The 72,089-nt window shown below is 36.8% G+C and overlaps 1 protein-coding gene across 2 annotated transcripts; it reads right to left on the reverse strand.

Moving 5' to 3' along the window:
- Positions 1-394: 394 nt before the first annotated feature.
- LOC132277322 (uncharacterized) lies at positions 395-60,253 on the reverse strand. 2 transcript variants are annotated; one of them, XM_059779165.1, is made up of 28 exons: positions 59,775-60,253; positions 59,117-59,201; positions 58,455-58,530; positions 53,419-53,483; positions 53,287-53,331; positions 53,090-53,190; positions 52,843-52,984; positions 52,175-52,236; positions 52,025-52,098; positions 51,868-51,938; positions 50,029-50,116; positions 49,851-49,923; positions 49,667-49,762; positions 48,832-48,940; positions 48,248-48,341; positions 48,080-48,163; positions 47,828-47,984; positions 47,373-47,569; positions 38,963-39,007; positions 36,281-36,309; positions 36,042-36,163; positions 28,249-28,296; positions 3,570-3,694; positions 3,168-3,445; positions 1,895-2,840; positions 1,654-1,710; positions 1,187-1,306; positions 395-1,104 (listed from the first exon to the last, which is right to left on the reverse strand). In XM_059779165.1, the coding sequence occupies exons 1-28, from the start codon at positions 60,139-60,141 to the stop codon at positions 1,069-1,071; spliced, it is 3,792 nt and encodes a 1,263-aa protein (XP_059635148.1). In that variant the 5' UTR covers positions 60,142-60,253; the 3' UTR covers positions 395-1,068. The 2 variants fall into 2 exon arrangements, with proteins under 2 accessions (XP_059635148.1, XP_059635149.1); XM_059779166.1 differs by lacking the exon at positions 28,249-28,296.
- Positions 60,254-72,089: the final 11,836 nt, after the last annotated feature.

Below are 72,089 nucleotides of genomic sequence, written 5' to 3' on the forward strand. Positions count from 1 at the left end.
CACCATGATGGTCACGGAAAACCACCCCACCACCAGCTAAACATCCGTTTTTCCTGAAGGCGGCATCCATATTACACTTTAGAGTACCCACATGAGGGGGATTCCAGGAACGGCGACTTTTGAAATTATATCTCTTTTAGATGCAACTTTTGACAACAAACAGTAATAATGAAGAGACGAGTATTTTCCATTTAAGTCGGTCCTTTATGCCTACTTACCCGGAAAAATAAAAAGGACCTTTATATCCTGATTCATCCACATTCAAGTAGCCAGATCCCAGCAGTAAGCTCTGGAAATTATTTTAAACAGGACACGGCAACTCTCTGCAGCCAGCCTTGCATTGGGAGATGAAGAGTTAAAGAATTCCCACAAGCTAACTTCACTTTTAAAATGCTAACAAAGAAATGCCTGCGCCACATTTTCATTACAACAAATTGAAGAAACAGTGTTTTTATTTATTTATTTATTCAAGGACGAATATTACTTGAATACGTCAAAATATACATATTTAATTTCCAAGTAGATAACCTTTTAATACGTTATAATACATTGGCAGTAGAACAAACTGGGATACCATAAATGTGCAATCCAACTGCGGAGAAACTCTCATGGCCCAGAACAACTAAAATCCCTCATCATACTAGAGATTTTGCGAGAAATGCTCCCACAGGCAGACTGTTTCCAGTTCAGACGACCATCAAAGCAGCAGACTAAAAGGTCAGTCAATCAATAACTCACCAGGCTAGAGTCTAGGGGATAGAGATACAGATTGCAGACTGCAAAATTTTCATTAGGCTACAGGAGAATACATGAATTGCCACTCCAGGAAATTGTGATTATGCTTCACATTCGACAGAGATCAGCAGTGCTGGATTAACATACTCCATAATAAATGGCCATAATTCCCTCTTGAAAGCCTTGTGAATACCCAACAGAGGAGCTGAATCAAAAATCACTTTCAATCATTTTCGGCATACTCAGTCCAGATAAGTGGACGATCCAATAAATTGAATATCACATGTAACCAGATATCCATAATACTCTACTCTATGTTCTGTATCGATCCTATCAGGTAGAATTCAAGCCTCTCTTTGGTAGTCGCATCTGCAAGATTAATAAATGACATGTAACTTTCGGCCAGGATGGCCTTAAAACTAGAGCTCAAGAAATAAAACTAGATCCTAACCTTGGATTTTGTAGTCCTCCACCCTCCCAAGTCATGCTTTTTTGGTGAGTATGAGAATTTCTCAATGGAACTCAGGACTGCACTTTCACCAACTTCTGAGACACTAAATGGCAATAAATCCTGCATTTGAGATCATAAATTTGACTCTACCTCCTCTAAACAATAATTTTAGTTCAATTCCTTGAAGGGATTCTAAATGCCTAAAAGCAATCTCTGAGATTAATGCCTTTTAACATTTCAACTAGCAAAATTTTCTTTGCAAAGGCAATTTTCCACTCTATATGGAAAATTGAACTCTGCCAATTTTTTTCTTTCTTTTTTATTTTAGAAGCTAAAATCAACTGCCTCTGCCTCTGATTTACAAGATAAACCGCTCAACATTTATAACTTATGATTTCCCTTTCTTTCTTTTTTCCTCATTTTTCTTCTCAAACATGAAAAAAATTAAAACCATATCACAAACTTACCCTGCCCTTTGACGCTTCAAGATTCTTAATTTCCAAACGATCAAAATAAAACAGTACCTGCACATACAACAAATGGTTGAGAAAAATAATAAAGCGGCAAGAAAGATTTGACAGAGCAAGAGCAATATACAAGCAAAAACTGCTATTAGTTTGAAGCATCAAACAATTGCAAGATCCTAGCACAATTAAATTTTCTTCACATGGGACACTTGAATAATTGACCTAGCCAAATAAATCCTACCTTGTTGAGGAACTGGACATTTGATGCATCAGTTGCCATGACCCGTACACCAAGACAATTAGAGGGACTACTGCAAAAGGGACAGAAAATAGTACTAAATACACACCCATCTTCTTGGCACCAAATTCCTTGTCCTGGGACACCTACAGGATTTCTGTTACAGAGTCGGTGATCGACTGATCTTGTATCAGATATCACAACAGATATACTTGTTGAATTATTCATGGCTAGAGGTTCTAGCGACCCTGTCAGAAGAGATGTCAAGTGAACTTTTGATGATGAAGTTAACGAGCATGTAACATAATAATGGTTCTCCGGAAGGCCCAATGGGTTTCTGCAAAATGAGCAAAATATTTGTAGTCTCTTGTCCATAACATGACCAGAAGGCACACATGATGAACCATAATAATTCGATATGAGCGATTGAGGAACAGTGGGCTTCTTGGATATGTTTTCCACAAAATTAGTCTCACAACCAAATTCAATTCTGTGATTAGCATCTCTATTTGTCATGGAGCTTGCCATGAAACTAGCATGGCCAGAAGTTTCAGCATCAGGAACATCTTGTTCTTCTTGGACAAGGTCAATTAATGGTGATTCCAAAGGCATTCTCCTTTTCCGGGCATGAGAATTAACACTCAAATTTAAAAATGATTCTGCTTCAGGTGTTAAATTGTTTGTCCTTGCAGTGGCATTTCTTTCAGGAGTGACCACCATGGAATGTGCTGATTTAGAAGTGCTTGAATTTGGTAAAGAAAATGAAGATAATAACAACTTATCAGGAAACTCAGCAGAAGCCTCGACTATGGTTGAACCAGAGTTCCCACCCCTGGAGAACGATCCTGGACTAAATACAGCAATACTGCCATCTATACCAGGGGTTTCCTTGACTACGGATATTTCAGGATCGTCAGGAGACAAGTCCAAGGGGATCTCCCTAGTGCACCTGCAGAAAGATGTGATCTATGTTAAAATGGAGTTGGTACTGGTTGTATAGGGCAAAAGAGGTGAAAACCATCATTCTGGAAATTTAACCTAAAAGCCTTGAGCTATAGGATAGAACCACACCCCACAGGCCCACCTTGTAAACTGCAACTGGGATCCAGTAACATAATGTGAGGAACATCACTTGCACCCCCCACCACCCCCAACAAACACGCAAAAAAAAAAAAACACAACGCAGTTAAATGCAATGTGCACAAAATCAGCGGATTTTCCAATTCACTTGCTATTCAATTTTTTGTTAATGCAAATTAAGTGGCTTGACAATCACCTGGAGTCTTCCTCAGTACCAAACTCTACATCAATGTACTCTCTGCAACTTTTAATATCCTTCTCATTAGTCAACATCAATGCTTGAACTTCATCATCATGCTGAGTTTTTTCAGTTTCCATCACACAGGTTGATATTACTTCTCTCCCACACTGATTAGACTTGTTCACTCTCTGACTTTTCTTTCTTGCGAACACCTTGCTTTGATCCATGGGAATATTTTTCATATAAATGTCAGAATTTTGTAAAACACCAGCAGTCCCTTTGGCAAGCCGTTCCTGCATGAGTCCAGATTGAGTTTACCACATTGGTTAAAGTAGTTCATCAACTTAAAAGTCTAAAGGAAATTGTTCACAGAAAATTGAAGGTGAAAATTAGAAAGATAAAAGATCAATAGAGGACCTTGACACCTCTAAAAAAGGAACTTAGTCCCTCTAATGACTTCTCAAAATTGTCATACTGTCGGATGGATTTCCTTAGCCACTTTGAAATGTATGTTGTATTCCTTTCTTCACAAAACCGCTCATCTGCTTGCAAAATGAATTATTATTTTAAGTCCTAGATGACCAGATTCAAAAAATGAAAGGGTTTGAGAACGGAAACAGAAGTCAAAGGAAGGTTTCATGCAAAGTCTTGAAATCAGGAATTTTCAGCCAAATCGATCATTAATATATATATATATTTATATGGCTGTATTTTACCAAATTTCTTGTCCCAACTTTTCCAAATTTTGGTCAATTTTCCATTTAGAGTTAATAAATAATTAAGTTACACCATCTCTAACAGCTTAAGCAAGAGCCAAAGGTCTCAAGTGTAGGCCTCACCTTCACCAGGATAATTAAAAATTGACATACATGTTGGCCCATAATCTGGCCACATTTTAGGCCTTTGTGTGGTTTTTGGAAGGTCTATACATTGTCTTTGAGTTTCTACATATGGAGTCCAAGTCCTGTTAGATATAAGAAATCCTAAAAGTATGTGTGTAGTATATGTAATCTCCCAATGTACCAGAAAACAGTTCATTGAAAATTTCCCAAGGTTTTGAAAACTTTTGAGATTGTGTGATGCAACACAAGCTTTATTTGTAATGTGTAAGGGGTTCTAGTAGTGGTTCGTAGATTTTTCTTTTCCTCTTTATTTTTCTGCACTTTATATGTGCAACCAGACCTTGTTAACTGTTGTTTAGCCCCAAAAGTCCTACTTTAACAAGCCTGTCATCCCCTTCTTTCAATGTTCGACCCTATAAACCAAAAGAAACCATAAGGAATGTTAAATATAAAAGAGAGAAAATGTGCATTGTATTGATGTGTAAGATATGAAGATACATGGGGTTTTATATAGGTGACGAGATGTGTGGAGAGCAAGAAACCTAAACCCTATTAGGTAAACCTATTCATGGTAATAATATATTCTACAATATAATAATAGTGTATTCTACAATATATTCTAACAGCCCTCCTCAAAATCAAGGTGGATTAAATGATTTGAGTTTGGAAATGAGATCTTGAAAGCGGCATGGCGGAAGCGATTTGGTGAAAACATCAGCGATCTGATCATGTGAAGTGATGAACTGCAATTGAAAGGTCTTGTGAAGAAGATTGACGACAAACAAAATGATAGTCAATCTCAATGTGTATAGTGCGCTCGTGAACTACATCATTGTGTGCAATTTAGATTGCACTCCTATTATCACAATAGATAGGAGTGACAGTGGATGAAGAAACTCACATGTCTTGAAGGAGCCAAAGCAACCACAAAAGCTCAAAGGTAGTATCAGCAAGCGCACTGTATTCAACTTCTGTGCTAGATCGAGTAACCACAATTTGTTTCTTGTTGCGCCAAGAGATAAGTGAATCACCAAGAAAGAAACAATAGTCTGTCGTGGAATGACGAACTGTAGGGTCTCCTGCCCAGTCTGCATCTGAATAGGCATGAAGAACAAGTGATGACTGAGAAGAAAAATGCAGTCCATGAAACATAGTGCCTTTGAGATAACGAAGGATGCGAAGAACGGCAGCAAAATGAGTAGACCGGGAGGCAGTCATGAACTGACTAACTATGTGGACGGCATGAGAGATGTAGGGACGAGTGACAATGAGATAAACCAGACTACCTACCAATTGGCAATACAAAGTACCATCTCGAAGAGATTTTCCATCATGTAGATTAAGTCTTATGTTGTGCTCAAGGGGGGTAACAACAATCTTACTGTCAGTTAGACCAGATTTCGAGAGAAGATCGGATATGTATTTTGACTGAGTAAGATAGTAACCATTTGTAGATTTAGTTATCTCAAGACCAAGAAAATAACTGAGGGGTCCAAGATCCTTCATCTCGAATTGATGACTGAGAAACTGTTTGAGTTCCTAAATTCCCGTCAAATCATCTCCAGTGATGATCATATCATCAGCATCAAGTAAAAAGAGAGCGATACCTCGATCGGTGCATCGAACAAGCAGAGTCATAAGGACTAGCAGAGTAGCCAAGTCAAGAGATAGTGTAATAACCCTAATTTTAAAAGGATATTTCTGGTATTTAAATATTTTATATTTGTGGTATTTAAATTTTTGATTAATTGTTTTTATTGTCTGATTAAATGATTTGTTTAATTGGTTTTAATTAATTGTTTAAATTAAATTATGTGCTGAAGTTATGTGACATGGATTTATTACCTGTGTAATTGTTAACACTGCTTTATTTGTAATTGGTTCAATTATTTTAAATGCAAATTAACTGTTTAAAGGTATTAGGGTTTTGTTTAAATTCATCGTGTCTGGTTTTGAGCCGACTTGTAGTTGGTTTAGGATTTAGTTTAGGGTTTCAACTTAAGCCTATAAATACATAAGTATATGTCTGCTAAGGGTTTTTGTAAACCCTATTCACCATATTCACGCACATAAGATACAGAGGGAATACAGAGAGCAACCGAGGTTGTTTTGTAAGACAAATTACAGAACCTTAAGAGATTTAGGGAGGGATTCAAGGAGGAGTTCTGGATTTAACTAAGAGTGGCAGAGGTTGATAACAACAGTTGACGTTGCTAGAGACAACAGTTTTAGATTTTCAACCGGAAATCAAAGGCAAGTCTCTGTTCTTCTCTTTCCCATTAATTCGTGTTCTGTACATGCCTAGTTAGACTCCAGGGATTAAATAAAGGTTAAAATGGATTTAAACAAACATAATAACATGTCTTCTATGCATATATGATTTTATTTGATCCGGTAGAATTAACTGTTTTGCATGAACTTATGTTTTTCTATTATTTGTTCCTCTGGTTGTTTACTTTTAAGTTTTGTTTAACGGAGGTTGGTAATGCAAATAAAGGCCTTGAAATTGATCTGAGTCTAAGATTAAACTCTAGAACATGTATTTAGAACAGTATTTAAAATTCACGAATAAATCTGTTATGAGTTGCTTTAAATTGCTAATTGAAATTCTGAAATCGTTGTTCCAGATCTTGGTTTCAATACATGTTATGAGTGGATATCAGTGGTTTAACATTTGTCTAGGACTAAGATTTAACCTTAAACAAGGATTTAAAAACATTACAGAGGCTCAGATAATCACCGGAGTTGGAGAAGATGAGGCAGGAACGGACGAACTGCTCTAAAAAGGGAGAGAGCAGGCTCTCAAAATGAGAGAGCCAGCTCCCTCACACAAAGAGCCGGCTCCAAGGAGCATGGAGCCGGCTCCATGCTAAAAGAGCAGGCTCCCTAAGTTAGGGAGCCGGCTCTAACATAAATGGAGCAGGCTTTAAATTTTTGGAGCCTGCTCTTGCCCAGAAAGTGCATACTGAGTGTGTTTGTGTGCGTAGTTTGAGCTGTATAGTGAATTCTAAAGTTGTTTAAAGGATACTGAGGGGTGTAATTAAATGTTAGGGACTTATTAAAATAGTGAAAAACATTATTACAATATTGGATTAAGGAAAGGAGTAAAATACAGCTCAAGAAAAATCTATACGTTGCACTATTTTGCTAAGAAATTTAATTACTGGAACTTAGCAAATTGTTGGTATATAAATTAATTATATTTAATCATATTGTCCACCATGTTATAAACATAGTAAATTAACTGTAATTTCAACTATGATTGGGTTGGAATCAATTGGTACTCAATGGTTGTTAAATGGTTTCAGTTTATGGACTATATGTGGAATTTAAATGCTATGACCTATTTTAGCTATTTAAATTATTGGATCATGATATTTAGGTTCTGAAGTGAATACCTAATGTTGATATATATGTATGAATTCATATTGGTGCATATTTTGGAGGATGGCAGTTAATTATATAATGTTGTTTTAGTAACTATGCTATGTTGGAGGATTTGCTAGTTTTATATATTGGAGCTTAACAAGGTTGTTAAATATGAATTAAATATATATAATAAATCATATTTCTGGGGTATTAGAAGTAAAGTGAATTAACTGGAATGACCTGTGCTTAGCTTGGGTGTAATTGATGCTTAAATTTCTGTTAACTGTATCAATTCATGGATTATGATGGTGAATGTGAATGCTTAAATTTATTGTAGCAATTTACATTATTGGAGTTGGATTTTAGGCTGTATTGAATGTCTAATATTTATGTATATAGATTAACTTATCTTGTGCATACTGTGGAGTGTGGTTGATGACTACTTAATATTGTTTTGTCAACTATGTTAACTGGAGGATTGTATGTACCGGTATGGGACGGTGACATACTAGGTATGGATTAGCTCAAGCACTAAATCCTACCTAATTTGGAATGAGTTGGATTAACCATAAAAAGGTTAAGTCCTACTTATATGGATATATATGAACCAGTATGGGACGGTGTCATATTAGGGATGGCTTAGTTCAAAACACTAAGACCTACCTATATTGGGAATGGATTAGTTCAAAACACTAAGTCCTACCTAATTTGGATTAAGGTATGGATTAACCATAAAGGCTAAGTCCATCACCTACTTGTGTCATGTCAATCAAATAAATTAAATGACCTATTATGATTTCAGGATGGATTTGTTATACATATATCAGACCACTATACAGATGGATGATATTTTGTATTAGGAGTACAAGGATTTTATATATATATTATATGATGCCATGGTATGAGTTTGAATCTCAGGACCATGGTTAAAGCGCGTATATCGCCTAGGATGGATAACTGGACATAGGTGTTGTTCCCTGATAGGTCTAGGTACTCATGCCCACCTTCGGGTGCATATTTGCATGTGGCCTTCTATTCAGGCTGAGACAGACCTACTGGACTAGCGAGCGTCCTATAGTGTGTACTATATACATATATGGACTACTCTAGATATTGTTGAGTCTTTCTAGGATGTATCTGCGTATTAGATTACTGTCTGGATCGTAGTAGATCAGGACTTGCATGTGGGCCTGACCCACTCCTTTATTTTTCAGGTGTTCGCCAAATCCAGGGTTAGAGCTTGGACGTGCAGAGCAGATACAGATATTCATTCCTCCGACTATGTAGGAATCTTCTCTATATTAGTTTTAGTTTTTATTTCAATTTTCCAGTTTTCGTTGAGAACTTTTCATAAGGGGTCCACTGGATGTATTCCCGAGTTGTAAACTATGGAGGTTTTGGATTATCGGATTTTAATAATTTATTTTAAAGATTTTCATTTAGCATTCCTTCAGTTTATTATTTTATTTCTCATTTCATCTTGTATTCTGTGTTCGGTTACATATTAATTGTTTGGTACCGCTTGGATCTGTGCTCGGATTTGATCACTTGTGGCTCTAGAATCGAGGGGTATCACAGATAGTCTGACTGAATTTGGCAAACCAAGCTCGCAGTGCCTGTTTGAGACCGTACAAAGCACGTCTAAGTCGGCACACCTTATTAGGAGGATGAGGATAACCTAGAGGAGGCTGCATGTACACTTCCTCGAGTGATCACCATTGAGAAAAGCATTCTTAACATCCATCTGAAAAAGTCCCCAATGATGAGAAGCTGCCATGGCAATAAGAGTTCGAACAAAGGTTAGACGTGCAACAAGAGTAAATGTCTCCTTAAAATCAATGTCATATTCCTGTGCGAACCCTCTAGTAACAAGTCGAGCTTTGTAGCGCTCAATAGACCCATCTGAACGAGTCTTGATCTTGTAAACCCATTTGCATCCTATAGCAGACTTTCCAAGAGACAGATCAACCAGATCCCATGTAGGAGTTTTGGATAGTGCATAACTCTTCTTGTATTGCGTGCAGCCACATGGGGTCAGGGGATGCCTCACGAAAATTTTGAGGTTCATGTAAGGTAGCAAGAGCATGATAACAATGAAAATCACTAAAATGTGCAAGTGGATTTCTTACCCGAATTGAATGGGGGCGAAGATGTGTGGTAGGCGCACTGTCAAGAACCTCGGACTGGGCAGATGAGTGGGACTCAGCTGGGAGAGGGTTGACGATATCAAATGATTCTGTAGAATCAAGAAAGAGATCTGCAGAGGTGTCTAATGGAGGAAAAGGAAAAGCATGATCAGGAACACCACTAAACTTAGATAATGTATGAAACAGTTTATGCTCCCAAAAAATGACATGACGAGAAATTATGAGGCGTTTATCAATAGGATCATAACATCTATATACCCCTTTTGTTCAATTCCATAGCCAAGAAAACAACAAAGTCGAGAACATGGTTCTAACTTATTTCGCTCATGAGGTTGAAGAAGAACAAAACTAGCACATCCAAAGACTCTAAGATGACTGTAGTCGGGAAGTTTTGCATAGAGACGTTCATAGGGTGTTTGATTTTGTAAAAGTGGTGTGGGAACACGATTCATGGTATAAACAGCAGTAAGAGATGCTTCACCCCAAAAAGATGAAGGCACAGAAGCAGAAAGAGTGAGTGAACGGTTAAATCTAAAATATGTCGAAGTTTATGTTCAGCTCGACCATTCTGTTGAGACGTGCCAATACAAGAAGTGTGAAAAATTGTACCGTAATGTTGAAGAATTTTTTGAAATTCATTTTGTCGATACTCTTAAGCATTATCAAACTGAAACATTTTGATTAGTTTGGAAAACTGAGTTGCAATCATTTAAGTAAAATCACGAAATATTTTAAGTAATTCAGAACGATTTTTCATTAAAAAAATCCACGTGAATCGTGAAAAATCATCAACAAAAATAACAAAATATCTTCATCCTCCCACAGTAGATATAGTCGAAGGTCCCTAAACATCAAAATGGATAAGATCAAAATGGTTAGGTAGGTTGTTTTCCCAACTGACATGAAATACAATCAAAAGACTTAAGTTTAACCTGACCTAACAAACCCGTAGATCCAAGGGTTTTGACACGAGATAATGATGCATGACCTTGACGAGAATGCCATAACTCAAGTATAGGAGAGGTGGGCCGTGTAGAGGCAGCAAAAATTACGATAGTACGCAGATATAATGAAGAAAGTTCAAACGGTCATCCTATCTTACGACCTGTCCCAATGATCTGTCCTGTCCGAGGATCTTGTACAACATAACCATTAGAAGAAAATGTTATGGTAAATCCTATCTCAGTTAGTTGTCCAACAGATAAAAGTTTAAGAGAAAGATTTGGAACAAAAAAAACATAGGGCACAAATAACTGAGATTGAGAAATAGTTCCTATGTGACTAATAGCCATAGTGGAACCATCGGCTGTGTGTATGACAAGAGAGTGAGAAATAGGAGTCTGGAATGTGAGTATGGTAGGATCAAGTGTCATGTGATCGCAACAAGCAGAGTCAAAATACCAAGAACCATGTTTACCTGGTGTAGTAGAAAGAGCAGTGGAAGATGCACCTTGATAGCGAGATAAAACCTGGTTGAGAACTGCCTCAAGGCCAGTTGTAGAGAAAGCAGATGAGGCAGATGTAGATTCGCAAGAAGAGTTGTTGACCAGTATTGAAGATGGTGGTGAGATATATTTTGTGTTAGCCACAACTGTAGTGGAGGGTCGAGCACGAGTACGACAAAAGTCAATGCTATGCCCCGGAAGCCGACAGAAAATACAATAAAGAGATGAACGGTCCTTTTTGGTGTTGGATTGCTGAGAGCCAGATCAATTGTTATTGTTACATCCATTAGAGCCAGATTGATTGTTATTGGTGCGTCTGTTGCCGTTAGATTGATTGTTATTGTTGCGTCCATTGTGTCAGAAAAATAAGGCGGGGCAATCTGGTGCTGACTGAGATGGCACTGACTGAGGAGCAAAAGATGGTGTGGCTAAGACAGTGAGATGATTCTGGGAACGACGAGTCTGCAAGCGTGTCTCTTCTCGAACAAGTTCATTGAGAGCTTGATCAAGTGAGGGAAGAGGTGAACGATGGAGAAGTTGACTGCATACTAATTCAAAATCATCATGAAGACTCATCAGAAACTGATAAAGTCGAATCTGGTTGCGATACTCGAGAAATTTCTTTGCTTCAGAAGAATGTTCCCATGATGGTTCGAAAAGAGCTAATTGATCCCATAAGCATTTCATTTGAGAGAAGAATTCATTAATTCGCTAACCTGATTCTTGTTTAAGAGTAGAAAGTTGAACCATTAATTGAAATTGTCGAGCCCCATCAGAACAGCGAGAGGCAAGCATGTCCCAAACCTCTTTGGCTGTGTCGTAACTCCCAAATTCCATACCAGTGGAAGAATTAGATGTGTTGCATAACCATGTGATGATCTTGTGATTGTTACTGTCCCAGCTTCAACACATGCTGCATAGGCATCTGATGTCTCTTCTTTGGCTTAAGTAGGTTCTGTACGATCTCCAGTGACATAGGACCATAGCTTGCGACCTTTCAAAAAGTTGCGCATAAATTGACTCCAAAAGGAGTAATTGTCACAATTAAGAATAACTGAAATAGGGTGAGTTACCTCGTTTTGTGCCATTTAGAAATTCTAAATGCAAAAACGAATTGCAAATTAAGAATCAGTGCGGAAAACTAGGCTGAATTGGTGTTTTCAAAAGAAAAAAAAAAATTTGACACTGCTGGCGTGGCAACTGCTAACGTGGCAGCACTAACGTGGAAAATAATGATATGGCAATTGCTGACATGGCAAATGCTGATGTGGCAGAATGGCGTGGCCTGACACGTGGTACGACATGGATCTGACATGCTTGGGCGCATGAGAGCGCGTGGGTGCCCGTGAAAGCGGGGTGCGTGACTGACTGGAAAAAAATGCAGAGACTTCCGGTGGCGCATGGGGGCGCGTGCGTGGGTCTTTTCGGCTTTTGCTGGCGTCGGGATGATCTGAGTATGAACTTTCGCCTGGTATGCTCAGAATTGCGAAAGGACTTGTTGATGATCAAATTTGAACACCTAACAGAATGTATGCTTAATGAACTTATTGGAAGCCATCAGAGAAAAAATAATAATAAAATAAAGAAGACAGAGAACTTGGCTCTGGTACCATGTTAAATATAAAAGAGAGAAACTATATATTGTATTGATGTGTAAGATATGAAAATACATAGGTTTTATATAGGTGAAGAGATGTATGAAGAGCAAGAAACCTAAACCCTATTAGGTAAACCTATACATGGTAACCCTATACATGGTAATAATATATTCTACAATAGTGTAATAATATATTCTACACTATATTCTAACAAGGAAAGTTATGATTTACGGATTAATATTCAAAACACTGGAACAATCTCTTAACAGCCCTCAAAACTTCCTTTTTTCCCGAAACTTTATCTAACCAAACCTCAACCTTTCTACATCAAATTTTAACATCAGTAGCTTTATTTGTAGTGTGAAACTTGTTGTTAGGGCTTATTTGTTATTACTTATATAATATTGGGGCTTATATGTAATGTCTAAAACTTGTTAGTATAAATAGAATGTGGTGGAAGGATGAAAATATTCTCTCTTTCCCCATCTCTCTTTTTCTCTCATCCTTTTTCTTCTTCTTATAGTTCACTCTTGATTTAATTATATCTTAAAGTCAACATGGTATCAGGGCATGGTTTGTAAAGCTCTAGGTGTGTAGTTGGAAACCCTAGGGCAAGTTTGTGTAAACCCTAATGGGTGTGAAGGGTTTTGAAGAGATTCCAAGATGGGATTTGTTTACAAGGAAGTAGTGTTAATAACATCTACATGTACCGCGAATTTTTTGGACCTATTTTTGATCTGTTGCAGTCTCGATTGGTGTTTTTTACGTGTTCACGTGGTTCTGCAACAACGGCTTTTTCTTCGTCGTTTGCGATTCTAGTATGGTTTACTTTATTGCTTTCTAGGGTTTGTGTGGTGAATGTGTGGTCGCTTTTTTATGCATCTCAAAAGCCGGTAAACTTTCTAGTTGAAGTTTGTGTGTTAGTGAGATGGTTCTTTACGTATTTTGTTGCTAATTTTATTTCAGAGGATTGTATACCCGGAAACTATTTGATAAAATGTCTAAGAGGTGACTTCGAAAGAACCTAGGACTTCTCCTAGTCTGACTCCAATATCAGGAGGTAGTAGGATCACCATCTAGGTATTTGTATTACCACTATTAGACTGGATGAGACGAACTATATGGAGTGGGCTCAATCTGCTCGTGTGCATATCACTAGAAATAAGATGATCGACCAAATCGAAGGGACTGTCACGTATCCCTCCAAGAGTGATCCGGAATTCAAAGAGTGGAGTGCAAATAATGCACTAGTTATGACGTGGTTGTTGCAGTCAATGCAGCCAAAAATCAGCAAAGGGTTTCTGTTTGTTAAAACAGCTAAAGAGCTATGGACGGCTATGGAAGAGACGTATTTCTCGGTTGGTAATTTTGCAAAACTGTATGAACTTCAACAACAGATTTAAAGATTCAGCAGGAAGACCAAACTCTTGCTACATATCAACACACTCTACGTGGTAAATGGGAAGAGTTAGATCACTACCAAAACTACATACCTGTATGTGCAGCTAATGTTAAAGCATTTCATGCTATGGTCGAAAGGAATCGAATCTATAAGTTCTTGGGTGGTTTGCATCCGAGATACGAGCAAGCTAGGGTACAAGTGTTAGGAACGTATCCAGCACCTACTTCTGTTAGAGATGTGTTTTCGTATATCCTGACTGAGAAGAGTAGAATGAAGGCTATGTTTGCACCTGTATACACTAAGCCTGAGCTAGAAGTACCATTGTCTGAGAGGTCTGCTTTTGCCACACAAAAATGGAACAAACCAAATCCTCCAAAAAGAGGGAAGCAGGATGACAAGAGCAAGTTGAGGTGTGATGCTTACGTGCCACACTAGGGAAACATGCTGGAATTTACACGGTCGCCCTACTCTAACTCCTGCTCATGCGAATGCTAGGCCATGGCCCATTTAGAGGGTTATCTACAGCACATACTGCAAAGCGTGAGACTGCTTTTACTGGTCATGCCTCCTTAGGGCCACCGAGTTCTTCGTCCGGGGCTAAACTTAATGCTCCCCAACATCTACTAGCACAACATTCCTTCATTTCCACCTCTAACTTCGCTCAGACAAGTACCTCTCATTCGACAGATCAAGTATCCATATTATCTGTTAAGCCACCCTGGATCATTGATTCAGGAGCCACTGATCACATGATTGGTATAGCATCTGATTTTTCTTCGTACAGTTTATGTTCTGGTAAGGATAAGGTTAGAGTGACTAATGGCACCTTCACCTCCATTGCGGGGAAGGGCACTGTTTCTGCCTCTCCTAATCTTACCTTATCCTCTGTTCTTCATGTCCCAAAGTTTACCAATAACCTCCTTTCTGTCAGTCACATTACAAAAGGCTTGAATTGTAGTGTGTTGTACAATATTGTATGAGTTGTCACACGTGTTGTATAGTATTGTATGAGTTGTCACCTACCCTTCATTTACTTGTTCTCTACTCACCTACTCCCGTAGCTTCTCCTATATAAACACCATTGTAATATTGTATTACTAACTCAATAATATATATGTTTTCATATATTCTCTCTCTCTCTTTCAACATGATATCAGAGCGGAAATCGATCCTTCTTTAAAAATTTTTTTTTTAGTCTTATTCAAACTCTCCGATCTTGATTCCATCTCGGCTTTTTCTCGATAATCTCTTCTCGACGATCTCTCCTCGGTGACTTCAATTCTCGTCTAAGCAATCTCTCTCGGATCCCTCCTTGGCTCTCTCCTCGATAATTTCTCTTGGGTTCATCTCGGCTAGATCTTGGTTCTCTTATCTCGGCTCCCACTCGCTACTATATCTCATTTGCTCGGCAGCTCTTGTGATGGATACTAAGGAATCCCATCTTCTTAGGTTAATCACCAACACCAAACTGAAAGGCTCGAACTACCTTCAATGGTCTCGAGCAGTAGAGGTGTTCTTACGGGCTCGAGGAAAACTGTCCTATCTTAAATCAACCAAAAACCCACCAGTGATGAAAAGATTATTGAAGCTTGGGAGAAAGAAGATGCTCAAATTATGACTTGCTTATGGAACAGCTTGGAGCCTGAGATCTTCAACAACGTGTCATTCCTAGAATCTGCCAAAGATATCTGGGAAAATCTCAGGGACGTGTATTCTTCAGAAAAGAATATTTCTCGTATTTATCAGTTGTATCAGGATATTTTTAATCTCTAGCAGGGAGATCATTCTGATGAAGATTATTACTCAGAATTGAAGGGCATATGGGAAGAATTGAATGTCTACTAACCATTGACTACAGACATAGAACAACAAAAAGGGTACAGGGAGGAGTTTTGGGTGGCAAAATTTTTATCTGGACTTAAACACAAACTCGCTCCGATCAGTTCACAGATTCTATCTGGCAAAGAGATACCCACAGCAAGTGAGACTTTTGCTCGAGTTCAAAGAGCATCTATTCATGCCCCTGTGATTGAGAAGAACAACCACTCTACTCTTGTTGTTCCTATTAAGTGACATAATACTTTTCGTGGAGGATAAGGGGGCAGAGGTCCTTCCAACCCAGGTCGTGGTACTCGTGGCGGTAGAAGGGGTCACGGCAGCAAGTGTATTCATTGTGGCCAAAACAATCACTCTGTTGACTTCTGCTAGGCTCTTCATGGCAAGCTAGCTTGGGCTAATCAAGCTTCGGTTTCGGAGGAGACTACTCCTACTCTTGCAAATTAACAAGTCGTTCACTCCAAAGCCGAATATGATCATTGATTCAAGGGCATCCAATCAGCCCTCCTCCACCGTTACTATTACTTCAGGTAATACGTGCCTCCATGCTTCATCTTCTACACCTTGGATCATTGATTCAGGGGCATCTGATCACATGACAGGTAACCCATCTCTTCTTTCTGATATTTCTCATGTTTTGTCACCATCGGTTGTTACTATAGAGAATGGTGCCAAATCACTTGTTCATGGAATTGGTACCTTCCGCACTTCGGGTCTCACTTTTTCATCAATTTTATATATCCCTCACTTTTCATTCAATTTATTGTCAGTTCGCAAAATCATATCAGATTTAAATTGCTCAGTTACTTTTTCTCCTTCCCATTGTGTCTTTTAGGATCTCATGACGAAGAAGACGATTGTTGGGGAGTATGAGAAGGATGGTCTTTACTACTTTCAGCCACCTACTGCTCCTACAGCTCTACATTCCACCTCCTCTTCAGCTTACCAGTGGCATTGCTGCCTTGGACATCCCACTTCCAATAGTCTTCGAGCCTTGGTCACTTCTTTAGTTGATTTTTCTAAGTTTAATTGTACTACTTGCGAACTTAGTAAACATCGTCGGGCTACTTTTAAGTCTCGTTTTGATAATAAAAATTTAAAACCTTTTGAGTTAGTACATTCGGATGTTTGGGGACCAGCTCGTACTACTGGTTTATTTGGTGCTCGTTATTTTGTGTCATTTATCACGTTTAACTTGGGTTTATATTCTTAAAGATAGATCTCAAGTATTCTCTATTTTTCAATCCTTTTATGCTGAAATCTATGTTACCCGGACTCGGGTACGGGTGTCGGACACGGGTGCGTGTCTAGGGGTCGGATTCGTCAATCTATCAATTTACAGGATACGTGGACACGGCTCAAAAGTGTCCAAATATTGGACACGGGTACTTGGACACTTTGGAAAGTTAAAAAAAAAAAATTGGAATATTTTTTTATGTTTGAGACATCAATCATAAAACTAAAAAAATAAATATATCAATTGTAATTTTTTATAAACATTTTATAATTATTACTAACATTTATTTGCCTCATTTGATTGGTGGCATGGCCATAGTCATGGATATGCATTCCCGTGTTACTATTTGATGGGAACCTGTAATCAGAAATTTTAAGGGCTCCTTTTGGGCAAGTTTGGGCTTGGGCTAAGATGCCTTTTAATTGTCATCTTAGTCTTGACCTTTGGGCCTGTACAAGTCAAAGCACAATTAACAAGGAAGCTCAACTCAACAATATAAACAATATGTATATCAGTCATATCTCGTAATAAAGGTAAGTAACAGCTGTATACCACACACAGCTGTAGGTATTGCTTTCCAGCTGTAAGGCATTGAATTTTTTACTTTTATTAAAAAGCCCATTATTGTCTCTATCTTTTCAAATCCAAATAAATAGGTAAATAGGTGGCATCATCCTGGCCATTAAAGGCTGGGTATTAACAATTGCGTGAAACCACGCTCAGGTAGGTACTTGCAAAGTCAGCGCATGCGATTTCACAAACAAGAAGTCGTCTTCAACCTTTAGACCACCGATTCGAATCAGAGTGCCATTGTTGAACCAGGAAGCTTCGTATAGCTGCAGATCTATTAAATAAAACACGAAAAAAATCCCTAATCCTTCACAAGCATCGAGTTACACATCCTTTTATTTATTTTCGTCATCAACCGTGTCCGGTTGAAGAACAGAGGGTCGGACACATATCCCATGTCGGTGTCCGTGTCGTGTCGTGTCGACACGGACACTCTGGCCGTCGCCGGCAAGTCCAGGTAACACAGGCTGAAATTCAAAATCAGTTTGATGCAAAATTACTTGTTCTTAGAATTGACAATGCCCTTGAATATAAACTTAATGTTTTTCAAAAGTTTCTTGAGTCGAGGGGCATTATCCATCAAACATCTTGTGTTGATACCCCGCAACAAAATGGAGTTGTTGAACGGAAGAATGGCCCACTCCTAGCTATCGCTCGTGCCTTACTAATTCAAATGCATATTCCAAAATATTTTTGGGCAGATGCAGTTTTGGTTGCTGCTTATCTTTTAAACCGCATGCCTTCTAAGGTCCTTCAAGGAAAATCACCCTTCCAAATGATGTTTTCTGTTAAAAAAAATTTCTTTTTCCATTCCTCCAAAAGTGTTTTGGTGTGTCTGTTTTGTTCATAATCTAAGCCAGAGACGAGACAAACTTGATCCTCGTGCTCACAAATGTATTTTCTTAGGTTTTTCTCGCACTCAAAAGGGATATAAATGTTACAGTTCAACTCTTCGTAAACAATTTGTGTGTGCAGATGTAACTTTCTTTGAGGATGTTCCTTATTATTCTTAGGAAGGTAGTCGTCTGGAGGACTCTGTTCTTCCAACTTGAGTTTTTGATTCTGACATCCCACCAGCTCTTCATGTCTATGCTCGTCGCCGGAAAGAGTAGTTAATCATGTTCCAACAATTGGAGTAGTAAACCAAGCCTTGCCACTCCCACCAGTCGCTTCAACGCCTGGAGATTCTTCCATCTCTGTGGACTCTAATCTTGATCAACCTATTGCTGTTCGGAAAGGTAAACAATCTTGTACCAATCACCCTATCTCCAATTTTGTATCGTATAATAAATTGTCTCCTCCTTTCAAGCTTTTTCTTTATTATTATCCTCTATTGCTCTTCCTAAGTCCTACAGGGAGGCACTTTCTCATCTAGGGTGAAAGAAAGCTATGGAAGAAGAAATAAACGCTTTAAAATTGAATCATACTTCGGACCTTATTCCTAAGCCTATTGATACTCAGGTTGTTGGTTGTCGTTGGGTTTTTACTGTTAAACAGAAGCCTGATGGTACTGTTGACCATCTAAAAGCTCGACTTGTTGCTAAAGGCTACACTCAGACTTGGCCTTGATTATACTGAGACGTTCTCTCCTATGGCCAAACTGAATTCTGTTCATGTGATAATCTATCTTGCAACTAATCTAGACTTGCCACTTCATTAACTTGATGTTAAAAATGCCTTTCTGCACAATAACCTTACTAAAACAGCCTATATGACTCAACCACTTGGGTTTGAGTATAAGGGGGAGTGTGTGCAATCTCAAGAAATCTATCTATGGCCTTAAACAGTCCCCTCATGCATGGTTTGATAAGTTCAGTAAAGCAGCGATAGCTCATAGTAGGCCAGAAGCCAGGCTGACCACTCTCTCTTTTTTAAGAAAACGAAACGTGGTATTGTGATTCTTGTGGTGTATGTAGATGATATGGTTATCACCGGCAGTGACAAAGATGGGATACAAGTTCTAATTCATCACTTGAGTTCTAGCTTCCTTACTAAGGATTTGAGCAAACTTCAGTATTTTCTAGGAATTGAGGTGGCTCAGTCAAAGCAAGGCATTAACCTATCTCAACAGAAGTATACTCTTGATCTCTTATAGGATATTGGATATCTTGGTTCGAAACCTGTAGCTACACCCATGGAGACTAATGTAAAACTTAAGCTGGATGATGGTGACCCACTCGATGATCCAGAGATGTATCAGAGACTTGTAGGTAAACTTATTTAACTCACAACCACTCTTCCAGACATCTCATATGCAGTTAGTGTTGTGAGTCAGTTCATGATCAGTCCTCGAATACCTCACATGGAGGCAGTTGTACGCATCTTGAAGTATCCCAAGCATGCTCTGGGACGTGGTCTGCTTTATCAATCTTCTGGATATCTTCGGATTGAGGGATACAAAGATGCAGATTGGGCCGATTCTCCTTCTGATCGACGGTCCACCACGGGTTATTGCATCTTCATAGGAGGAAATCTAGTAACTTGGAGGAGTAAGAAACAGTCAGTTATGGCTCGTTCCAGTGCTGAAGCAGAGCATCGTGCCATGGCATACACTGCCTGTAAACTTACTTGGTTGAAAACTCTTTTACAGGAACTTGGGATTTCAATCCAGTACCCAATTCCTCTCCATTGTGACAATCAGGCAGCTATTCATATTGCTAGCAATCCAGTCTACCATGAGAGAACTAAACACATTGAAGTAGATTGCCATTTCATTCGATCTAAATTTAACTCGAATGAGATTGTTACACCATTTGTTCCTCTTGGTAAACAGCAGACATCTTCACTAAGGCGCTCCTCAAGAACTCTATTGATTCCACATATAGCAAGCTGGTAGTTATTGACATTTACTCTCAAGCTTGAGGGGGAGTGTTGTACAATATTGTATGAGTTGTCACACGTGTATAGTTAGTACTGTATGAGTTGTCACACGTGTTGTGTAGTATTGTATGAGTTGTCACCTACCCCTTATTACCATATATAGAATTACTATGTATAGGGCTTACTTGTTCTCCACTCACCTACTCCCGTAGCTTCTCCTATATAAACACCATTGTATTATTGTATTACTAACTCAATGATATATACGTTTCCATATATTCTCTTTCTTTCTCTCTTTCAACATAGTGTAACCTTTTTTCCATCTCACTGTGTGTTTCAGGACTTGGATACGGGGAAGACAATTAGAAGTGCTTAACGCGAGGCCAACTTCTTATAATGTTGCAAATCAATATAGTATTAAGAATAGTAATATCAATAAAGATCTGTTAATGCGATGACATAACAGACTAGGTCATTTACCTCTTCCTGTTTTGAAGTTGTGCTTCCCCAGTTTGCTTCTGTTGAATCTTTTGAGTTAAATTATGAAACATGTGTTCTTGCCAAACAATGTCGTGTTTCTTATCCTATTAGTATTAATAAAAGTAAAGCTCCTTTACATCTTGTTCATTCCGATGTGTGGGGTCCGGAATCTACTACTTCATTACTTGGTTTTCGTTACTTTGTTGTGTTTGTTGATGACTTTAGTCGATATACTTGGCATTATTATATGAAAACCAAAGATGATGTTTAATGCTCCTAACAGTAATGATTTGCAGCAGGGAAAGCCAATTGTCTACACTAGGAGGGCAAAAGAAATCATTAACTCACCCCAGGACCAAGAAGTCTCCCTCGATCCAAGTAATTCCCCAATTGACATGGATACTCCTGATTCTTTTCCCAATAGCATTCCTGTTGATCTTAATGTCCCTATTGCCTATCGTAAGGGTGTTTGTAGTTGTACAAAACATCTCATATCTCAGTTTGTATCCTATGATGCCTTATCTCCAACATATCGTGCTTTTCCTTCGTGTATCTCCTCTATATTTGTTCCTTCTAGTGTTTCAGATGCTCTCAGTCAAACTCCATGGAAGGAAGCCAGATGAAAGCCCTTGAGAAGAATGGTACTTGGGATATTGTTCCATTACCTAGGGGTAAGAAAGCAGTAGGCTGCAAATGGGTCTACACAATAAAGTATCATTCAGACAGAACAATTGAGAGATATAAAGCCCGGTTAGTAGCAAAGGGCTTCACTCAAACCTATGGGATTGATTATTTGGAAACATTTGCTCCAGTTGCTAATATGAACTCTATACGTGTCCTTTCTTTGGCAGCTAATTTGAATTGGCCTTTACATCAGCTGGATGTAAAGAATGTTTTCCTTCATGGTGACTTGGAGGAAGAAGTGTATATGACTATGCCAGCAGGGTTTAAGCTTGCCAATGGTAAGAATTTAGTGTGCAAGCTAAATAAAGCCTTGTATAGGTTAAAGCAGTCACCATGTGCTTGGTTTGAAAGGTTCATCACTGTTGTGAAAAGAGTAGGGTACACACAAAGTCAGGCAGATCATACTATATTCATTAAGAGCACCAGGGCTGCAACACTGCCCTTATTGTATATGTTGATGATATTGTTATCACTGGAAATGATTCAGAAGACATTCATCGAATGAAGTCATTCTTGCAGACAGAGTTCGAGGTTAAAGTGTTGGAAAGGAGAATATTCGGCTAAGATTTATTGCTGATCTCTAGGGATTGCCTAGCTGAATTTTATGTTTAAATATAGGCCTAGTCAACTTTATAAATAAGGAAAATTAGTTGTATAGTTATTTTGTTCCTTTTTTAATGCCTTGTATAGTCTATAAGTAGTATACGTGTATTTCATTCTCAGTATCAATAAAATACAATTTCACTAAAACAATTCTCTCCTAATTCCTTCTTGTTTAGATGGTATCAGAGCAGGAACTTTATTTCTAACTCTTTTCTGCATTCTGAAAAAAATTACCAGGACTTATTCCTTAGTAAACTCCACCTTTTTCTTTTTCCTCTCAAATCGAAACCCTAGCTTCTCACGATGTCTGAAGTCTCATCTAAAGTCTCTTCTAAGCCTAGTGAAAACCATGGTCCCAATTCTGATTCGCACTCTGTTCAAATAACCACTATACGTCTTAATGGAGACAAATTTCTGCGCTGGTCTCAATCAGTACGTATGTATATTCGAGGGAGAGGAAAGATTGGGTACCTGACCGGTGATACAAAGGCACCTGATTTGAAGGATACGGCTTATGCCACTTGGAATGCAGAAAATTCCATGGTTATGACCTGGCTTGTTAATTCCATGGATGAAGACATTGCCTCTAACTATATGTGCTATCCAACTGCCAAGGAACTCTGGGATAACATTCACCAGATGTATTCTGACCTCAGCAATCAATCCCAAGTGTACAAACAGCAACTACAGCTCAGAGAAATTCGACAAGGGGGAGACAACGTCACCAAATACTTCAATATGTTGAAAAGGTTGTGGCAGGATCTGGATATTTTCAATGACTGTAAATGGAAATCTCCAGATGATTGCAATCACCACAAGAAAATAGTGGAAAACGATCGCATCTACAAATTTCTCGCTGGCCTGAACGTAGAATTTGATGAAGTAAGGGGAAGGATCATTGGTCGTGGTCCTCTTCTTTCAATTGGAGAGATATTTGCTGAAGTTCGGAGGGAGGAAAGCCGCCGTAGTGTTATGCTCGGAAAAAAGGGGGCTAGGGCATCGATTGAAAATTCTGCCCTAGTCATTGCTAATGCAAATGCGAGCAGAACTTCCAATAACCAGCGCAGAGCAGACGACAAGCCTCGGATATGGTGTGATTTCCGCAACAAACCCCGCCAACTGGAAGAGCAGCAAGCCTGGAGACCAATCTGCTCATGCAAATGAGGCTGATGCTGGTCCCTTCAGTAAAGAGCAGATGGATCATCTTCTGAAGCTGCTAAAATCCAATCCAGAGTCTGGTATTCCTTATGTTTCTCTGGCTCAAACAGGTTGCAACTCTAGTGCTTTCTTTTGTCATTCTAGTCCTACACTTTGGATCATTGATTCGGATGCTTCTGATCACTTGACAAATCTTTCTCATATATTTCATTCTTATTTGCCTTGTTCTGATAATAAAAAAAAAGTTAGAATTGCATATGGAAAATTTTCATCTATTGCAGGAAAAGGCTTTATCAAAATTTCTGAAAAAATCACCCTAAAATATTTCCTTCATGTCCCTAGTCTTGCCTATAATCTCTTATCTGTGAGTCAACTCTTTAAAGATTCTAATTGTCGTGTTACCTTTTTTAACTCTCACTGTGATTTTCAGGACCTGAGCACGGGGATGATGATTGGCAGTGCTAGAATGGTGGACGGTCTTTACTATTTTGATGACAACTTCCTCCGTAATAAACAAGCTCAAGGCTTTGGTACTAGTATTAGTTCTCTCTCTGTCTGTGAACAAATAATGATTTGGCATCTTAGACTAGGACATCCTAGTTTTTCTTATTTGAAGTATCTACTTCCTCTTATATTTGAAAATGTGGATTGTTCAGCTTTTCAATGTGAAAGTTGTCATTTATCAAAGAGCCATCGTACTATGTACAGTTTAAAACCATATTGTGCCTCAAAACCATTTTACTTAATTCATAGTGACGTTTGGGGTCCTTCGAAAAGTACATCTTCTGGAAAAAAAATTGGTTTGTAACTTTCATAGATGATCACACTCAGCTATGTTGGGTATATTTGATGAATGATAAATCTGAAGTTGAAAATTTGTTCAAAAATTTTTATAATATGGTTGAAAACCAATTTCAAACAAAAATAAGAGTACTTCATTCTGATAATGGAACTGAGTATTTCAATCAATTTTTGGGAAATTTTTTAAAGGAAAAGGGGATTCAACATCAATCTACTTGTAGTGATACTCCTCAACAAAATGGTTTTGCCGAAATAAAAAACAGACATTTACTTGAAGTTGCACGTGCCATTATGTTCTTAATGCATGTACCAAAATATCTATAGGGAGATGCTATTTTGACAGCATATTATTTTATAAATAGAATGCCTACTCGTATTTTAAAATATATTACACCTTTAGAGTGTTTCAAAAACTTCTTCCCTGAATGTCGACTTTTCTCTGACTTACCCTTGAAAATTTTTGGGTGCACTGTGTTTGTTCACATACCTAGTAGGCTTCGATCCAAACTTGATCCTAGGGCAGAAAAATGTGTGTTTATTGGTTATGCGCCAAATAAAAGGGGATACAAGTGTTATAATTCTAAAACAAAAAACACTTTTGTGAGTATGGATGTATCGTTTGTGGAAAGTCGGCCTTACTTTGGACAAAACTGTCTACAGAGGGAGATAGTGAATAATGAAGCTCAGTTTTGGAAAACAGTTGTTCCTCTGCCTAATACCTTGGCTGTTCCTCTGCCTGATACCTTCTTTCCCGTACCTGTTCTTGATCCTTCCACCTTTAATAATCAAGACTCAGTGCTCCGTGTTTACACTAGAAGGAGTACTCATCAAAAAAAATAAAGACTTGCCTACAACTCTAGCACAAGACCAACCACTGTCGCCGAGCGATGGTCCGTCTACTACTCTAGGCAACTCTAATCCTTCTTTGTCAAATTCCACTCCTACTGCTTACCTACAGCACTTAGAAAGGGAGTCTAAACCTGTATAGAACATCCTATTGCTAAATATGTGTCTTACCATAGGCTTTCTAAGTCTCATAAAGCTTTTACCTCAAAAATCTCCCAACTGTTTATCCCGAGAACCATTCAGGAAGCTTTAGATAATCTGGATTGGAAATTAGCAGTTTTGGAAGAGATGAATGCTCCAAAAAAGAATGGGACTTGGGAGATAGTTAACTTACCCAGGGAGAAGAAAACGGTAGGATGCAAATGGGTGTTTACAGTTAAGTGTAGAGCTGATGGAAGTATAGAAAGGTACAAGGCACGTTTAGTGGTAAAAGGATTTACACAGACACACGGTATTGATTACCAGGAGACTTTTGCTCCAGTCGCAAAGATAAATTCAATCCGTGTCTTAATATCCTTAGCAGTTAGTCTTGACTGGCCATTACACCAGCTAGATGTAAAAAACGCATTCTTAAACGGGGTTTGAAAGAGGAAGTCTTTATGAGCCTACCACCGGGGTTTGAAGAACGTCTTGGTGAAGGGGAAGTGCGTAGACTAAGAAAATCCTGTATGGCCTCGAACGATCTCCCAGAGCATGGTTTGAGCGATTTGGGAAAGCTGTAAAGGGCTACGGATATACACAAAGTCAGGCAGATCACACTACGTTTTATAAGCACTCAAAAGAAGGAAAGATGTTATTTTGATTGTTTATGTTGATGATATAATATTAACAAGTGATGATCATGTTGAGCTCAAAAAACTCAAGAGAGTTCTTGCTGATGACTTTGAGATCAAGGACTTGGGAGCCTTAAAGTATTTTCTTGGAATGGAGTTTGCCAAGTCTAAAAAGGGCATCTTCATGTCTTAACGAAAATATGTACTGGATCTTCTTGGAGAGACAGGTCTACTTGGTTGCAAGGCAGCAGAGACACGAATTGAACCTAATTTGAAGCTCCAATCTGCTAAACCAAAAGATGTGAAGAACCGAGAGCAATTTCAGAGGCTGATTGGTAGACTGATTTATCTGTCGCATACTCGCCCAGATATAGCTTTTGCGGTGAGCGTGATAAGTCAATTTATGCACTCAGCAGGTCCAGAACACTTCGAGGTTGTGTACAGAATCCTAAGGTACTTGAAGGGATCACCAAGGAAGGGCCTGCTGTTTGAAAAGCACGGTCACTTACAAATTGAAGTATATACAGATACAGACTGGGCTGGGAGTATAACCGATAAAAGGTCAACCTCTGGCTATTGTACTTTTGTTGGAGGAAACCTTGTTACTTGGCGTAGTAAAAAGCAAAATATGGCGTCAAGAAGCAATGCTGAAGCCGAATTTAGATCAGTTGCCCACAGAATTTGTGAGGTGTTGCAGGTTAAGAGAATCTTAGACGAACTGAAGGTCTCAAGTCCCTCTCCGATAAAGGCATACTGTGATAACAAAGCAACAATCTCAATAGCACATAATCTTGTTCTTCATGACAGAACCAAGCATGTTGAGGTAGACAAGCACTTCATCAAGGAGAAAATAAAGTACGAGCAGATTTGTATGACCTATATACCAACTGATGAACAAATTACAGATGTTCTTACAAAGGGTCTGTCCAAGAAAGAATTTGAGAAATTGACGGGCAAGCTGGCTATGGAAGATATCTTCAAACCAGCTTAAGGGGGAGTGTTGGAAAGGAGAATATTCAGCTGAGATTTATTGCTGATCTCTAGGGATTGCCTAGCTATATTTTATGTTTAAATATAAGCCTAGTCAACTTTGTAAATAAGGAAAATTAGTTGTATGGTTATTATGTTCCTTTTTTAATGCCTTGTATAGCCTATAAGTAGTGTACGTGTATATCATTCTTAGTATCAATGAAATACCATTTCACTAAAACAATTCTCTCCTAATTCCTTGTTGTTTAGATAAAGACCTCGGATTATTAAGATACTTTATTGGCATCGGGGTGTGCAGATCGAAGAAAGGGTATTCATTTCTCAATGGTAGTATGTGTTAGATTTGTTGACTGAAACAGACAGGCTTGGAGCTACACCTATTGATATTCCCATTGAGCAGAACCATAGGATTAATGATGTAGATGGAGACCAATTAGATGGTGTGGGAAGATTTCAGCGATTGGCTGGGAAATTGATTTATCTAATCTCTCACGCACCCGAATATTGCCTATGTTGTTAGTGTGATTAGTCAATTTATACATGCTCTACATACACCTTGAGGCAGCTCATCATGTTCTTCGCCACCTCAAGGGTTCACCTGGTAAGGGGATATTATTTGGCCATCATGGCCACTTGCATGTTGAAGCCTATAGTGATGCCGATTGGGCAGGGTCTATGACAGGTCAACGATCTACTTCAAGAAGATATTGTACATTTGTTAGAGGTAATCTTACTTTATGGCGAAGAAAGAAACAGTTTGTAGTAGCTAAATCTAGTGCAGAGGCTGAGTTCAGATCCATGGCACATGGAGTTTGTGAGTTGTTATAGCTATGAACGATATTGGGTGAGTTGGGTTATCCTGTTCGCGAATCAACGAAGTTGTATTGTGACAATATGGCTACTATTAGCATTGCCCACAATCCAGTTCAACATAACAAGACAAAGCACATTGAAGTCGATCGACACTTCATCAAGGAAAAGCTTCGTCTTGGGCTGCTTTGTACTCCATACGTGATACGTCAACACACATAATCAGTTTGTTGATGTTTTAACTAAGGGTGTGAGTAGGACTTGCTTGCAAAATATATTAGTCAAGCTGGGCATGATAAATATCTTTGCACCAGCTTGAAGGGGAGTGTTGTCAGGGGCTTATTTGTTAGTACTTATATAATATTGGGGCTAATGTGTAATTTCTGAAGCTTGTTCGTATAAATAGAATGCGGTGGAAGGATGAAAGTATTCTTTCTCTCTTTCCCCATCCCTCTCTCTTTTTCTCTCATCCTATTTCTTCTCTTTTTCTTCTTCTTCTTATACTTTACTCTTGATTTGATTATATCTTGAAGTTAACAAGACTTTAGGTCCAACATCAACCTCTTTCACACATAAACAACTCACCTCCAAAATAACAGCATCAAAAACGATAATAATAGTTGAACTAGTCAACAAATGATTTTAAAGATAATAAGAAACAACAATAAACGATTGAATAAAGTACCTAAGAAGATGATGGCTCCATAATCAAGCCTATGCCTTATACAACGGCCTACAAGACAGAAGGCATCAAGTATCATAGTTTAATATATCAACAGAGTTAAAAAAGTGTAACTAACGCTACAAATAATAGTAAATCATTTAGAGACTCTGACCAAAAAAATTAATAAGATCATTGTATGTACTATTACAAGTGAGAAGGAAGAAAAGAAGAGAAGTTTTTGCAATTTTTCCACAGAACAAATAAAGTAGGGGATGGAAAAAAGATATGTATGTCATTATAATTTCAGTATCACCAGTTGTTAGCTTAAGTACTATCTCCAATGAATCCCTACGGATGAGATGCAAGGTCAAGGCCTGGTTGCAATGGTCGTGTGATTTTTATTAAATAGGAATATAAAATATCTTTACAACCCCTTTATTCCTTCTTGCTCCTTCCTAATGTTGTATCCTATTCCCAGATCATATCAACAAATAAATAGGTTTCATATATTATTTTCTAAACACCTCTTGGTCTTCATATTGTCCTAGTAATGCCTTTGATTGTTACTTTAAAAGAAATAGTTTTTAATGGTGTCGCCATGGATCTCCGTCGCGCGTTACTAAATATCTTTAGAAAACTGATGTTATCAAGATCAATATATTATTTTGGGTGCAATGGAAGATCCATTGGATTTAAACAAATATATAAAAAAATAAAATTTTTAATTTGTTGCAATTTGGTTTATTAAGCCCAAGGGATGTTTTGAAAATTTCAGGTAAGTCTAGAATTGGGAGGTGGCTTCGGGTCAAGTTGTAATTCCAGTTTGAAGTAGAATTTCCCGAGTCCCACAAGTTTACCGGTGGGACTCAAAATTCACACTCGAATTTTGAGTAACAGCTGTTTCATTTAAAAAATGGCCGGCTCCGCCTCAATCTGGCCAGTACCAAAAGGCCCAGGTGATGGTTTATGCAAAGTGATATTCCTTTTGCACAATTTAAGTGTTGGGCGGGGATCGAACCCCAGATCACCTGTTTTACAAGTGGGCACTGTTCCACTGAATAATCATTGACTTTTCATATATATATATATAAGCAGTACTTTTATTTATTTAAACAAGAAATCTTAGGTTAACAAACTCTCTTCCTCCAATATGGGCTACCAAGAACTGAACCTAAATGACCACTTGTTCATTCAAAAAGTACTTTTCCACCCAACCAAGAATGATTATTTGTTTACAAAGGTGCTAGTTTTTTTATTTAATCAAGAAAAACTCTTTATTTTATTAGAGAGAGATCATAATAAAACTGATCATAAAATAGCACGTAAGCAAATTTATCTATATATAATATATTTTATATGTAGACAAAACTAAAGACCTCTTATTCATGTGTAGAGACCCACTTGTAGGAACATTGTTGATGAATATACATACGCAGGGACAAAGAGCCCTATAACTTGAGATTTGAGTAAATCTCAAACACACTCCGCTGAGATGAATGAAGAAGCTCCAAGCTTGAATCTACAATTCCTACTCAAAGCTCTACTCCAATGGATTCCTTGCCTTCAAGAATCTCTCCTATGACCCCATTGATAAACTTTTCTCAAGCTTGTTGGTGGGAACAAAGATAGGCAAGAACCCTAGAATTGGTAGAGATGATACATATATATATATATATGAGGCTATATGTATAGTAGGGCACAAGGTTAGAGAATGTCTCACTTAGCATTCCTTTTATAATGCTTACTAGATGTGAAAATCTCTCTCTACAACCACTTAGGGGTGCTCATATCAATCTCTTCAGGTAGGAGAGAAGATCTTCTGGGCTCACTTTCCTCATGGCTCCAATGAACTAATAATTTGGCCCAACCAATCTCCATAGACCCAAATCAATTAGCCAATAATTAATTCTAACTACAATATATAGAATTAATTGCTCTCATTTTAGAAAGTGATTATCCACTAAGTTAATTTGTTTTATCACCCCTCTGTGCTTTATTAGCTATCGGATAATTATAAGTTAACAATCCAACCACTTAATTAATCCATTTATTTCGACTCCTTGATTATTTCACATTTAATCACGTAAAGCATTTATTTGAGAACATAATATATTTAATCTATAAATATATATATAAACCATTTTATCAAAACTCGCGGAGGTCCCTAAATTTCCCATGATCAAATTAATCAAGTCAAAATAAATGCAATAGCGTTGATGCAACTCTTGAGAGTATATTCCCAAGCTATTAATTAATAATTACCCAAAGCACCTGACCTATAGGCCCCACCTAAGGGTGGCAAATTACAACACGACCCGCCAATACTACTCGAACACAACACGAGATAAGCAGGTTTGGGTTGACCTTAAATGGGTTTGGGTCATAAACGGATTAACATGATTAACCCATTTACTTAACCGTGTCGGGTTAAGTTGAAGAGTTCAACACGTGTAACCCATTTATACCCGTTTAACTCAACATGTCATAATCGTGAATATGACCTATGTATTATGTTATATATTTAAACCCAATTACTATGGACAGTTAAGTCATTTCAACATTAACCTTAACTACGCTTTATGATTTTTCTTCTTATTTTGAATATTTAGGTTAATTGTGACAATTTTCCTAGTATTTATTATTTGATTGAATATTAAATTTCTCGTTTTGATAAACAAGTCATTACCCGTTTAATAAACAGGTCGGGTTCGTGTTAAGGGTTCCTGACACGATTATTAAATGGGTCGGGTTTGGGTTTACTTATTTAGTAGAATACCCTTATATCGACACGACACGACTATAACCCACAAACACAAATTGTCACCCCTAGCCCCACCGAATAAATTAAAGCAATTACCAATCAATACAAGAGTTTATACCTTTCTCATGCTTCAAAGTCATTCGCCATAACGATGATAAGGGGCAAATTGTTACAACGGCTCTCACAAATCACAATTTGCTTACATTATCCTAGATCCGGTTCATCTCTTAATTAATAAAGATTCCGTCCTTTTTTACTAACCATGAACCATTTATGATAACACAATTGCCGCATTTTAGATTTACCGTATATAAACCCCTTCATATACATATAAATTACTTGCGTAGTCAAATGGACAACCGAATCGACGAATACACATTATTTGCCAATTACATACAAAGCTACAAATTCATCAACGGGACAAAATGTCAACCACAATCCATTAAATTTGTGATGGTAGGGCATACAAAACCAACACCAAAGAACCCAAAAAAAATCAACTATCACACCAAAGAACCCAAAAAATCAACTCTCTCCTCTATATATTTACAATTTCTATGATTTGATTATCACATATCATATATGATATCTGTTAGTAGATATGATAGCCACGATTTATGGAATGACTTACCGTATTAGCAAAAAATTGATTATGCTATAGAATATGCCATAGAATATGCTATAGAATATGTTGTGATGTGATTTAGATTTGATTTAATTTCCTTTCTTGTAATATAAGCATGTGCTCTTTTTATCTATAAATACTAGAGTTGTGAATGAGTGATTATCTCATTCTAACCTTTACACAATTCTCTCCTTTTTCTTCTATATTATATTTCTACTTGGTATCAATGCCAGGGTGGTCCAACTGCAATGAGGGCATTGCGAGTTCTGCACCACCCATTCGGGAATGGTCTAAGGTGACATCGCCCATCCGGGAGATGTCGGGTAGGCAAGGTGGTCCAACCTTAATGAGGGCGTTGCGAGTTTGGCACCACCCATTCAAAAATGGTATGAGGAGAGGTAGTTATTTCTTTTTATGGTCCAAGGAGAATTGTTGATTCTTTCATCTACATTGTTTAAACATATGTATGAAGGGAAATGGTCTGAAGAGCCATTGTTGATTCTTCCATCTACATGTTTTAAACATGTGTATGAAGGGAAATGGCCTATGGAGACATTGTTGGTTATTTACGGTCTAAGGAGATATGATTGGTTGTTTGTTGTCTGAGGAGACATTTTTTATTTGTTGATAGGCACTTCATCTGAGACAAAACCATCGCTAGTCAGATTTGCACTCCATTTGTCACAAGCTCTCAACAGCTTGCAGACATTCTTACAAAAGGCGTCAGCAAGAATATGTTTGAGAATGCATTGTCCAAGTTGGGCGTTTCAAATATCCACATACCAACTTGAGGGGGTGTGTTAGCAGATATGATAGCCATGATTTATAGAATGACTTACCGTATTAGCATAAATTTGATTATGCTATAGAATATGCTGTGATCTTATTTAGATTTGATTTAATTTTCTTTCTTGTAATATGAGCATGTGCTCTTTTTATCTATAAATACTAGAACTGTGAATGATTGATTATCTCATTCTAGCCTTTACACAATTCTCTCCTTTTTCTTCTATATTATATTTCTACTATATCAAATTTCATTTATTTCATGCCTAAATCTATTATTATTTATTATTTTTGTAAAAAGTATAATTACTAAGCATTTTTAATAATCAAAGCAGTTTAGAACTTATGAATAGGTCATTACTTATGTAAAATAGTCTTCAAAAAGTCAACAAATTTCAAAAAAAAAATCATCTTTATCGAATTATGTTTTAAAAAGTTGTGAATCGGTGCATTTTGGACCCTTCGTGCGAGGTCAAAAAAAATTCACTACTATAGTAACCGATTTTGTTATGTTTCCCCAATACTAACCCAATTTCATTACATCGCAACTACGAACCATGGTTGTAATGGGCTATATTTGATTTGGCTTAGTTTTTTATAGGTTTTTATTGGAGAAAATATAAGGATTTGATCTGTATTGGGAGTATCTTTAGGGATTGGATTTGATCTGATCTTAATCTGATTTTATATGATATTATTTTCATCATGTGCCTATCAGAGGCATAGGATCAGTGATTTGATTTACTTTCCACTTATATAATATTCAGTCTGTAATATAAATTAGGTTTGTGGCTAATGAGAATTTGTGGCTTACAAGAGCCTTTTACATTCAACTTGGTATCAGAGCCAAGAACACGACACACACTCCACTACTTGATCTCTACTTCATCTTCGCTTGGTTCATCCTCTCCTCTTTTTGTGCTCTTTAAATTTTTCAGTCACCAACCACTAAACCACACCCAAGCAAACCAAACCCCTTCGGGGGTATTTTGTCTTCCCTCCATCGCTTCATGTGGTAGAGGGGTCTCTCTCTAAACCAATGACCGGCTCAGTCGTTATGTGTTGTTGACGAATCGTCCAGTCTCTTTTCATTCTCTGTCGACTTCCGCAAGTTAAGTACATGTTGACGAATTGTCAGGCCGAGTTTCACTCTTGCAAACAGAGCTGCTCACTTAGAAGACTTCTCCAGCCCTTGTGACTTGCAAACAGCAGTATTTACAATCTTCAATTCGGTAAGAATCTGCGATTTTATTCTATATCATCACAATCTGAGAAATGGAATATGTTCAAACTAAGGATAACGGATCCTATGGGCATAGTTCCCAAGCCCAAAGGATTACTACAGTTTTATTAAACAGGAAATTTTTTCCGTGTTAGTCGAGATCAGTGAGACTTTATTTAGGGAGTTGGGTAAAACTATATATTTATTGGGCACTATTAAAAAACCAGCACCTACTGAACCCACGTTTACATAATGGGACATTGATAATTGTATCATTCTTGGGTGGTTATTCAATTCTATGGAGCAGTGTATTTATAATATGTTTATGTATCATGAAATTGTACACACCTCATAGAATGCTCTCACTAAGACTTATGCTCATGCTCGTAATGAAGCCCGGATCTATGAGTTGCATCGAGATATCTCACGAGCTACCCAAGGCGATTTGAAGCTGTCAGTTGCAGATTACTTTGCCTTCCTTCAGTCACGTTGGGAGGAACTTACTCACTATGAGTCCCTTGGTGATATATCAGCAGAGCATGCAGGGATTATTAAGGCTAGACACGAGCGCCATCAGATTTATCAATTTCCTATGGGACTCCATCCAGAATTTGAGGCCCTTCGTGCTCAAATTCTGAATACTACACCTCTACCCTCTCTTTTCGAGGCTTTTGCTATTATTGATGGGGATGATCGTCGACGTCAGGTTACACCTTCGATGGCTCCTGCTACACTTCCTACACCTGACACTGATCAAATGGCATTAGTCGCTTCTTCTAGACCATCTGGTACTCGCAGCCGTGGCCGTGGCAGTAACCGTGGACAGGGGAGTTCTACTACATGTGCACACTGTGGAAAAATTGGTCATGCTAAGGATAGGTGCTTCTAGCTCTACCCACACCTCAGACCTAGCAGCACTACAACTTCTTCTACTGTTGCTATTGTCAAGTCCTTTGGTGCCCATGTCCGAGATCATTTATCACAGGCATCTCTCCCTTCAGCTACATCTGTTGCAGCTCACTTATGTACCATCCCTTCAGCTACATCAACTGCAGGTTACTTAGGTACCCCATCTGCATTCCATGCCTCTCAGTCTGGTATTGTTCCTCCAACTTGGGTCATAGATTCTAGTGCTTCCGATCACATAACTGGTGAGTCTCGATATTTTTCGGATATGGAAGCATCCTCCGGGCAGGTACGCCTTGCTGGTGATTCTTTTACACCGATCAACAGTAAGGGTACTGTCCCTTTATCTCCTGATTTATCTTTAAAGTATTTTCTTCATACGCCTAACCTTTCCCTTAACTTATCATTTGTTGGCCGCTTAATTTATCTAACAAACACTAGACCTAATCTCACATTTGCGGTTAGTGTTGCGAGTCAGTTCATGCATGCTCCTAGGACCTCACACTTAGATGCAGTATACCGAATTCTTCGGTACCTCAAGTCCTGCCCAGGACTTGGTCTATTCTACAAATCCACACCACAGCCTCTTATCTCATGCTACACCGATGCTGATTATGCTGAATCTCTGATTTAATTTCTGGGAAAAGTAAGAAACAAAGCGTTGTGTCTCGTTCTTCTGTAGAGGCAGAGTACCGTGCCATGACTCAGGGCAATTGTGAGATCCTCTGGCTTCGTTCTCTATTGACTGAGCTAGGATTTCCCGTATTTAGTTCATCAACTCTATTTTGTGATAACCGGTCTGCTATTATGCTCGCACCTCACTCAGTTCTTCATGAGAGGACAAAGCATATTGAGGTTGATATTCGCTTTCTCAAGGAGAAGTGCGATGTGGAGTTATCCATACTTCCTTAGTTTCTTCTACTAATCAATTTGCCGATATGTTCACAAAGTCAGTAGGACAATCTGCTCTTCACTCTGGTATTGGCAAGCTGGGCTTAGTTGATATCTTCGCTCCAGCTTGAGGGGGAGTATTGGGAGAAAATATAGGGATTTGATCTGTATTGGGAGTATCTTTTGTGATTGGATTTGATCTGATCTTAATTTGATATGATATTATTTTCATCATGTGCCTATTAGAGGCATAGGATCAGTGATTTGATTTACTTTCCACTTATATAATATTCATTCTGTAATATAAATTAGGAGTATGGCTAATGAGAATTTGTGGCTTACAAGAGCCTTTTACATTCAATTGTTTTTAATAGGTCCATGCATTTAATATAGTAGGTACATGAAGACGAAGTTACCTAAAGGTGAAGCAATTCTTAATTAAAGAAAGTTGCACAGGGACTGAGTCACTAAAACTTACATATATACAAATATACATAGATAAATATGCTGTAATAAATATTTTAGTAGAGTTCTTTTAAGAACTCTAGATTTAAAAGTTCCCTTTATTAATCTCTTTCTTCTGATTAAGGACTTCAGAAAGTAAAACCAAAGACAGGGTATACCTGCTGCCTGATTAAGAGCTCGAAAGGCTTGATGACAGTACCACTCATTCCCGCTTAAAAGGTTTTTGGATGATTTATACATGTCATTGTATTTCTTCTTTTGTGCAACTTGAATATCATGTCTGATTACATGTTTGAAACAATTATCAGAGTATGAATTACACAATCAGATATTTATCCCCCCTGTCCAAAAATATAATAACAATAGGGGCCGAGGGGGAGGGACCAAGAATACTTACATGTTGGGGAAGGGAATGCCAACAATTATCTGAAATAGTTAAGATATAACAAGTGATAGTCAATAAGCATCTAAATTAAATGCAGACAGTATGCACATTTCGAGGGGAAAAAATGCTTCCAGCAATACAAGTAGGGAATTGCTGTTTACAGTAACACTAAATTCTAGGGCCACTCACTTCTTATTCACATGATACCAGTAAACTCAATCTGAAAATATGAAGTAAGAGATGTGTTATCCCCAAGGTTTCACACCAAGGGTAACTTGGCAATCTAGGGAATTGTTGTTTAAAGTAACACTAAATTCTAGGGCCACTCACTTCTTATTCACATGATACCAGTAAACTCAATCTTAAAATATGAAGAGACTTGTTAACCCCAAGGTTTCACACCAAGAGTAACTTGGTAGTTTGATGATAACAACCTATTAATGTGGGAATTTAATATTCTACTTGAGTGTGGTGAATTTCAAGATATTCTTTATTAACTCAAGTAATTCAAGATCAAAGGCCTTGGACTTCAAAGGAACTCACGAGAAGATTCAAATTCACGAAGCCAAATGATCATGGAAATCAAAGATCAAAGATCAATGACAAAGTTTTAGTGTATCCAAACCTTATGATGATGGAACCCCAAAGCTTAAAGCATTGAAGATCAAAGAATTGGGTAGGCTAGTATTGGGTGAGTGCTAATATATAATATTAAGTTATTTTTTAAGTAACTTCATTTGAAAGCTCAACCCTTGAACTAGTGGACTTTAGGACCCAATGCACTTCATACATATCATTTTTGTTGAAATATATACATATTTCTATATTTCAACAATTTTAATGATCCCTAGACTCTTAGCACTAGGCCTTGGACTTAATTGAACCATACTATAAGGTCCTAGTCGCTAGTGGAATGACTTAGGCTCATTTTAAGTTCAAACGGACTCATATCTCACAAACAAGCAAATCAGTCCACTTAATCTCATGCCCTAATAACACTTAAATATTGAACATTCAGTGTGGTTGGAATTTTTAAGTTAAACCAATTCAGTTGGGAAGTAGACATAAAAGTTTCAATTTTGACACAAATTTGGCCTGATTTGGGTTTAAAATGAGTGAGTTATGGCCTTCCAAAGTTGGTACATTATTGCAGGGTCATAATGACATCTATAAGAATCGACATATGTCTATTCCCTCACGTTTTGGCCATTTACTGTGAGCAAACTTTTCCAGAATGACACACATCTATGCCTCCATGTTTTGCAAAAGGCAGATTTAGAAGCCCCCAAATGGTCACAAACGGCTATATTCTCAAATGGGCTATAAATACCCAATGACTTGGACATTTTTGGGTGTTCAAGAGAACTAGAGAGAGACCTACCATTTAGCATACATTTGAATATCTCTTGTAGGCAAGATCTACCATGGAGCTTAAATTTGAATATCATTTGGTAGAACATCTCTTGTAGGAACCACCATTGAGTTTAATCTCTCATATCATTCATTGTGGTTCATCTTGCAAACCTAGAGTTAAGCTTTCTCTTGAATACTTCATCGATAACTCTAGGATTTGAGCTTCCATTAAGGGATTTATTTTGTTGTACTTCAACTCTTATCTATCTATTGAGATCATTGTAAGGGTTTGCTCCTTAGCCCGCAAGAGAGTGAGTTCTCTCTTAGCCCTAAAAAAAGGGGGTTTGCCCTTGAGCCCAGAAAATGAGCATGTAAGCGTTTGCAAGATGAGATGGTGGAATTGGGATCCTCAAGAGGTGCTCTTGAGGCATTAATGTAGGCGAGGGTGCCAGACGACCATGTAAATGCTCGGTGTTCTTGGGGTTTGCATTTCTCTACCCCTCTCTCTTTACTTTTACTTGTTATGCTTACCTTGCATAAGAATTTTGTTAGATCTAGATTGGTTATTTTTACATGCACACCAAGTGTTTGATGATTTTCTTGTGAACTTTAAAATGATGGTATTCATGACATTCGTATTATGAATCATATGAGAATTCTTATTATTATGACAATGTGCAAAGGAGGATGGGATGTATGCTTGGATTAAGTAGATTGTTTGGTTGACTTGAATATATAAGGAGGATGGGATGTATGCTTGGATTGAGTAGGTTGTGTTGTGGAATTGATTAGATTGTTGCTTGAAGTAATTACACTTATATTTGCATTCTCATTTGCTAAATCTAGTTGCATACTAAATGCTGGATAAAATAATTTTACAGTTTTCACTTTGTGCCTGTTAGATATTGCTTTAGCCTTCTCATTAAATAAATTCTAATTGCTCACTAAGTGTTTGATAAAAGTAATTTAACTTAACTAAATCTATTTCCACACTAAGTACTTGATAAAAATAGTTCTAGCTTACGTATATATATTTGCTAAGTTATTATGTTTAAACAAGAGAATCTAATAATCTACAGTCTTAACTTTGTGTTTATTTAGTTATATTAGTGTGTATTTATTCTCAAATCTTTACACAAATCTCTTAATTAAGTTTATATTTTAACACAAAGCTTTTAATAGGTAAATTTCCTATAGTTTGCTAAAAGACCCATTTCAACAATCTCCCTCTTGGGTCATTGTTTGGGCAATAAGATATTCAATCTCTATTAGTCCTTTTTAATAAAGAAATTTGGTGGAATAAAATGGCACCTAAATTTCAATGAAGACAAAAAAGGATACCACAACTCGAGCATTTTCATCAGAGAAGTCAATTCCTTCTGAAACCTGCAAAATAACATAGACATTTTGAATATTAAAATCAAACCAAAATCATGTTCTATAATTGTGTTAAGTTAATCAAGGGAAGCATTTAGTTCTTTAATATTATAACGGTTGTCAGGGGCTTATTTGTTATTACTTATATTATGTTGGGTGCTTATGTGTAATTTCTAAAACTTGTTAGTATAAATAAAATGTGGTGGAAGAATGAAAGTATACTTTCATTCTTTCTTTGTTTCAGAAGACGGTAATCTCTCTAGATGCAGTTGTTTGTATGTTAGAGAGGTGGTTCTCTACATATTTTGTTGTTGTTTTGTTTATGATGAGTGTATTAGTTATAAGGTGGTTGTTGCAGTCAATGCAGTCACAAATCAGCAAGGGGTTTCTGTTTGTGAAAATAGCTAACGAGCTATGGAAGGCTGTGGAAGAGACGAATTCCTCGATTGGTAATTTTGCAAAACTATATGAGCTCCAAAAACAAATTTCAAGATTCAAGCAGGAAGACCAAACTCATGCTACATATAACCACTCTATGTGGTAAATGGGAAGATTTGGATCACTACAAAGACTACATACATGTGTGTGCAACTGATGTTAAAGCATTTTGGGCTATGGAAGAAAGGAATCGAATCTATGAGTTCTTGGGTGGCCTGCATCCAAGATACGAGCATGCCAATGTTAGGCAAGTATCCAGCACCAACTTCAGTTAGAGATGTGTTTTCGTAAGTCTAGACTGAGAAGAGTAGAATGAAGGCTATGTCTACACCCAAATACACTAAGCCTGAACCAGAAGTACCATGTCTGCTCTTGCCACACAACAATAGAACAAACCCAACCCTCGAAAAGGAGGGAAGCAGGATAACAAACAAGTTGAGGTGTGATCACTGTGGGCGTACGCGCCACACTAGGGAAACATACTGGATTCTACACGATCGCCCTACTCCAGCTCCCACTCATGCGAATGCTAGGCCAAGGCCTGGTCCATTCTGGGGGTTATCTACGGCACATACTGTAGCGCGTGAGACTGCTTCTACTGGTCATTCCTTCTCAGGGCCACCAAGTTCTTTGTCCGAGGCTGAAGTTGATGCTCTTCAACATCTGCTAGCTCAAAATGCCTCCATTTCCACCTCTAACTTCCCTCAGACAGGCACCTCTCATTCGGCAGATCAGGTTTCCACATTATTTGGTGACTGGTATGGCATATGATTTCTCTTCATACAATTTATGTTCTGGTAATGATAAGGTTCGAGTGGCCGATGGCACCTTCACCTCCATTGCGGGGAAGGGCACTGTTCCTGCCTCTCCTAATCTTATTTTATTCTCTATTCTTCATATTCCAAAGTTTATGAATAACCTCCTTTCTGTTAATCACATTACAAAAGGCTTGAATTGTAATGTAACCTTTTTCCCATCTCACTGTGTGTTTTAGGACTTGAACACGGGGAAGACGATTGGGAGCGGACAAGAGGACAATGGCTTGTATTTGCTAAACGCAAGACCAACTTCTTATTATTTTGCAAATCAGTCTAGTGTTAGGAATAGTAATGTCGATAAAGATCTGTTAATGCGATGGCATAATAGACTCGGTCATTTACCTCTTCCTGTTTTGAAGCATGTGATTCCCCAGTTTGCTTCTGTTGAATCTTTTTAGTTAAATTGTGAAACATGTGTTCTTGCCAAACATTGTCGTGTTTCTTATCCTACTAGTGTTAATGAAAGTACAACTCCTTTGCAGCTTGTTCATTCTGATGTGTGGGGTCCTGAATCTACTACTTTGTTTCTTGTTTTCGCTACTTTGTCGTGTTTGTTGATGACTTTAGTCATTATACTTGGCTTTATTTTATGGAAACCAAAGATGAAGTTCATTCCATTTTTAAAACCATTCATAAGACTATATATACTTAGATTGGTTGTCCCCTCAAAATCCTTCGATCTGATAATGGAGGAGAGTTTATGTATGGTGGTCTTACCTCATTTTTTGCTGATAACGGGATTTATCCATCTAACCTCCTATGCTAATACATCACAACAGAACGATGTAACTAAAAGAAAACACCATCATATAACGGAGCATTCTCTTCTAATTGGGATGGGAGTGCCTAAAAGTTATTGGGCTAATGCAACCTTAGCAACTACATACCTTATTAATCGCATGCCTTCTAGGGTTCTTGGCTATCAATCCCCCTTCTCTATCTTACACCGTCAAACTGCCTTGTTTATTGTCCCTCCAAAAGTGTTTGGTTGTGTTTGTTATGTTCACATTCATCATCACACGAACAAAATGGACCCAAAGGCAATCGGATATGTCTTTCTTGGATACTCCGCCACTCAAAAAGGGTATCGGTGTTATAACCCTACCACTCGTCATTGGTTTGTCTCCATGGATGTTACATTCTTTGAGTTTGTTCCTTTTTTTCCCACTGCTCGAGATTCTCTACAAAGGAAGACTATTATTCATGTAAAGAAACCGTCGTCCATTCAGAGGGAATGCCCCCTTCCTTTGCCTGTTCCCATTCAGGGGGAGGTTCCCATTCAGAGGGAGCTTATTACTGAGTTGCCTATGTCTAGTCCTCCTAACACTAATGATTTGAGGCAAGAAAGCAGCCAATTGTCTATACTTGGAGGGCAAAACAAGTCATTGACTCACCCAAGTAGCAAAAGTCTCCATCGATCCAGCTAATTCCTCAGCTGACATTAATACTCCTAATTCTTTTCCCAATAGCATTCGTGTTGATCTTGATGTCCCTATTGCCTATCGTAAGGGTGTTCATAGTTGTACAAAACATCCCATATCACACTTTGTATCCTATGATGCCTTATCTCCAACATATCGTGCTTTCACTTCGTGTATCTCCTCTGTATTTGTTCCTTCAAGTGTTTCAGATGCTCTTAGTCAAACTCCACAGAAGGAAGCCATGCTTGAAGAGATTAAGGCCCTTGAGAAGAATGGTACTTGGGATATTGTTCCATTACTTAGGGGTAAGAAACCAGTAAGCTGCAAATGGGTCTACACAATAAAGTATCATGCAGATGGAACAATTGAGAGATATAAAGCCTGGTTAGTAAAGGGCTTCACTCAGACCCTATGAAGCATGGACACGGACACGGCAATACGTCAAATTTTGAAAAAATAGGACACGGACATGGCAAAGATACGTCAATTAAATAATAATATAATTATATATATATATAATTCTCAATTTCTTCTTAATACATTACTCAATTAAATTAGGCTCATCGGGTATTTCATGTTTCTTTTAAAAAAACATAAGGTCTGATAATCTTTATATCCAACAAGTACAATTGTATCCTTAAAACCATACAAGTGTTAAAACTATATAATATTAAAATCTTATCCCTTTTCTCTCTTCCTCGCTCTCTTCAGACGTGTCGTCTTATTGTTTCCACCTACCTCCTCTCTCTTCGCCTGCCTCACTCCTCCATCTTTAATTTTTCTAATCTCTCTCAACCCAAGGTCTCCATCATTCTTACAATTTTATACCTCTCCATAAACGATATTTTTCACTTTTCTGAATCTTTAACTCTCTGATATCTCTCAATGGTCTTTTTCTTGTGTGTATTATACACACACACACACACACACACACACACACACATACATCGTCTTCTTCTCTCTGTTATAAAGAAAAGGTAAAAAGAACGTTTCTTTTGATTGAAGGTGTGTCTTCAGCCGTGTCCCGGCGTGTCGAGAGCCGTGTCCATCCCAAATTTTTCAAAAACAACAACAGGACACGTATTCAAGGTGTCAGACACATGTCGAAGCCCAGGACACACGTGTCCATGTCGTACACATGTCCGACACTGGTACACTGCACCATAAAAGCATGTCGGTGCTTCATAGCTCAGACCTATGGGATTGATTATCTGGAAACATTTGCTCCAGTTGCCAAGATGAACTCTATACCTATGTTACCTGGACTCGGGTACGGGTGTCGGACACGGGTATGTGTCAAGAGGTCGGATTCACCAATCTATTCAATTATAGGACACGGGGACACGGAATAAAAGTGTCCAAAATTCGGACACGGGTACTTGGACACGGCATACAAAATATTAAAAAATGAAAAATCATATTAGTGATAGTCTAATAGATTTAATCATATAGGCAACTAAGCATGGCATAAGGCAACAAGCAGCAACTAACAAGATAACTTAGATAAGTAAGAGATGATGTTAATTCATAATTGTTAAATAAGTTAAATAACCTGAAAAAAACAGAGAGGGAAAAACAAAAAATATAATAAAATTGGGGAGAAGATTTTTCATGAGTACAAAATTACATCATTGTATTAACTTACAAACGAAGAGTAATAAATGAGTTCCAACCCATAAGTTAAACAGCCCATAAGGTAATATTGTATTGAAAGAAAGAATTTACAGCAGGCCAAACCCTCAACCAATGGGCCAACCCATAAGTTAAACAGCCCATAAGGCCTTTCAGATGGATTAAAGACGTATTCAGTCTAGGGTTTCCTAAACTAAAGAAGTCTAAGCCAAAGATCATCCGGTTCCAAACAGCGACACAAGTGACGCACTAGCAGCACCGTGCACCACCGTGCTCATCAGTCTGGAGGCTCTGCCGGCGGCCGTATGAAGGAATCAGGCAGATCCCACGTGAGTATCATTCTCCTAACACAACCAGAGTCTTTAACCACCATAGATGATAGTCTTTGCCTTATCAATAATAAATAGGGTTATTCTTGTCAAAAACCCACCACACACACACACATATACGCACAAGAGAGAAGAAAGAAAAGAAGTCTCAGACCTTTTGAGGAGGCAAAAACGCAACTTAATACGGAGTACTACACAATATTTTCTAATTTTTTCATCATAAACAAATGCTTTAATTATAAGGTTAAAAATGTAAATTTACACTTATTTCAAACGGTCAATTGTGGTGAGTGGGTTACAACTGGTAACCCACTAACCACATATTTATTATTATATATATACCATATATATATATATACTACTACCATATATATATACACACGTTTCTCAATGACAATGACAGGCAGCTGTATGTTGAAATTTATTTACGCGTTAGAATGTGAACAACACGCTTCAAATAGGGTAAGTTTCTATGCAAAACCAACGCGTGAAGATTCCTGGTCTTTTCCAAAACCCCTTTCCTGAAAATCGCGGCGAAACCAATAATTTCCGTCCACAATTTACGACCACTGAAATAAGGGTTTTCTTCAACAGCCGTGTCCGATCTTGACCGTACAAGGTCAGACGCATATCCCGAGTCCGAGTCCGTGTCCGTGTCGTGTCGACATGGACACCCTCGCCGGAAACGACGAGTCCAAGTAACATAGCTCTATACTTGTCCTTCTTTCTTTGGCAACTAATTTGAATTGGCCTTTACATCAACTGGATGTAAAGAATGATTTCCTTCATGGTGACTTGAAGGAAGAGGTGTATATGACTATGCCACCCACCAATGGTCAGAATTTAGTATGCAAGCTAAATAAAGCCTCGTATGGGTTAAAGCAATCGCCACGTGCTTGGTTTGAGAGGTTCAGCACTACTGTGAAAAAGAGTATTGTACACACAGAGTCAGGCAGATCATAATCTCTTCATCAAGAAGCACCATGGTTACACCACTGCCCTTATTGTACATGTTGATGAGTCGAATAAAGTCATTCTTGGGCACAAAGTTCGAGGTTAGAGACCTCAGATCATTAACTTACTTTCTTGGCATCGAGGTGTGCAGATCCAAGAAAGGGGTATTCATTTCTCAACGGAAGTATGTGTTAGATTTGTTGGCTAAAACTGGCAGGCTTGAAGCTAGACCTATTGATATTCCCATTGAGCAGAACCATACGCTTAATGATGTGGATGGAGACCTATTAGATGATGTGGGAAGATTTCAGCTATGCATGCTCCACGTACACCTCACCTTGAGGCAGCTCATCATGTTCTTCGCTACCTCAAGGGTTCACCCGGCAATGGGATATTGTTTGGCCATCATGGCCACTTGCATGTTGAAGCCTATAATGATGCTGATTAAGCAGGGTAAGATCGACGATCTACTTCAGGATATTGCACATTTGTTGAAGGTAATCTTCGTTTCATGGCAAAGCAAGAAACAATCTGTAATAGCTAGATCTAGTGCAGAGGCTAAGTTCAGATCCATGGCACATGGAGTTTGTGAGTTGTTATGGCTACAAACTATATTGGATGAGGTGGGTTATCATGTTTGCAAGTCAATGAAGTTGTATTATGACAACAAAACTGCTATTAGCATTGCCAACAATCCAGTTCAACATGACAGGACAAAGCACATTGAAGTCGATCAACACTTCATCAAGGAAGCTTCGTCTTAGGCTGATTTGTACTCCATACGTCAACACACATGATCAGACTGTTGATGTTTTAATTAAGGGTGTGAGCAAGACTTGCTTGCAAAATATGTTAGTCAAGCTGGGCATGATAGATATCTTTACACCAGCATGCCCAGCTTGAGGGGGAGTGTTGTCAGGGGCTTATTTGTTATTACTTATATAATGTTGAGTGCTTATGTGTAATTTCCGAAACTTGTTAGTATAAATAGAATGTGGTGGAAGGATGAAAGTATTCTTTCATTCTTTCTTTTTTTCCCCATCTCTCTCTCGTTTTCTCTCCTCCTCTTTCTTCTCTTCCTCATCTTCTTATACTTTACTCTTGGTTTGATTATCTCTTAAAGTCAACAGAAACATCCTTTCAATAGCTTAGTTATTGTAGGAGATAGATGTGCATGTGCATACAGATAAATGTTCTAAAGAGTTGGTTCACTTATGCAAAAAGCTGAAGTAGCTGTTATTAGGAATAGTTATTTAGGCTTAAAAGAATCATTTACATGTTGATAGTGGTAAGCTAAGAAGCACGGAAACGGATATGACATGCCACGGACACCTTGACACAGCAAATCATAAGAAATTAGGACACGGAAAAGGCAAGGACACGGCGAATAATAAATATATATATATATATATGATGTTGTCCTTTAAGAAATTAAGAGTAATATAATTTTTTATTAACAATAATGAAAATAATTGTGTTTTGCTGGGAAAAAGAAAGAATGATAAAAAGAGGGTTAAGAAAGAGAAAAAAACAATGAAACAAAGAGGATTGGGGTTTTGTTAGAAAAAGAACAAGGGCTTAGTTAGTAATGACCATAATATTACCGAAAGCTATTAAACTCCTCATATTTACACTTCAACAGAGCTTTCTTTCTAAAACTTTCTTAAAATCCCCAAGTGCATTACTTATCTCCAAAAAAAAGTACACACACACACACACATATATATAAGTAAATCCCCAAGAATGGGACATGCGTGTCGGACACGTATTCATGACGTGTCCGACAGGTGTCCACGGCGTGTCCGTGCTGTGTCCGAATATTCAAAAAAATTAAGACACATTTTTTGGCTTGTCCGACATGGATTCTTTGCCCTTTTAGGCATGTCCGTGCTTCCTAGGTGGTAAGGCATCGAATATCTATCTACAGGAAAGGGGACTCTATATTGACAAAAGGGTCCTATAAATTTTAGAAGTCAGAGTTTGAGAAAATGATATTGCATAAGGATTTTACATCAGAAATACAGCCACATTTCAAGATATACTAAGTGCATGCCACATCAGAAAAGATACAAGACTCTGACCTCAGACACAAAATTTTATCTTTATTGAACTGGCAGAGATTGATCTATGTGATCAATTTCAAGCTGCTTTAGTCCATTATTGTCCACAATTTTCTTTGAAGTAAAAGGATCAACTAGTCTATTGATTTTTGAGTTTATGACTCTTGGTTTCTGATTTTTTTTATCTGAGGAGATGACATGTGAAAAATCACTCAAAAATATCTGAAGTATACAAACATCAATTCCAATGAGAAAATGACAACAAAGACCAAAATGGTCATGGCAGCATCAACCTTGACTGAATTTGAAATGCAGAAAAAAAAATACAAAAATAAAGAAGAGGTTCACAAACCCTACTGAAATTATCTGCTATACACCAGTACAAAACCATTTGCTTATTTACATTTTGTTGAAGGATATAAATATATAAGTTACACCCTCTCCAACAGCTTAAGCTTTTAGGGTAGATGGGTAGTTAACATGGTATCAGAGCCAAAGGTCTCGAGTTCAAACCTCACTGTCACCCTAATTAAGAACTGAAAACCACGTGTTGGTCCAAAAAGAAGGCCACACGTGAGGGGGTGTGTTGAAGGATATAAATATTTAAGTTACACCCTCTCCAACAGCTTAAGCTTTTGGAGTAGATGGCTGTTAACACATTTTATAATGGAAGTGATAGTACAAGACAAAATTATTGACTAAGTTCACTTCAATAAATATACCTTTCCACGGCAAACTGCAAGAAATGCAGCCCCTTCCTTCTTAGAAATTTCTGTGCACTGCGTTGCATTGAGCTTGTTAAGATCCATTTTCTTAACCCCTCTCTTTCTCCCATTAGCAAGTTTATTGCCTTGACGAATTGAATCATAATAACCCTTCAAAACAGCCTCAAACTCATCCTGGTTTCCTCCTCTTGGTTCTAATCAACCCACAAAAACCCACAAAATATATTAGCTTGCTCAGTTCAACAAAGGAAGAACAGCGATAAGACATCAAAGCATCAATTGCTAGAGATTTGAATGGCAAGGAAGGTCCTACAACATCAATAAAGAAGGCCTACCATACACCCAAAAAGTCAGATGATCTTTAGTGATAGTTCCAAAAAAGAGATTTGCTATGCAACAAGCTCAACTACATGAAGAATTGATGTACAAGGAGAGGGACATTGAATTCATACCAACAAAAAGGGATTTTCGAGCATTTAATCGAGACCATTGACCTGTTTCATGCCAACGACTGCATAGTTTCTCCATCAGCTTATAGCTGGGAAAGAATACTAGACAGCCACCTGGAACTATCTTGCATATTTCTTCTAAAGATGTGCCAAGTGCATCCTTCACAAAGAGTACAACGACAACTCATTTACATATGAGAAAGAATTCCTCATCTTAGTCAATCAAAAAAAAAAAATTGGCAAATGCCATAATACCTGGAAAGAAAACCCATCGGCTGTCTTGTAACTAGCATTTAATGGATAATTGCCTGGAGCAGTGGAGATTATGGCAGCCCACAGCTACAGCAAAAATGTAAACATTTTTTAAAGAGAAAAAATAAAATAAATTTCAACAAATAAGCCCTTAAAAAATGTCACCCACACCTGTGATTCAACATCTATTACATGTGGAGCTTCAAGACAAGTTCCAAACTGAACCCCAAGTTCAGATGAAAATGAGTTCATTGGTGATAGAGTCCTGTAAAGAAGGGGTGAGCAAAAAGTGTAAGATACTACTTTGGGGAATGCAGTAAATGCAATTTGTGGAGGGAGAGAAGAGAAAGCAAAGTACAAGTGTAAAAATCACTGTGAACAGAACACTGAACTTTCTGTAAGTTGTAGCATGATTTGAGACATCATACACATCATCTACCTTCCATGTGAGGTTAGTGTATGTGCCGGGATGGTGGGATTCGAGTGGAAAACAGATGCCACAACTTAGCAAGAACCATAAAAACAAATGATGTGTACTGAAAAATGATAAGAGCTTAGAAAGAACATGATGGGTTTAGAAGATTGAATATTGATCCTATATAAGTTCTACTGGGTTAATAGGTACACTTGCTATGAAGATAGTGGACAAAAGAAGAGCACAAGTTTTCATATGCAGGCACGTGTCTTAGTGCAACAATAGTTAAGGAATATTAGACAAGCTCTGACAGTATTTATACCAATATGCCTATACTTACCCAGATGTTAGAATCACAGACAAAGAAAGATCTGCAACACCTCTGAAGACAATTGCTGGATTCAAGCACCATAAACTAAGAGTATGTGTCCAGCCCCCAGCAGCATTTCCTGCATGTTGCATAAAAATACAACATTCACAACAACAGCAGTAATTATAATTGGAATGGTATAATAGATCAAACATGAATTCAGGTGTATAAGGTGATACTATGAGCATTGAATGGAATGAAGATAAGAAGATATGCATCGAAGCCAACATAGCCTTCATATTCTTTCAATCTTGCTTCTACTTGTCTTATCACATAACTAATCTTTTATTTCTTCATTTATTTTCTGGGTAACTTGCAAGTGTTGGCTTTATAACATTGTATAAGTCATTTACTAAAATCCCTACTGAAAAATTTTAGTCCTTCACTTCAACAGCATGTTAAAGACTCTAGACAAACAACTCCAAATACATATTGACTTTTAGCATTTGAATATATCCTAATAGACAATGTTTCTTTTTACTGTACAACAATTCAGGTGCCGTCTATAATATGGTATTCTTGGTAAAACTATGATGTTTGTAACAGGGAATGCAATAACCAGACCCTAACTTCTGCTTTTCATACAGTGACAAATTGTCCATCCTAAAACAATACTTCAACTCTTTCTGAACATTTCAGGCATAATTTAGAAGATAAGTCTTTTTAATTCCTTAATAAGAGTAACAGAGTGACAGACTGGAGATTTCATATCAACAGAGGAATTAAATATTAATAACTTCTGAGTTTCTTTCCCTGTCAGTATCTTAAAGAAATTAGACTTGAAAAACAACACCATACCACTTACCAGCACCGCTTTTAACACAACGTTGTAATACAAGCTGATAATCAAAAATATGAAGTCCATTTCCCGAGAAGAAGTAATTAAGCGAAGAGAACAACCCTGTGTGATCATAGACAGTCAACTACTATATTAGAAGCTTACTAATCAATAGATAAGTCTGAAATTTGTAGACATGAAACATAAGTACCTTCCAATGTTGTTACTGACATGCCACTTAAATGTGCTACATCCAGCTCTGCATCTGAAGCAACTTTGATCGCCTTAAGAAAATGAGAGAATAAAAATAACAAAGCCAAAAAAAGAAAAATTAAGTATTCAACCACTACAATTGCTAGATAGAAAGTGCGAACTCATTAGAATATTACCTTTGTCGCACATTCTTGCAAGATTGGGAAGCACTGCTGTGAAATGTTAGCTTCTTGCAGCTCTTTTAAAGCTTTATCACCGGTCCAACTAGAAAATAATAATTAAACAAATGTCTCATAGAAAAGACCCTGTTTATCAATACAAGGAGCAAACAAAAACATCTAATTTGAAGTTGTTGACAGATAAACAACCCAAAAAAATGAGTTAAAAACTGCAAAATTCGCTAGTGGTCATTCTAAATTCACAACAAAAATTATTAATAAAATATTCTGAAGATATTGCCACAACTTTAAACATGGAAAAATAAAAAGTAACGAGAGGGAGAGAGAACAATGTTGGACAACTTTATTTTGCAATTCCCACACGCCAGAAATTGGGGAAGAGTATCTTGATTTTTACTACATTGTTGTAATCAAGATATTTTTTAAATGAAACACAGAGCTTACAACATGTTGGATAACTATATACGGCCTATCATAAGTTTTTTAACACTTTGCACAACAAAAACACATTATAACCTCTAGCTTCTTATGTTTGTCTTAGCTTCCCTTTACTTTGTGAATCCTTGATACAGGACCCAAAAGAAAGATGGAGATGGGAATAAGAAGATGAGATGGGGCCAGAAGAAAAGGGAGGGAGAAATAGATGAATGGGATGAGAAAAAAAAGACATAAAGATAGGATGGATAGACCGAGAATAAGAGAGCATATACATACATATATATATATATATATAGGATGAAGGATAAAAAGAAGAGTAATCAAATTATATTTTATTTTATTTTATTCAAAAGTATTTTTGTCGCAGTAATATATGAATTGCAACAACTAACAACTGATGACGATTCAAATTAAATGGTTATAAAAAGCAGGTGTATGGTATTTGCCATAAATCCACATGGAAAGAGGGGGAGGAAGGTCCCTACTAATATGGGACTACTTACACATTTCTTCGACTATTTACTAGATAAAAGATATAGAATTAAAAGTAATCAATACATTATACTATAGTGTAAGAGAGAAATAAAAGAAATTATTATACATAAACTCCATGGACAGAGGGAGAGGAATGCATCCCACTACCACTTAATCTCTTGCAAAAAAGTGATATGCAAGCGAAGGTACATTGGGGCATGCATTTTGTCTACCAACATTATCGAGTAATCCCAATTCCTATAAAAAAAAATAAGAACTTGAAAGATTAAATAATATATAATACCAAGGGTAAGACCATAAGAGGTAAATATATGACAATAATACATCATTGGTTTAAAACACATTTACGGGATGGCTGAAGTGGCACCAATTGGAGATAAAATGAGAGAAATTTGATTAAGATGGTTTGGACATTTGCAAAGAACACCGAGTACTCCAGTTAGAAAGAGAGACATGGTCCAGATCGAGGGTAATGCTAGGAGAAGAAAAAAAACAAAATTGACGTGAGTAGAGTTAGTAAAGAAAAATATGATAACATGTGGTTTGATTGAGGCTATGGCATTAGGTAGAGCGGAATGGAAGAATAGGATTCATGTAACCTACCCCAAGTAATTGGGAAAAAGCTTTTCTCATTTTGATAATTATTGTTTAGCGAATCACATGTTAAGTAAGATTAGCATCAAAAACAAAAACAAAAAACAATGAGTGGTACTGATTTCAGACATTTACAAGTGATCAAATGTCAATAAATGGTTTTTAATTATAGCACTGTTGGAGAATATTATTATAGGAACCCTTAAATTACTCCTTGACAGAATATTGATATGAGAATATGACAGGAGTGATTTTAGTCTATAATACTATTATCCAATAGAGATCAACAAATTACCTAAAATAACTCACCATGAGAAGTAATGCTGAAATCCACGCTTTTCTAAGGTATTTTTCCTCCTTCCAATCCAACTCATGATGTCCTACACAGGTTACAATTGTTACTGATAATTGTTGATAGAAGTCTCGGCCTCAACCATTAGGAAGTGCACTGACTGAAAATGATTACCTGAGTCATTTCATATAAAGGTTGGTAAATCATGGCATCAAAAAGACTTAGTTGCCCGAGTTCTGTCTGCAATTCTTTCCATAAGACATGAAAACAATAAGAGATATATCAATAAATTTAATTAATAAGAAGTAATAGGCTTGCACTTACGAAGCAAAACATCTTCCTCAAGATCCATACTACCTGCATCACGAGCCATGTCCTCTATATTGCTGGAAATAAATGTAAGTAATTTAGAAATTATATTGTACAAATCTGTGCCAAAATTTATATATACAGATAAAGTTTGAAACCAACTGACTACTCAGGATCACTGATACTACAAGCTTCTATCAATTGCCTAATACAATTATGAAATGCACACACACACACACACACACACCCCAGCAACAATGTTGAGCATTCATTTTTTAAATTGACACCTTGCACTTAATGACAAGTATCAATCAACACTTTTACTCTCTCCGTCCCAATTTAGTTGTTCATCTTTCCTTTTTGGGAAGTCCTAAAATACTTGTCCCACCTAAAAAGTTCAAACAAGATATTTCACATCTTTCCATGAATGCCCTAGAAGTTTTATAAAACTTCCAACTTGATTATATTTATATTCAAACTTGAAAGGATAACTTAGTAATTTTAAAAGGGAACAATACATTAATTGCGTGTCCCTTAAAAACTTCTATTCCCCAAAATGGATAATTATTTTGGACGGAGGGGGTAATATTTTAACCCCCTGCATTTTCTCAGCAACCTTGCTGAGGTTTGGAAAATAATAATAAGATAATCTCCAGCACAAAAATGAGAGGTGGAATGCATACTGTGCTTCATCAAGAATAACAATGGCCCCATTGATATCTACATCCATGGCTCTCCTAATGACTGGATTCATGATATAGCTGTAGGGGCAGAAAACTAATTGTGCATCATCTTCCATAGAAAGTGCGGCAAAATATGAACAACCTGAAATAAAAAATAAAAATAAAGATTACATATATATATATATATAACAGCATTAAAACCTTTAGTTTAAAAATATTAAATTTTAATATATACATATATATGAACCTTTCACAACTTGCCCAACTTTCACAAGATCTTCAATATCATGAGCCTCATGGCATCCTCCTTTCTGAAGAGATGGATGACCTTTGACTTTATGCACATTTCTGTTTAAGAAAATAAATAAATAAATAATTGGCTTATGACTATTTACACTACAGCAGAACCAAAGACTGCAGCATACATATAGATAAAGAACTTACTTGAATTCTGAGCATCCTACTTCCGGGTTCTTCAGAAGCAGCTTACTGGATTTTCCAGCCACATGTATTAGCATGAAAAGAAAAGAAAAGAAAATGTAAACAAATAATTCTTTTGAGGTTAAAAAAAAGAACCATTGCTCGTCAATATTATCTCCCCCACGTAAATGTGTGTTTGTACAGTAATGTTTCCGTGATGCCTGAAAGATGAAAAGACAATCAGTGAACAATAACTACATCTCTAAAATAACTTCAATGAGGACAAAATGACTAAGAATTTGAGAAGATGTGTATCAACACCAATTGAAAGTTTAAGAAAAGGAAAAAGAATTAATACTTTCAAATGGCAGTTGACTGTTAGCATAGAATCATCTCAGACTTTCTTACCTTATGGTCCTTACCGGTAAAAATATAAAACACGAGCACAATGCTCCACCCTTTTAACCTATCTCAGTACTTAAATGGAAGGGCAGTTAAGTTTTGCTTTTCGAAACTATACATTTAATAACATCAACTAATCTGGTAAGCAAAACAAATATTTTTCATTAAAAAATATGACCTACTTGAACTCCTCATCCTTATTCAACTACAAATAATCTAATAAAAAAAATAAAATAAAAAATAAATAAAAATAAAAAATTTTAAAAATTCCAAAAGAAGGGAACTACTTGATTTCTTATGCTAATCATCTACCAATGGAAACATGCTCATAAGAAACACACTCTACTATGAAGACCAAAGATAGTGCACAACTACATCATCAAAGCACATTCAATGGCCTGATAAACAAAAGAAAAGGCATGTCAGGGTAGATAAAAGAAAAACAGACATGCTTCAGCAATGGTAAGGTTCGTAAACAACCCCTGTGATTAAACAAATTTCTGAATCGATGTGAGTGCTACAAAGTACTGAATTGTAGCAGAGTAAACAATGATTCATATGATTGTCATAAAATTATTCTAGAAGTATATGTCGAGTCACTAATTTCATCCTTCTGTAGAGTATGAAAAGTAGGAGCCATTGTTTGATACAATAGCAAAATGCTTGGGCTGCCAAATGTCTGCAAAACATGAAATCCCCAAGTTTTGAAAACAGCAACTTTGTGCAAATCATGATAAAGCCTAGATATGCATTTGGACAACCCTTGCATCGGCAAACTATCACAAGGTAATGACCTCAAATATAGTAGCATGGAAAGTCTATATAATGCAAAAAATCCAAGGATTTCAAAATTGAATCTGGATATTAGGCTACACAGGTGCTACACGTACGCTTATTGGGCAACTGCACAGTATATCTATTTGTCAAGTGTCTAGAGTCTTCTAAAGTGGCATAGGTTTTGTAGGTAGTCTGGAATATTCCTGAATAAAATATAGCCAGGTGGTGTTTAATGAATTGGGTAGAACATTCTAGAATGTAGGTTTTAAAGAGATGTGCAAATATAAATTTCTGTTGAATATTCTAGAATTTTCCTTTAAGAAAATAAAAAAACTGTACAGAAGGTTGGAGTTTCATTATTGTCATTTGCTCCCATCAATCTCCTCATCTGTAACAAGTACTCATATAGAATTATAATATAGTTCTCATTCTCTTGTCAAAAAGTGTCATGACTAAGTATGCATGAGTGAGCAATCAAGGCCACTATGACACTAAGCAAGATGCATGGGCGGGTGAACATTGGCACAGGCTACCCCAGAGACCAAGGGGTCTTGACAAGTGAGGATTAAGACCGTGGTGTTGCATAGGTTTAGCTAAGCAAGTTGAAACTCTAGAATTGTGACGGGAGGCTATATAAAAACCAAATAAATTATGTTATATAGCAGTAGGAACACATTATATTGTGTTATTGCAAACGCATCCAATTTGGAATCGACTTTATTGCTAAAACTGTACAAAAATGTCTCCGAGAGTTCTCAAAAGGAAAGCTTAACCTATAAAGTGAAAAATCCTACTTGTTAGAGGAAGGAAGGTGATGATAAGGTAGCAACAAACCAGAATGGCCAATAGTCATTTCCCACATGGTGAAAGCAAACAAAGTTGCTCAATTAGCAACTATGCTTCACAAAACAAATGTCTCTCTACTGTAATCCTGATTTTCCATAGTTCATGTCCTACAATCATACCCTCACTTCTAAGCTATCTCCAAAGTGAATTCATGCGACTCTCCCAAAAGTAAAACATATAATCAATCCCAAAAATTCCTCCCTAGCTTTGAGGAAGTTATCTTATCGGATTGACTTGGAGGACATTGTTGGTACAAGCCATTTCAACAAGGCACTGGCCATGTGGTTTATGAGTGTTCTTTGGAGGATAAGGACATTGATGACATAAGGTTAGCTTATTCAAAAAGTAATATAGGCAAGGACTTCAGTATCTATTACTATTCAGCAAGAGAGGCCCCTACTAGGTTTAAGGATTTTATGGCCGCTATTTTTACTACGGATAGGATGGTGGTAAGGTTTATCAAAGTATCAATAGAGTACGAAGGGAAAATAGTAGCCCTAAAAAGAAGGTGGTTGAGCACTGGCCAACCATATAAAAATTGGATCAAAAGAATAGAAAGGTTATCAGTATTGTCTTTATGGCGATGGCACTTTTCTTGTTTGTTGCAAGGACATAGGCAACTTCATAATTTAGCACTCAAACCAAGGTTGCCAAGATCGAGATCCTACATTGGATCAACTAGGGGATCTGATAGTAAGATCTGATTGAGCATCTTAAGATCCTACAAAGTGAGAAAAAAAAATAAAAAAATAAAACCAAATTTATATTTAAGAATTCTTAAAATAGATAGGGAACAAATATAAAACACATAACAAAATAGAAAAATTATAATTCAAGAAAAAATGGTAATTTATTACAAATGTGTGGAACATCAATGGGTGCACAGTTCATGCAAGTATATTTGATTATGTAGCACACAAAGTAAAACCCTAATGCAATGCAATTATTTGCAAGTGAGCTTGTACAAGGTAAAGGTTCAAATCCTTTTATTCGTATTTTTACTTATCAAAATGCATGTTTTATGATACCAAAATCACATTTTAATAACACAAACCAAGAAAATTCTAACACAATCAACCATGTTGAAGGATTTATATTTTTAAGTTACACCCTCTCTAACAGCTTAAGCTTTTGGAGTAGATGGTAATTAACATGGTATCAGAGCCAAAGCTCTTGAGTTCAAATCTCACTGTCACCTTGATTAAAAAAAAAAAATTGAACAACATGTGTTGAACCAAAAGAAGGCCAAACGTGACAGGGCCTATTGAAGGATTTATATATTTAAGTTACACCCTCTCTAACAGCTTAAGCTTTTGGAGTAGATGGTAGTTAACAAACCAAGTATCAATTACATTTGTTATAACATGGAGTATATTTGATAAAAGTCGGAAATTAATCCATTTTACAAATATTTCAAGTACTATGAAAGTAAAAACATGTAATTGGATTTCTTTCATACATGAATGATCATGAATAAACCTCACACACGATCATATGGCAATCCTAAAAATATATCATTTCCTATGGCACAATTGTACTATGGTCCTATGATCAATCCTGAACGATCCTATCACAATTTTACCACTGTGATTTTTCAAATGATCCAAATTGATTGGATGGTTTTAGATCATAGGACTGTATGAAGTAATTAAAAACAATTTTAAAAAATTAAATTAAGAGAAGATATGGTGTGTGATAGAAAAAGAATCGAAAAAGAGAATTCAAGAGGCCGACCCCATCTATATGGGATAAAGGCAAGGATGATGATCATGACAACAGCTGTATGATCCTAGGATCCAGGTTATGTTTTGATAACCATGATTCAATTCCTATATATTTCCTAGAAGTCCATCTTTACTAAGGGTGGCAATTTGTGTTGGTGTGTCCTGTTCGTGTCGTGACATGGCTATCCTGTTGTGTGGATCAACATGAACTCAATATGATTACTATTCGTGTCAAAAAAAACCTTGACACGAACATGACGTGATTATTAAATGGATAACGTTAAACGAGTCATTTCTCACATGAAGATGGCACAGTTATCAAACACATTAAGTTAAACGGTTCGTTTCTAACACGAACATGACACATTTATCCGACACATTTAGTTAAACGGGCCTAATCGATTATAGACGGGCTAGTGGGTAGAACAAGACTTGTTTAATTAATGTGTCAATTCAGGTCGATACGATTAAGACAAACCCAAACCTACTTATTTTATGTAGTGTTAGTATGTCATGTCAAGTATTGCCTCCCCAAATCTTTATCCCCAATGGCTAAAATGACCAATATACCCTTGCAAGACATCTAGTAGCATATCAGATGCACCTTAGCAATGTCTAGGAAATTAAAAACACTCTAATAATGTATAAGGAACATCCAACCGAACAAAAATAACCATGAATTTGTAATCAACCTAACAATGACTAAGCACTTCCAAAACAAAATGGGATTGCTCTTTCGTAATATTATACCCTTATTACTTATTCAAAAAAATATTATATCCTTATAAAGTAAAATGACATAAAAGTACTCTCCCCAATTCATTCCTTTTTTTAGTAGTATCCCCAATTTATTCCAATTTAATTTATTTGCTTTCAGTTGGATTAAGGACATAATGATTATATAAGAACAATTTTAGAGTGGAAAATTAACCAAGTAAATAGGTCGATTCAGGTTGCCCTGAATACATATCAACAATCACGACGTTTTTCAGACACATTAAATTTATTTGCACAGAGTTGCACAAAAGTCTCACAATTGACTTCTCGAATTGTTAATGTTTAAATTTCAATGTATTACAACCACCCAAGCCATCGCGTTATTATGTGCATGAATGTATGTGTAGCTTATACAATGTTTGTGAGTGCAATATACACGCATATACAGGACAGTTATATGTTTATAAAGGTTTTTCCATAATTTCAACCAGATACCCTATAACTATTGGCATATTCACAAGATAATTGTGAAAAATCGTAAGCATGCATTAATATTCCATTGCAGGTGTTAAGTGAAATATGAACATGTAAACCATTACCATTGAGATAGAATATGGAGATTCTCAAAGATCAAATTCATCAAAATTTGAAAGGAAAAAAAAAAAAAAGAATTAAGGCTAGAAAAGGGTAAAAAGAAGTTGGTTTCAAAAATGGGGATGGACCTACCAAAACTGCCATTGGTACCCGATAGGCTGTTTTCTTGTATTCCCTGATCACCTGAGCAATTTGTGAGTGTGTCCTCCTTAAATAACATACAGAAAACCATAAATTAATAAAGTGCAAGCAACATAAGGCATCTAATTATCCATTTATCAAAAAATAATATTAATAATAAGGCCTATATAGGGACAACAATTTCCAGTATCTTATTCATCTGAATTCATCCTTGCTCACTATATATCTTTACTTGAATGTTGAAAAGAAGCGTTTGTGACAGTGGTTTTAATTCTTCAATGCAATCATGTTAAGATACTGAAAAGCTGAAAATATACGAGCATAACGTTACATGTGATTGTGCCAAATGAATCAATTAATTCTTAAATACTTCCAACATGTTAGACAAACTTGTACAAAAAAATAAAAATAAATAAAAAGGATACAATTTAAGAGAACTCATTTGCTTAAATGTAATTATGAAATTCAAAGATTATGCTGTTAAAAACAGCTAAGTACAATACTACAATTTGATATCAACAATGTTTATGTGATATGATGATGTCTGCAGCGAACCTCTTAAAACATTTCCCAGCATGTAAGGTTCCGGACTTCTAGTTTCCATATTTTTCCAGAAGAGATGATCATAGCAAAGCCAGAATAATAAAACTTACGATGCATACAAAATGGTAGGTATCATCTTTTTCTTCTGATTCTTGCCGTTTGACTTTGATGGAGCTGGCTCTTGAGTTCCTGAAGCTGAAACACCCAAACCCAAAGAAAATCCTTGTTAAATATAAATAATCTGACCAATTGATATGGCAACAGGTTAAGAGCTTTCGTATTACCCTTTTCTTTTCCTTCTTTTTTGTTTTCTATGCTCCTCCAAGTTTAAAATTTCAATAATGAATGAAAAACATCCCTTGAAATGGCAATCCCACAAAATATAATAACTGGCGGTGGGTCAACTGTCACAGAACTCACCATACCAAACAAAAAACATAAACCCAAAATATATGGAAACTCAGTGTTGCATCAGACATTTTATAAAGAACAATTCTTTTCCGGAAAAAAAAGTGAAATTCGTACAACTATCAACTTATTAAGAATCGATGTGGTGTATAGCCAAATCAACATATAACAAATTAGCAACAGAAGAGAAGAACAGAAACATGAAAGAGAATAAATGGAAGAACAATCTCTAATGTTGAAGTTCGGGTTTGGGAAAACTGCATGACAATTGGTATTCAAAAGAAATAATATATCTTTTCTCATGAGTATTTTATTGGTAATCAATCAATGAAACCTAGAGAAATCAAAATGGACACCTACCTAAAGACTCTGTCTCAGGAACAAAACCGCCCCCATAAGCAAGAGGATCGGTGAAGGCCTCAGGAGCAGGCTTTGAGTGAGAAAGATTGTTGGAGCGTTTGTGGTTCTGTTGCCAAGCGAGCGCAGAGCAAAGGAGAGAGAGTGATTTTCCGGTACCGGTGGGAGATTCGAGCAACGCGTGACAGTGACCGTCTCTCTGTGCTCGATCCAGTGTTGAGATGACTCTACCCATGAATGCGAGCTGAGATCCGTACGGTTGGTATGGAAATTCAACTGGGATTCCTCCGATGTGATGCACGTTTTTGGGATTTCTAGGGTTTGGGTTACTCAGCTTTTTGGTTGCCGAATCCATGGAATGAGTCCCCATGGTGTTATTTTGAGAAGTACAACTATTCTACCACTACTAGTATCTTCTAGCGGAGTATGTCTTCTGATTTTGAAGATTTTACCAATTGCGGTCGGTGACATTTTGGCGGGATGCTTTGTACTTCTTAATCATGTAAGATGTAGATTTCTTTGTACCAAAATAATATATATATATATATATATATATAAGTAGGTTTTAAAAGCATACTAAAGATGTGATCACGCAGATCAGATGCACCACTTACTGTGCCTCGTAACTTCTTAAAGTATTAAGCACGTATGAAACATTGTCTTCTCTAGATGCCTAAGAGCATCTTGAATGTTAAAATGTTAAATTCGAATGTCAAATCTATATTTTGACAGTGTTAGTGTCATAATTCTATATTTTAGGAATTTTGCTCTAATGATGCATTTTATGCAAAATGCTATTTTTTTTTACACAACTACTATTTTTTTTCAATTACTATTCGCACCATTCATATTTACATCATTAATGTTAATATTAGACACATTCCAAGTCAAGTTGTAGACATTAGAAGGAAATTAAAATTAAACTTAATTAAAAATAATCAAAAATCTAAAATATCTAGTCAAAAAATGACCCAAATATATATATATATGTGTGTGTGTGTATAAATTTATATATTTGATTATATTATTATATAAAAAAAATTTATATAATTTTTTTTCTTTTTTTGGAAATTTATATATATTATATATATATATATATGATTATATTATTATTAAAAATATATATATATTTAGGACAAATCATTTCAGCCTCCCAAATCGTCATATATAGTTTTAGGGCAAATCATTCAGCCTCCCCAATCGCTTCCATCTCTATTCTCTTTCTCAACTCTGAAATTGCCCCGTCTCTCTCTCTCTGTGCAACTGCAAACCACAAAATCAGCAAGAATCAGAAGTTCAAAACCCATATCTTTCAGTTTCCATCGCCCGCCGTTCTAGTTCAGGTTCGTCGTTCGCAAGCTTCAGCCACTGTCCCTCAACTCTCAAGCTTGCCCCCTCTCTCTCTCTCTAACTGCTAACTTGTACGTATGGATTTTGTTTTAATTTTTTCTCTAAATCAACTAATCAAGGTCTGTAATTCTTGTTTTGCAAACTAAATCTTATTTGGTGAAATTTTTTATGATCTATTTTAAATATATGATACAATATATATATATATATATATATATATATATATATATATATATATCTGAACCCATATCGGCATATCATTTTAGATTGTTAAAAAAATCAAAACCCATATCTTTCGGTTTCCATTGCCCCCCCCCCCCCCCCCCCGCGCCCCCCCCTCTCTCTCTCTCTCTCTCAAAACCGAGGAAATTGTCGAAATTGGAAGCTTTTGCTCTGAAAATGGACGAAAGAAGAGAGCAATTGAGGACGAAGAAGTAGAAGTGAGAGAAGAAGAAAAGGTGGAGAAGCAGAGGGCACTGGTTTCTACCATTGAAGAGAGAGATTTTGGCAGAGCGAGAGAGAGAGAGAGACGACAGGCAACAAAAAAGGCAAATAGCTATTGCTATTTGTTTTGTTAGATTTGGCACCAAAAATAGCAATGGCAAATTTTGATAGGTGATATAGCAGGCCATTGGAAGGGACAATTTTAACTCCCCTGCTATATTTTGCATTGGCAGCCCATATAGCAGGTGGGTTGGAGATGCTCTAATATGATCAAGTAACTTATGAACTTAAGACTGGATTCTAAAAACATTATATGTATGTTTAGATAAGCTATAAAATAATTCCTCACTAATCTTAAGGTCATTACCTGAATCTTAGTTAAGTGATTGATTATGTTGATTTCACTATTATGCTCATTATGTCTAATATGTCTCTATAGAACATCTCTGTTGGTCCCACCTTTGAATTAGGGTTTACCCTTTTAAATGTCAAAAGGTTCTCTACATTGAGTTCCAAGTGATTCTGGCTTGAACAGTGCATACAAATGATCTACAGGGGTAGCTTGGTCATTTTACAATGTTAAGAATATAATTCAAATGATCTAAGGAAGGTACATTATCTTGAAGACTATATCTACAAGCCTCTTATGGTTAAAAACCCTAGTACAGATAGTGATCTTTTGCTACAAAGTATTTCAGGGGTAATTAAGTCTTTTCACATATGTATTATATCATATTACATTTGTGTATGATGGTACATTGTGTTGAATTGCTTATATTCACATGTTGATAAAGTGATCACAGTCTATTGCAACACAAGGGCATTTTGGTCAATGCAAAATGCTGAGAATCATTGCGACACATGTCTTGCGGTCCTGGTATGTGAATATGCAGGCTTTCATTCTTTGCTTAGTGATTAAACTTGCGATACATTCATATACGTATACATTCACAATGCTGTCAATGAGCATGCATATTGAAGATATTTTTTGTAAAGGTGGCAAGGGTATAATGGTACATTCATAAGGGAATTATAGATTATTTCGTGGCCAGTGATTGGATGATGGTGACACATATATTTCCTCTTTGAGATAGGATTTGTATTCATGATGTACTATATATATGTTGTTATAGAAATTATAGGGTTTAAGCCTTTGATAGAACCCTAAAAAGCAAGCTGCAATGAGAGCTGAATATGAAAACACATTTCTGAGATTATTTGTAATAATCAAAGCTTGATTTAAGCTCAGGAATACATTAAAGGAATCCAAAAAAGTTGTAGATCAAATGGAGGCCTGTTGTTGTGATTTTTACTGGTGTAGAAGTTGTGTTAGAGGTCTAAGTTTGGTTTGAGCTTGCTGTGGTACTGAGATAAGGTTGAGGTAAGTGTAACTTGACATTTTACATCTACAAGAAGTATGTTTGTGACCATCTTTTAGCTGCATTTGATTTTGATATCTTAGACCTATTTATTATCTTGTTAATCTGAACTTATTATCATTATATTTTGTTATGAGTTGCATTATTATCATCTGATCAAGTTTCTATAGTTGAATCAAGGCTGTTGAAGTTGAGGTTTGCATAAAATTAAGGTTAATACAGTTTTTGACCTGTGAAACCCTAGTTTTGAAGGTTTTGCAGACCTGTAATTGAGTTGTAATTGTGTATACATTCTATATTCATCATGATTACCATCTGAGCATGTCTATAATGAAGATACAAGGCTGTGGATTCCATCTCTGAGTTTATGGGACACGAAATTCCTATTTTTCCCCTCAAACCCTAGTTTCAGTATAATGAAGATAGGGTGCTTGTATTGATACTTTGAGTTGATTATTCACTCTTATCTTGTGTAATAGCTTGAATATTATTGTAATACATCTTTTTATATGTATTTGGTAAGCTGTGAGAGCTTGCAGGGTCCAAGTAGGGTTGCTTAGGATAGAGGGAGTGCAGAGTGCACTTAGTGGTGCTAGTGTGTGTGTAGAGGCTATGAAAGCTGGTGTTTCATCTTGTACAAGGGTGTGTGTAGAGAGTGAGACTGAGTGTGTAACTACTTGCATACAACTATTAGAGATTTTATTGGCTGAGGCCAAGAACCAATGTTTTTTCCCATTGAGAAGGTTTTCTTGTAAATGCACTGAGTACTTGTGAATATGTGTGAGATTATTGTTTCAGCCTTTATTCTCATCACATTGTATTGATCACACAAAGAAGAAAACTTTATACAAGAACCAATTCACCCCCCTCTTGGTTCATCAATTGGTATTAGAGTTTTGGTCTGCCTTTTTGAGGTTTTAATCAACCTGTAGAAGATCTTGTGCAATGGAAGAAGGTCAAGTTACAAACAAAGCACCTGGTTTTGACGGGTCCAATTGTGATTCATGGAAAACAAGGATGGAAGCCTTTCTCATGTCTCAGTCCTATGATGTTTGGCATGCTACCATCTTTGGTTTTGTGGTTCTCAATCCAAACAATCCCTCATCAGATGATAAAATTGCTTTAGCAAATGATAGAAGAGTAAGGCATGATCTATTCTGTGCTTTTAAGCAACAAGAGTTCATAAGGATTAAGAATTCCAAGACAACTAAAGAAATGTGGTATTATTTCAAGGCTGATCATGAAGGGAATAATGCTTCAAGGAGAACAAGATACAACTTCTCAAAGCTCAATATGAAGGTTGTAAGATGGAAGAAAGGGAAGTTATTTCAGAGTACTTATTCAGGATCAATGAAACTGTAAATAACATGAAAGCTCTTGGTGAAGAGATAAAGACTCTGAAGTGTGCAAGAATATCTTAAGGACCTTAACTTCAAGGTTCAATGTTAAGGTCACTATTCTTAAAGACAAAGACCTATCTCGAATGAAGATTGATGATCTTCAAGCTTCACCCACAGCATATGAAATGAGAACTGGTGCTCCCACACAACACAGAAGAGAAGTAACTCTTAAGGCCAAAGAAGTGATTGAGGATGTTGAACCTAAGTCCGAAGATGCTGATCTTGAAGAAGATGAAGTTGCTTACCTTGCCAAAAAGTTCAAAATATTTAGAGTAAAAAAGAAGTCTCGGTCACAACAAACCTGTTATGGTTGTAGCAAGTCAGGCCACTATATGGCTAATTGTACTAATTCAAAAGATCAACCTTATAAGAAAACTGAGAACTTCAACAGCAGAGGTAGATTTAGAAAGAAAGCTCTTGGTTCAAATTGGGATACAAGCCCTGAAGAAGAGAAACCAGATGAAAGCCAAGGAGATGAGTGCATATTCATGACATTACTTGAAAACCCTAACTCACAGATTGAAGAAGATAAGGATAGTGACATTAAAGTAGAAGAAATCCTGGAAGAGTACGAGAGATTGGCTATGAAATGTGATCTACAGAAGGTCCAAATCAAATGACTCAGCTCAGAGTTACACAAGTCCAAGGGTTTACTCATTAAATAGATAAGGTTGAGGTTGTCAACTCTGTGCTCCATCCTCCTTAACTGTATCTTGTGTATAGAAGTTTTAATCCAACCAAAATGTGCGGACTACCAAAAGATGTAAGGAAGAACTCTCATAGGCTTCGGAGGAAAGATCATCGAAGATAACTAAGATTTGGAAAAACTCTACAAAACAAATTGGAAAAATAGCCATTGGTTATTATGTGACACTACAGCTAAGGCTAAATAGACTCACTCAGTGTTTCTTAAGTCCTTTGCTAATGAAATGTATGCTAAGTTTTCCATTGTAAAGGTTACTAGGTGTAAACATGATTTACTTGACAAGACTTATCCTACACTAAAGCTTAACAAGGTGACTTTGTCACTTCAACTATGAAAATATCAAACTTATTCCTGTGTATATGAAGAAGTCAGACCTCTTACAAGCTCAGAAAGCCAAAGAAAGAAAAGCCTTTGTCAAGACCAAGATGATGTGGATTCCGAAAATGTTACTCAGTTAGCTTATTGGTTTACATAGCTTTTAAAGCTTGTAACACCAATGTCAAATGGTATGTTGACAGTGGATGCTCTAGACACATGACACGTGACAACTCTAAGATTCTATCCTTGAAGAAATTTAATGGTGGCAATGTGGTATTTGGAGACAATCAAAAGGCTAAAATTGTTGGTATAGGAACTGTGTTCAAGTCTGAAGACCTACCAGAGATCAGTGAAGTGTTATATGTTGAGGGACTCAAACACAATTTGCTAAGTGTTAGTCAACTGTGTGATACAGGCAAGAAGGTGTGCTTTAACAAAGACAAGTGCAATGTGGTTGATCTTACCTCAAATAAAGTCCTTTTCTCTGCAAATAGGTCCTCTGGAAATGTATATGTTGACCTTGAATCTAAGGTTTTTGATGATTATAATTCATTAATGATGTTCTATGCGTTCTAATTTCTACCTTGAGCAAAATTATAGATCTAAGCATTCATCAAGACAAGACATCACATGTAAAACGCAAATGAAAAGGAGCATCATGAAGATACGGGAAAAGGTTACAAAGGAATCAAGGCTTAAATGGAAGTCATCAGGATCATGCCATATCAAATGGGATAGCTAAGGTGGTGAGTGAATAAGAACCTTTATCAAAGTATGTATGGACATTTTGAAGCTTATATATCTAGGGTTATACATTAAATTACCTACATCACAATCAAGAAACATAAAGAACAAAATCTATAAATTAGAACAGATTTCTTGAAAGTGAAGTTCCATTTCGGCCGACCGAAATGGAAAGACAATTTGAATCGGACGACCATTTTGGGCAGCAGCTAAGCTAAAACTAAAGTCATAACCGGTCGACCGAAATACCATTTCGGATGACTGAAGTATAGCTGCAATAAGGCCTTAGGCTATTTCGGGCGACCGAAATAAAAGCCTAATTCATTTTGGCCGACTGAAGCAAAAATGCAAGACAGGCTCAAGTTATTTCGGACGGCCAAAACAAACTGGTGATTCATTTCGATCGACCAACTTAGCGCATATTCAAATTTAAACGGCTATATTACCTCAAATTGTGTGTCCAACAACTAGAATACACATCAGATACATCTGAAACTCTATATAATGAGTTATAATCTTCATAAACAGAATATTGCAACATTTGAGAAATATATTCTTGCAATCAAAAAGCCTTTGTCCTACCATTCATACTTCATATCATTAATAAAGTATTGAGCTTCAATCTATTCATACATACTTTAGAGTGAACTGAAATTTGTACTACAAATATGTGAGAGATTATCTTGTACTGTATTTCTCTTCTTCAAACTTTGTAAGGGCTGGTGTGGCCTAATGAAGACTAGGAAAAGATGTTTCTCTTAGCAATTTGAAGCACGGAGGTGCTTCTTGTAAAAGGTTTGCTCTCCACCCGTAAGGAGGAGCCATAGTAGATTGGGAAGTCTCAAGAGGGGTCTTGAGCCGAGGAGTAGAAGTTTTCGAACCTCACTAAAATCGCTGAGTACTTCTTTGCAATCTCTCTCTCTTTATCTCCTGTAATTATTGCTTAAAGTTCAGCATGAATAATCACTTGATAAAATAATATTTGTGTTACTTTAGAATATTGTTTGCTTTTGAGGAAATTAGCTTATTACTTGCATTCTTAATTGAAATAAAAAATTGACCATTATTGCCAAGACTCTATTCACCCCCCTCCCCTTTAGAGTCATTACTTGGGCAACAGTATACACAATCACTGAAGATACTCAACTAACATAGTGCAATTTATCAACTGTGGATGAAGCAATTATGTGGCACAAGATGCTTAGACATGTTCACTCAAGAAACATCTCAAGGATACTGAAGTTCAAGGCTGTAAAAGGCATACCTAAGTTAAAATTCAAAGAAGATCATACTTGTAAAGCATGTCAACAAGGGAAACAGACAAGGGTTTCATTCCCTTCTAAGGAAGTGAACACTTCAAGGGAACTTGACCTAATTCATATAGATCTCTATGGCCTTACCAGAACTACAAGCATTGTGGAAGTAAGTACTTCATGCTCCTTATTGATGATTTTAGTAGAATAGTGTGGGTTTACTATCTGAAAGAAAATTCAGAAGCCATTACACACTTCATAAAGTTTATCAATCTTATTGAAAATGAAAGAGGATGCGTTGTCAAGAAGCTGGGATAAGATTTTGGCCACCATGAGAGAATTTGAAAGCTTTTGTGATGTTAAGGGTATTATGAAGGAGTTCTCTGTCGTGACCACACCTCAACAAAATGGTGTTGTAGAAAGGAAAAATGTAACTGTACAAGAAATATGGAGGACAATGCTACTTGAAAAAGGCCTTGCAAAAGGCTTTTGGGCTGAAGCTGTGAATACTGCAATATACATTATAAATAGGATGCTTCTAAGGCCTAATTAAACCAAACTCCTTTTGAACTTTGGTATGAAAGACCTGTAACAGTCCATTACTTCAAGGTATTTGGGAGTAAGTGCTACATTCTAAACCACATTAACTGTTTGGGAAGATTTGATTCAAAAGTAAATGAAGGCATCTTTTTGGCCTACTCAACCAAAAGCAAGGCTTATAGTGATAAGCGCCGAATATTTCATATTCAAACACCCTTAATTGCATATTTTAGTCTATTTAGTTTATCAATAAAGTGTATATTACAGGCTTTTGTGTGTTTTATCTATTTTCAGGGTTTATCTCAAAAACTGAATAAAAACGAAGTTTTACGGGATCGGACCTCAATGAACATGGGTCATGATGAGCTGAAAAATTAACCAAAATGGGTCTTAGGACCACTAATAAGCTCATCTTAAGGAAGGAAGTCGACTAGAGAAGCCTGGCTAGGAAGATGAAAGACAATGAAGAACAAGGCTAGTGTTCGGACGCAGCTTCCAAGAGTAATCTTGGCGTTCGAACACCTTGTGAAAATTCTGCTCAACAATTACAAATTCGAAGAATTAAAATTCTAGTAGCCTAAGGAATTTGCGTCCGGACGCCCATTTCTGTGTCCGGATGCCATATGCCAGAAGGTTGCAGCACAAGCACCCAGCGCGCGCAAGACGCACAACATTGACAAGCTGCGTGTGACGGTCCTGGTTTTTAGGCCAGTGCGTTAGTAACCTTCCATGAGGTCATGGAACTAAATGAGAACTGATGCGGAAGCAAAAGGTCGAAAATATGACAAATAAGCCCCCAGGGGCAAAATAGTCATTTTACATAGAAATGACGTCCCTAGAATGTAAATTATTCTCGAGACACATCCATGACTTCCCGTGAAGTCACGAAACTCAAAAGAAAGTAATGGAGGCGAATTACAAGAAAACCGGACAAAAATAGCCTCAAGGGCAAAATGGTCCTTTCTAAAAAAATATAAAATCGGGTGCTACCGAGCACACCACTGGGAATACAGCGAAAAATTAATCAAGTTAGACTCAAGAATCACTTGATTCGGAGTCCAGATAGAAGAGAAAAGTCAAAACAAAGTTTTGACGTCGCTGCTGCCGTGAATAGTAACCTGAGCAAAATGCTGAAGTTTGTGTGCCGTTTTGAGGTACTAAATGATGTTTTCTGAAAAAATACAAAGAAGAAACCTCCCTTAAAATAACTTTTCCAAGTTGACTATGTCAAAAGAAAATTTTATTTTCGACGTGGAATCCCCAAAATGCCCTTACAACAGACTTTTTCAAATAGTGCTGATGTGCACAGGAAATCAGATTTGACACGGGGTTTTCGGGTCCGAGATGACATTTTATGGAAAAATGTTGCGAAGAAACCCCCCTTAAAATCATGTTTTCTATGTGACCATGTCAAGACCAAAATTTATTTTTCAAAAGAAATTCCCGAAATGCCCCTAGATCAGTTTAGGCCAAGAGGGTTAAAACAAAAAGCTGCTACATGATTTTTTTTTAAATCTGCCAGAACAGAGGGCGAAAACGGGCTAGTAGATAAATTTTTCTGGAAAAACACAAAGAAGAAACCTCCATCAAAATTGAGTTTTCTACCTGACACAGGAGTGAATTAAAAAAAAAACTCACTGTAAAACACCCAAAATACCCCTCTATGAAATCTGGTCATGAAGGCCAAAAAGCTGTTACAGTTGAAAACAGAAAGCTGAACTTCCTGAGGGATTTCCGATACCAAGATGACATTTTATGGAAAAACACAAAGAAGAAACCCCCCCTAAAATCACATTTTCTAAGCGACCATGTTGAAAGAAGAAAATAAAACTGATTTAAAAAATCTAGAATGCCCCTAGATCAGATTATGCAATAAAGTTTCAAAATGAATCCACAGGAGGCTCATTTCACCAAAGAAAAAGGTTTGCCCGAAAACGACCATGCATGCAAACGTAAATTACCTATCAGGACGTGCTACAATGGTCTATAGCTTAAAAATACCACCGATGCAAAATTTGACCCCCCAACGGCCAAAAGGGCGAAAATGCACATGAAATGGAAAATTTGAAATTTAAAATTTACAAATGATTTCAGATTACCATTTGGCCCTTGGCCACACTTCATGCATGATTAATGAGACCTAGTGGAGGTGCCAGAACACACTTTGCACCACCCGATTTGAAAATGAACCCTTAAAGGCTCGGTTTCTACTATTTTAACCCAAAAATGCAATATGTGAACTAAAATGCAAAAATGAAAACTAAATGGTGTTTGGCCCTTGGCCACACCTCACATATGGCAAATGAATGCTAAAAGATGAATTTCACACAAAATGCACACACCGGTGCGAGAATGACATATCAAAACCCTAGTTTTCATACTTTTTTCAATAAAGGCAAAATTCAACATTCATGAATATTCATGGATTTCAAATAAATTTTGGCCCTTGGCCACAAATTATATACATGGAATGAGAATAAAAAAAGTGTGCTTAGGCACACATTATAAGTTTAGAATCAAATATACACATTTGACAAATAAGACTACAAATGGTATTTCAAGCCAACCTTTACAAGAATGGAACCTTCAAGTCCACAATCATCCAAGCATGATGAGAATCTCAACCTTTATTCCTGTACCTGAAATATGCCCTAGTAACTTTGGAGTGAGTAACATAAAGCTACTCATAGGAAATGAGCATGCATCGACCTAACGTTTTACATGTTTGCATGATTTAGACATCGTGGTTCATTCCACCTAGCGTCTATGTCAAATGTGAGACTCAAGGAGTATCCTAAGCTATATAAGATCATTTCTAGCATAAAATACATCATTCATGCAATTCAAATAACATAGGAGCATGCTATACAAAGTGACAAAATATAGATTCTCAAAGTCATTAACTTGAAATCTAAAATGTGTAAACAACTAAATATAACCATTTAGCATAAATTGGAGTTTCTAGTACCACACGTCAAGACATAGATCCTCAAAGTAATCAACTTGAAATCTAAAAGTGCGTAAACGACTAAAGTGGGTCATGCCACCTAACGTCTATGTTCCAAATGAATCTATAGGATCATTCCTAAATCACATTTGAACAATATAGCATAGATGTGCTTAACAACATCAAAATTTATAATGATTCATTAAAAATTATGAAACATAAATGTACTTAACCACATCAAAACCTGCAATGATTCATTAGAAATCATAATGCCTGAATGTACTTAACAACATTAAATCGCTAATAACCAAAACCACAAGTCACAATTAAACATTGGTTGTCAACTTGGAATTGAATGCGAAACAAATAGTGGAAGACTTGGACATCACGTCTCGGACTAAACTAAGAACAAATTGGTTATTCCGGGCATTAACCCGCTAGGAAGACCACCCTAGTGCGCACTATCTTAATGGGGAGAACTCATACCTCCCGCACTAGAGCCAAACTCTAGCCATATCAAAGTAATAATGTCCCAAGACTCCAAAATAAATAAGTTAACAACTTATATACGAAATATATATATATATATATATATATATATATATATATATATCAGCACGAAACTACATTCCATGCACAAGTAGGTTGAAACCACACAATACATACCATAAATCCACAACTACTATAGGATGACAATGTCGAATCTTCAAAGCGCCATTCGTTACGCGCTATAATAACATCAAATGTTGAATCTTCAGTGTACGATTCGTTACACGCTATAACAATATAATTCAATATTGAAAGATAATCGCATAAGTCCATTACAAGTCTAAAATCATATTTCAAACATAATATCAATGTTAAACACATGATTTAATCAATAATGCAATAGAAATGGAACTTAATTATATAACCTAATTAATTTCTCTAAGTTTCATATCTCAATCAAATAAACCCTAATTAACACATGTTAAACAACATAACTTATTCATTACATAAATCAAATCAAAAGCTTACTTAGGTCATTGGATTAATAGGATATAATTTAATTAAAACATGATAATTAAATCCCTAAATTCTAAAACAACATCAAATGGTCCCAAATTAACATATGCTAGTATACAAGCCCTAGTCATCACAAATATCAAGTTAAAAACTTAATTAGGCCAATGGAACTATTAAATGGATTTTAATTAAAATCTCTAGATTTTTATACTTATCCAAATGCTCTCAAATT

This window comes from Cornus florida, unplaced genomic scaffold (assembly GCF_030987335.1).
Source record: "Cornus florida cultivar Cherokee Brave unplaced genomic scaffold, ASM3098733v1 CherokeeBrave_3.0.0_Hap2_Chr10, whole genome shotgun sequence".
Lineage (NCBI taxonomy): Eukaryota > Viridiplantae > Streptophyta > Magnoliopsida > Cornales > Cornaceae > Cornus > Cornus florida.

Bases quoted from the DNA above. Each gene is read 5' to 3' on its own strand.
- LOC132277322 (XM_059779165.1), bottom strand. From the start codon at position 60,141: ATGGGGACTCATTCCATGGATTCGGCAACCAAAAAGCTGAGTAACCCA. The intron at 53,484-58,454 runs GTAGGTCCATCC...TTCATCTTTCAG, and splicing joins GGGTACCAATGGCAGTTTTG to GCATCACGGAAACATTACTG. The intron at 49,763-49,850 runs GTACTTATGTTT...ATGATCACACAG, and splicing joins GTCAGTAACAACATTGGAAG to GGTTGTTCTCTTCGCTTAAT.